Here is a 62,779-nt window from a genome sequence, read left to right on the forward strand (position 1 = left end):
CAGTCTTTTCGCTGCGTACGGCATTATTAGCAAATCACACCGAATGGTTGGTGAGCTGTCGCCCAACGATGAAACTGTCTGTTGTCCAAGCTATTTGAGATTGATGTGCGGATCAAGTCTGAGGTCCCCAGTGAGAGACCCTGTCGTATTGCGGCGCATTACCACCTCTCAACTGTAAGTGCGTGTACTTACTTGTACCTGGTGTCGGCTCCGGGGGTTGTGCATGCATCATTGATAACCCAGATTGATTTGTCAGTGCTCTCAACGGTTTCAAGTGACGCCCAGTTCAGAGCCATGAAGCTTTATACAATGATTTTGAGGCTACTCAAGTCGTATTGCTCTGCCTCGTAATCAACACTGTGGCATGCTTTTAAATATCCCCAGGTATCTGCTATACCGAGCTTTGACAATTCTGTTCACTTTGAATTTCGTGTTCTTAAGCTTGTCCTCTTTGGCGCAGATCCCCTCCTCCAAGGCCCATAAAGGCCCCTGCAACCCCACCATTGGCCACTGGTGGCTCGGATGTGGGGAGAGAGCTTGGAGCATGTGGTGGCGGCATGTTTGGACCTTGTTTCTGCCGGCTGTTGTGATTTGTAGAAACCGTCAGATCCATCCACTTTGGCGGGGAGCCCAGAGAGCTGTGGAAGCGAAAGGGTTACAGGCCATGACAGAACCAGTAGCAAGATCCGATGGAGCAGTTGGTAGTCTATCAAGGGACAGTTCATCGGTCCAGTGATCAAAGGCGCTGGGCACGTTGAAGTACTGTAGTACAAACATACTGTAGCATTTGCTGACATTGTAACTGCTTCTTCCTGGGTAGTACTGCTTAAACATCCCTGTTCTGCCCCGCGGTTCGGTCAAATCGTTGCCTGACATGAATGTGATGTGGTCTGGGGTTACGTTACTTGATACCGGCTTAGAGGAGAGCTCTGTTCTGCCCTTGAGCCGTTCCGAGACCACTTCGTAGCAAGTCCTGTCCTTCGGGGTTTGCTGTAATGTGATTGGGCTAATGCTGCAGTCGATGTTAACAGGACAACTTACGTGACGTTTCGACTACTAACCATGCTAACCATCTCTTGTCCACCACCGCCACGACAATGCTCCGCAAAGCTATGGGGTGCCCGTCCGTCCGCTGGGGGTCTCAGTGTGAGCGGTAGCCAGTGCAATCCATAGCATTTCCCTTTTCAGGTAGCAAGAAACCAGTACGTACCAGGGCATCCATGTTCATCCAGGTGTGAGAGGCGAGGCTGTTGCGGGGAAAGTTGGCGTCACTTGAACTTCACCCCTCCTCCACTCCACCGAGGTTCACGGCACATCGCACCCCGATGGGCGCCCCCCTTAGTCCCCTACTTCCATTCTTCCACAGAAAAACCCCGCGTCATTCTCAAGAATAAATACTCCCTTCCCGTCGTCAACATTTCCGGTCCCTTTTCCCAGATCATCTCATCATCTCCTCTTCACTCTTCTCTTCTATCGACATCCTCATTTGATACCCAGTACCCTCCCTCTCCTCTACAACATCTCATATATCATACACAATGGCTCCCCTCACTGTTGAGCTGTCCACACCTGTTACTGGTAACTACCAGCAGCCCATCGGCCTGTAAGTGATCATGGCATCGAACCCTGTTCACCCGCTCAAAAACTAATACGATTTAGCTTCATCGACGGCAAGTGGACCGAGGGTGTCGACAAGCAGAAGTTCGAGGTCATCAACCCCTCCACCGAGGAGGTCATCACCTCCGTCTGCGAAGGTACTGAGAAGGATATCGACTTGGCCGTTACTGCTGCTCGCAAGGCTTTCGACGGCGAATGGAAGAACACCTCACCTCAGGCTCGAGGCAACTACCTTCTCAAGCTTGCCGACCTTGCTGAGAAGAACCTCGATCTCCTTGCTGCTGTTGAGTCTCTCGACAACGGAAAGTCTATCACCAACGCCCGTGGTGATGTCGGTGCCGTTGTTGGCTGCCTGCGATACTATGGTGGTTGGGCCGACAAGATCGAGGGAAAGACCATTGATATTGCCCCTGACATGTTCCACTACACCCGATCTGAGCCTGTAAGTTACCCCTGATTCGAATTGCATTGTTCTGTGTCACTAACACATATCAGATTGGTGTCTGCGGTCAGATCATCCCCTGGAACTTCCCTCTTCTTATGTTGGCATGGAAGATTGGCCCTGCCCTGGCCACTGGTAACACTATTGTCATGAAGACTGCTGAGCAGACTCCTCTCTCTGCCCTGGTTTTCACTCAGTTCATCGAGCAGGCTGGTTTCCCTGCTGGTGTTTTCAACCTTGTTTCTGGCTTCGGCAAGACTGCCGGTGCTGCTCTCTCTGCCCACATGGACGTTGACAAGATCGCTTTCACTGGTTCCACCGTCATTGGCCGACAGATCATGAAGTCCGCTGCTTCCTCTAACCTCAAGAAGGTCACCCTTGAGCTTGGTGGCAAGTCTCCCAACATCGTCTTTGACGATGCTGATATTGAGGAGGCTATCAACTGGGTCAACTTCGGCATCTACTACAACCACGGCCAGTGCTGCTGTGCTGGTACCCGTATCTTTGTCCAGGAAGGCATCTACGACAAGTTCCTCGCTGCCTTCAAGAAGCGAGCTGAAGAGAACAAGGTCGGCGATCCTTTCAATGAGGAGACCTTCCAGGGCCCCCAGGTCTCTCAGCTTCAGTACGACCGCATTATGGGTTACATTAAGGCTGGCAAGGACGAGGGTGCTACCGTTGAGACCGGTGGTGAGCGCCTCGGCAACAAGGGTTACTTTATCAAGCCCACTATCTTCTCCAACGTACGTCCCGACATGAAGATCATGCAGGAGGAGATCTTTGGCCCTGTCTGCGCCATTTCCAAGTTCAAGGATGAGAAGGAGGTCATTGATCTTGCCCACGATACCGCCTACGGTCTCGCTGCCGCCGTCCACACCAAGAACCTCAACACAGCTCTCCGAGTTTCCAACGCATTGAAGGCCGGCACTGTCTGGGTGAACTGCTACAATATGCTCCACCATCAATTGCCTTTTGGCGGCTACAAGGAGTCTGGAATTGGTCGGGAATTGGGCGAGGCTGCGTTGGCGAACTACACACAGAACAAGTCTGTTGCCATTAAGCTGTACTAAACGGGAAGGAACCTATGGTTGATTGGCGTTAAATCATTATATCTTCGCTATTGTATCCAGTTATTTCCATGGGAATACCTGTCTCATGAGTGTCAATGATGAATAATAAATATTAAATCACTCTTGTCAGTTTTTGCACCTTATTTCTTAATCTTGTTCCAATTCGGCATTTAATGGTTTATAAATATGAAGCTTATAGTGTTGACCTTTTTAGATATAATATCTTAAAAGACATAGCATGGCGATGTTGTAGTCGCATCGTGGCCACGGAGTCAACACGATCCCTTTATCGCTTATTGTCTTCCATCAAGAGCCCGCAATGTGTTGCTCTTCTGGATGCCATACCTATACGTAAGTTAGCCTCTCTCTCTACACTTCCAGCACACCATCTAGACCATCACGCGTGAAACAACGACGAGGACTACTGGGCCTGGTGACGCCCTGCCAATTTTATGCGGGTCAGGTGGGGTTCCCTAAGGTAATGATCCCCACCTCCCCTCATTGGATCCTTTTTGCCTTACGGAGTACATCCTCTCAACTATTTTTACTCTAGTGGTTCCGAGTCTTCTATTATCTAAAGCAGTCCGCCTGACGCTTTCAACAGCTCGGTCGACCCCAGCGCTCCCTGCCTTACTAGTATTCCTTCAGTTTCAGGATCCCACCACACGCCTCACGAACTTCATGGGCCGGACCCCAATCTCAATAGCCAAAGCGACTCACTCTGCCCGCGAATTGCCCTGGACGAGAGCCAACTGCTCTGCAGCCTGCTTTTCATGCTTAGCGCCATGAGCCACCAAACGGCCAAGCATATTCCCAGTGTATGCCATATAACCGACTTCAAGTGGCTGTACGTGGACTTTACTCAACTGCTCGTCATCATAACCGGCCGCCAATCTATCTCATCAAACCCGACAAATTTGACCTCCAAATATCATCGATTCTCCAACGAGCAATTCTTGAGCATGACGCTTTATCCGTCTCATGTGCTTCTGAGGATGACAGCCATAATATCAATGGAGGCACGTCCGAGTTTGACGGATATATATACGAACTCTGGGCGGCAGAAGCATGTCGCCTCCGCTTAGCCGTGAACGCTTGGATCCGACGTCACCCAGACCATCTTACAATTTATCTTGGCCGTGACGGCGAAGCCGCTGCAATGCGTGAAGGACAATAATGTCTCGCACAATGTTAGATTTCATCCCCGACAAGGCGATGATGACGGAGCACTTGTGGATGCCGCAGTTTTCAACAAGATATTCATCGATATCGAGAAATTCAGGGACGCCATAGTCACTGACGATAGTGCATATTTCGAAACACTGCCTCCAAAACTGGACAGCCTTCGCCGACGTATGGGCAGGGGCACCATCAGTGGAACATACGCTCAACGCTGACTGGCTTACGCCGTTACAGACGGACGTGGGGCTTTGGTCCTCAACAACTGGAAGGACGGACAGTGGTGAGCTCCTCGCCAGCAAAGCCACCTACCTCGAATATTTCGCAAAACCAACCAGCTCTTCTACCTGGACACCAACAATGAAAAGGCGAGCAAGCCCCTGCCTGCCGATAGCGTTAAGAGCATGTACGCAACACGTTCTTGACCACGAATGGACGTTAGGTAGACAGAGCTACCCATATTTAGTAGCTTTGTGGAGCACAAGCGTACAAAGTTCAACGACAGGAACATTATGTTTTTACCTTATAAAGCCGTTACTGCCGCCCTTATAACGGTCAAACAGAACCCCCCCTTAGCCCCGAAACCACCAGGGAGGCGTTTGTCTGCGCCGCTAGTATCGACAAGCTCGTCCAATAAGCCATCTACCGGCATACTTGGTATGGCCGTTAAGGCGCTCATCGCCGAAGAAACCCAACACTTTTTTTTTTACCATTCCGCCGAGTTTATTCCCCAAGTCCTTGAAGATGGCGATAGCGAGGCCGGAGAGGACCACCAGCCAGCCCAAACGATGGTACCAGTCAATCGCGGCATCGACCTTGCTAGTGAGGACGTTGGTTTCCTCCTTGAGACCAGCTCGAACACCAAAACAAACAGCTATCAACGCAATCAGGAGACATCCTTCGCCGACAACAGCAAAACCTGGCCGAGAATCGATAAGCTAGAGACAATGGAATGTTATGACATTCGGGCGACTGGTGCATCTAGCAACATGTGGTCTGGGATATCTCGATTGAGGCAACCTTCCGCGCGTTCCACAAAGCCAGTGCCGATGTCTTTGAACCCGGAACGCCAGATCCTCAAGGGCAACGCCAGTACCAACTACTCGCAAGGTAATTCAGCAAATCCAATCTCATTGGTGCGAACTTGGACGACAGGAGCCCCTGGTCCAAAAGCTGGCCGAAGCCCACGCCCTTGATTTGGTTCTCAGCCTATCAGAGTTCTATGAAAACAACGGGGTGCCGACTGAGAAAGCCGTTCGATCAGTGTTCGAATATGACACGAGTCTTACCCACCACACAAAGCTGGCTGCTCTTCATGCCCTTTAAAACCTGCTGGCGCAGGGATACAGCGCATTGCAATGCTTTTGGCGTTGTTATCTCCTGACGATTCTGGCAAGACATTATTAACGGCAGCTGTGTCGCCCTCATCGTCCGCATCTTCAGCATTGCTGCACGAGTCTTCAGGAATCTTGCCTGCAGATTCGGCTTCGTCCATCTGATCCTCATCCTCCGCATCTGCAGCACTGTTGAGAATGTCTTCAGGGATCTTGCCTGCAGATTCGGCTTCGTCCATCTGATCCTCATCCTCCGCATCTGCAGGATCATCTCGGTTGTCTCTGCTTATCCCCTCGGGTTGATTAGGGATATCGCCAAGAAACGACGAACGGCACACACAGAGCGACCCGGACAGTTTGCCAGTCAAATGACCATATGGGTTGATAAATCTAGATGCCAGAACCTGCGCATTTGAGGGCAACATGTCCCGGTATGCTGTCGATCTCCTTCCAACCCCCATTGCCCCGTTATATAACTTCTCTGCTTCCCGGCCCATCTCTCTTATGCTTTTTATAAACTTCGACTCGCCAGGAGACTTTCTCTTTGGCCCATTGTTGGAGTCGTCGTCAGCCGTTGCATCGCCTGTGCCCTCGCCAGATTTGGATTTGTTTTTGTTTTTGCGAGGCTTAGCTCTGGTCTCTGCTTCGACTTCCCGGTAGTGCTCATCGATATGCTGCAGGACCTTTCTGAGCAGCTTAGTTCCACTCGTTTCCTTCTTGAACCTGCGTGTTTTCACACTCACAGGGACACCTGCGAATTTAAATTCCCGAAACGCTGCTTCGATGGCCATATTCTTTGGCCACGTCTTGCAGCCTTGTTTGCCACCCGTTCGAATGGAATGCCAGTCTGTGGACTGTGGTACTGAGGCTGAGCCATATGCACCGGTATTCGTCTGTTCTTCGAGCCAGCTTTCAATATCAGGCTTGCCGAATTCGTAGTCATCATTGCCGCTGTATTCTTCCTCGGATGAATCCATGTCGTTTGCTGGACCTGACTCTTCGTCGGAATGGGTGGAAGAATCTTCATCGTAAGTGTCCTCGGTATCACTGGTGTTCCCTTCGGCCTTGGTTTTCCCAATGAGAGTATGGCCGTCCAGGTGTAGTTGAATGATTCTTTGTAGCCTGACATCATTAACCATTTCTGATGAAGTTTGACCTTTCACAAATTTCGACCTGGCAGTCTCCAACCTATCGGGGTCAACAAATTCGATCTTGGCTTTTTCCCAATCGATAGGTTCGTTCGATTTATTGACGATTTCACGGTCATTTCCGATTTTGTTGATTGTAACTCCTCGCTTACAGGCATCAAACATCCAGTCGAGTCGTCCATTTTCGGGGAACCAGGGAGCAACTTCGCTTTCTGCGTAAGCTAGTAGTGCCATTGCATTCCTTTCTTCGAGCTCCCTATACTCCTCCAAGGTGACATTGACGGTCTTCTTGCGGGACTCGAGGAGATTTAGAAAGCACACAACGTGCTGCCCTCTGTTATAAGCGTCCACAAGTTGTTCGGTAAACTTGGAACCACCACCTAGTGGTTTTGACTCTTCGCGAACGGCTCTGGAAAATAGCTGGAATGCTTCTTTGTCGTCTGTCCAAAACACAAGCTCGCTATTCTCGGGGTTAAAGAAATCCAAACCACCGTATTCGGCACCATGTTCGTGTGGTTCGATTTTTCTTTTGATTCCTTTGGAGAGTAGGCGCATCTCTTGTTCGACAGCTTCATCCTCGCGACTCCAGATCGGTTCGAATTGGGGGTCTGTTCGATAGAATTCCTTAATGCAAATACAGATACCAGCTTCCTGGCGCACTGCAAGAGGGCAGGTAGGCGAGTAAGACTCCTCGACAACCTGAGAGTCATTTTCGCCATCATCTTCAGAGCTATGCGATTCGTCGGAACTGATGAGAGTAGGATCATCAGCAGTTCCAACCTTCACTTCGTTGGTGGAGTGACCATTCTTAGGATCGAATATTACCGCCATCTGCTGTCTCCAGATAACAGTTTTTTCACTAACTTCAGTACCGTTATCCATATTTCAAATCTGATGTGCAGAAATGACAATGGTTCCTGGGAATGGTATGTAAAATGGCAATATAATTGGGCAGTGAATTTTAGAAGGCAATGTCAAGCCTCGATCTGTATCAGTGGCGCCCGGGTGGTTGCGCGCCGTTGACATGAAAGGGAAATATGAGAAAGCAAAGAAGTTAATGAGGAGAGGAGAGGTTAAGGAGAGGAGAGGTTGAGGAGAGGAGAGGTTGAAGAGAAGAGAGGTTAGTGGGGGGGAGGTTGTGAGAGGAAAATTTGACAATTTGGGGGCACTAGGAATGAATTTTTTAGTGTCTATGTTTCCTTCGCTGCTATATCATATTTCCTTTCGCAAACAATATAATAACCATGTCTGTGGGCATGAACAATTGCAAGTGTAGGATCTTCTGGAAATTGGTCGAGTGGGGCCGCCAACTCCTCATGCTCATTGTTTTCCTGCTCACCCTTATCGTAGGTTGACCTGGCTGCCTTCAGATGCCCAGGCTCAGCCCACACAATACTGGACGCAGGAATTCTCCGATGCTTTCGGGGAGTATCCGCCTCAATTGTTTTGACTCTCCACGGAATCCCTTGACCGACGGCCAGAGTGAGAGCATCGAGCTCGCGACTCTCTGGAAACCAAGGGGTTATGGTTTGAGCAACGCGTTCATCAAGCTGCAGCGCCTTTCGAGCAATATATTCCCGGTGACCATTGGCTGAAATCAATAAGGGCCGCCCATTGACTAAGTGGTTAGGCATCCGGGCAATAAGGTCATATCCGCTCTTCTATTTGCGGATAAGATCCTTTACATGCTCTGAGATGTTGCCTGTAAATGCATCCTTCCCACCCCCGATCTTTGTTGCGCGATGCAACACAGCTGTTTCCAACGATATAGAGTCGCACCATTCAATTCTTGGGTCGGAATCGATATCATAAAACTGGCTGTCCCAGTCAAATTCAACTTGATCCTCTTGTTTTTCATCATCGTGTTTCGTTTTCCAGACGGTATCCCAATGACTCATATGCATGAATTCCATACAAAGCCGGACAACTTGGTCATCTCGATGCCACAGTGGCTGGAACCTGATGTCGGTGTAAGGGTGACACAAGATTTCTATTCGCCTCATGGCCTCCCTGGTGGACGACTCGGGCAGCTCGGCAATGTTTTTGTAAGAGCAGCCCTCCAAACATTCGAATTCTTCTTGGATGTCTTGAGTGAGTTGGTGCCTTTCGCCATCAATCTCAAGTTCATAGTTTGTTTTAACCATGCTGTCGTTGTCTGGTCAAGACACTACAGCGAGATGGGTTGATCGAGTGGTGCTGCTGGGGACGTTGCCAGTGTCAGGGAGAACGAAGGGACAACAATTTCGAGAACTGATGGCGACAGAATGTGACTTTTCACGTCAATAATATGTAGGAGTGGCTAGCAAAACCGATGCTGACATGTCTGAGGTAAAATGCGACAAGGCGCTTGACCGCTGAGTCTTCCAGCGGCAATGATATTTTCAATATGATGAATAAGTTAAGTAGGTGAATAAATATCCATGTATCAAGAAGAGAAGTTTAAGATTCTATATCCATTTGATAGGTCAACTACCTTAGGTACTGTTAATCACTGTCAAGCAGCTGCTATAACATAGATGCCACTATTTATTTTACTGCCTCAGGCATGCTGTATTGCATCTGCTGTAATAGTTATCTTCTCTTCTCCTTATATTTTTTCTTTTCTTTCAAGTTTCTCTCCCTCAATCTCTTACATTAGAGACTTTTATCTCTGGCTTCCCATCGACGCTGCGGCGATCACCAACCACCATATCAAACATTCACGCGCATAATAGCCGACACTTGGCACACAGTCTGAAATATCCAGGTTTCCTTCCAGCAGCTGTTCCTTAAGTTCAAGTAGTATTAGACTCCGGCAAAGCATCTAACTCTACGAGATGCGGCCCCTTATACTGGCCCTGCCACGCGACTGCACACTAGAACTGACCAAACTTCTCGACAAACCAACACTAAAGAGTCTTTCCTCATGCTCGAAAGAAATGAGAACGGTATTCGGCAATGTCTTGTTTTCCACCGTTCGGGTAACTGGCGGCCAAGCTGAAGTTGTTGACCGACTAAACGAGATTCTGTCCCTGAATCCGACGCCAGGTGAATTTGCCGCTGACAAGGCTATTCGGTAAGTTCATATCACACCAAGAGGACATTAAAATGGTGAATTGACAATTTAAGCCACCTTGAAATCGTTGTCAACGGTTCGGCTGTCCCAGATGTGCGAACCTTCCAAGATCGGCGATACGAACTTTTCGACCAGCGTTGTATGCGCAAGATCGCAGAAGCTGTAACACGGCTACCGCTTCCAAGCATCAACCTCAACTTTCGGGAATCGGAAGGTGCTGAGACACCTTTCGATCTTTACGAGCTGGCACAGTCGATTAGACGCTTGGGGAGATATCGTCCCTCGCGACTTCAAGACATTCGGCTGGTAACGCCACAGGGAGATCGGAGTCTCGACGTGAAAATCCTTATTGGAGCCCTTTTGAGCAGATGCGGAAACGACGGAGTACGTTATCTTGACGTAGATTCTCTCAACTATCTCACGCTCTATGGCGAGACACTTCGGTATCACACGAACATCCTGGGTCTTTATGTTGGGCAGCAAACCAAAGGCTTCCATGTGAATACATGGATGCCGGAACACGAGATCAGATCACTTGCGGATAATGGGTTTGTATTTCTCCAACAGTTGGTGTTCGCTGGATTGTATGATCCGCATCCGTCGCCTGGTTTCGAAGAGGATGGTGTATACGACTTTGTAAGTTGCGGTGCCCGTCCTGCATGTCTGGCAAATTTACTTATCAATGTTACAGGAAGTTTCAATCAACCGAATCTCCACTAGCATCAAGAATGGACTGCCACACTTGCGGTACTTTGCGTTCTGCCTCATGGAAGGAGCAATGGTTCGATGCTCGTATCAAGGTCAACAGTACATCGACATGATGGAAAATCTACACCATGACAATGTACAGATTGTGATGAAATCGATCACTTATGATGCACTGCTTCAACTCCCGCAGCTGAAACAAATGTGTCTCCTCACTCGAGGATCGTCATTCTTTCGCGCGCGTCGCACAATGGAAGTTGGCCCCGTCAACGTCGAGACCGTATCTTACCTGAGCTTACCTCGCGGTGCATTCCCGCTGGCGATTGACCGAAGACTCACGGTGGCGAGCAGATATCATGCGCGAAAAGTTGAAACCGCTACTGTTTTCCCATGGCTCACAGGACTGGATCTATTCGACGAATGATGAACGGAAAATACAGGACCATGAGCCGGCAGTATCGACGGCCGATGCTATACAGAGGCTATCCATTAGCTTCAATATACTGGAATAGCTGATTCAATCAATACTCGGTAGTGTCCATAAAGTTATAGTAACACTGAGACCTGATAGATTATTTCCCACAGTTCCAGGAAGATGTGTATACGACTGGGTTACTCTGCGTTTAATGAATTTATTTTATATCAGCCCTCTTGCATACATATCACCTTGCATCATCGTCAACATTTGGACAGTGTATGCATGCTGATAGTGCCGTTCAAGCGGAGGCTGAGGTATGTTTAGTCTGTGAAAAAGGTGACTCCCTGCCATAGGCTGTAGCTATATGTGAAACGGAATCAAAGTAATATCAATATGGCCCCTCCTGCACTCCATGACCATATACAAGAACCCGGCGCCTCCAGCTCGGGCACACCCGCCGAGTCTCCGTCAATACCTGAAAGTATGGAGGTAGAGGTCGCTGCTGGCTTCAGAGCCTTGGACCTCGAAAGCGACGGTATCAGGGGTCGCGGCGCAAATGGGTAAGGCGGATGGTGCTACGATCATGTGGAGCAGTGGCAGGCTGGCTTCGCATAGCCATCAAGAACTGGTTTCAATGAGATCATATATTCGAACCGATCTACCCCGGAACGAATGACCAACTCGTGAAGTACTACTGCGCAGACATGTAACGCGGCATCGAAGTCATGGCCCTTGTCACAGGGGAGGAAAGACCCACGTTTGTCTGCAGGAGACGTCCACAAGGGGTTCATCGACGTTGAAAACTGCGGGCTCGTTATCATCACAGATGACGGCGGTTTCGTCGAGTCTCTGCGCCCTAAGACTGTCGATAACCACATCTCCGCCTCGTCTGCTATTGCAGAAATCCAAGAGGAGCTGGGTAAAATCAGTGGCGGTGCGCAAGACACGGCAGATGAGGCGACTCAGAGGCTCTCAGTCTGCTAAGCCCATGCCCCAACCTCGAAAGCGGCTTCCGGATCTACTTCTCAGGCGAGACAACGACCGGCTTTCAACGCGTCAGCTTCATCTCTGGTATCACGACTGTCAACTTCGGCCGCAGGGCCCTCGTCCCCGGCACCGCGATATTCGACTTCGGCGAAACGACCCGCCAAACGCTTGGGCGAGCCCAACGTCCCCCCGGGCGGCAAGCGACCTCGCCTCATACGCCGCCCTCGTCAGGGTCACCGAGTTGGATTGAGGAGCTGAGGAGCCACGGTCAAGGATCTACTTACCTGCGCAAGATCTCCAATCTGGTCGATCTTGGGATCTGCCCAGTGGTCGTCATGTGATCCACAACACATATCAACCTGGTGGCCGGTTTGCAAATGGCATCCTGAGCTTCACGCCCTCTAGGGGTATTTCAATTACATGCATAAAGCTGGCCTTATTCTGCCCCACTAGATCGTTTGTGTTTACCCATGGTATCGCTTCTCGTTCGATACAGTGGCCATTGCAAGGTGAGGTCAGATGTGGTATTTGCAGTTGAGACTTGTGTCTGAGAGCTTATTCCAGTAGACAGACCTAGCAAGGTGGGATCTCGTTTTGGTGTTGCTTATCTCGTTTCCTAGAAGCCAAGTATGCACACGTTTACTTACACTAGACGGTCTTGTCCTACACGAAGTTTTATACTATATTATGGGGAATCGCTGGTACAACTGGGAGATTTCATAAAGGGAGTTAATTTGGTAATGGTGTAATCTGTTGGTTGAGAGAATAAGGGCAAATACCGAAAGATACAGATTGCATGCAATGGATACTACTAAAGGAAGTTCGATATATAGAGTAGTGATGGTAAAGTATCGGCAACGAATGAGGAAAAGAAGGTCTACTGCCTGTTACTGTGTAGCTGAAAGGGCCTGGGAACGGTGTTTTGGGGGGCCATTGTCCTGGCATTCTCAATATGCCTAGTCTCATGTCGTCTCGGGATAACCAGCGTCTTCATCGTCCAGACAGTGATAGCTGAAAATGTGCCAGAGCTGCATCAAGTACAGCAACGCCCTTTTAATAGCCTCGATGGTTATGTACAGTTGAGGTGATAAATATACACGTTCACCATCAACAATGACATAATGGAGAGCGTCGAGACAGACAAGCAGGACATCAAGGAAGATGCATAAGGGGTTAAGTCGAATTGGCCGGCAGATAATATAGCTGTAAGCAGTGGGAAGGTCATTGTCAGAGTGACAATGAGAATCAGGCCATCAGTATGCCTAGTAAAGGCTATATGGCGTGTCGATTTTTGGCATTCAAATGGCATCGCTCATTATTCTTCTGCACATAGTTGCTAAAGATGACCTAGGTAAGAATACCAAGTCTGCAATCTACAGGCTTCTTGAGGCGCTCATATGTTCCGCTGTTTTTCTTGGAGACGATAACAGACAAGAGCTGGGTGTAGCCCCGTTGCTTCGTGATCTGCTCATGAGCGTGATAAATCAGACTTCTTGAGGCGCTCATACGTTCCGCTGTTTTTCTTAGAGACGATAACAGACAAGAGCTGGGTGTAGCCTCGTTGCTTCGTGATCTGCTCACGAGTGTGAGCAATGGCACCCGCAGCATCACATTAAAGAGGACTAGGCGTAGGCAAAAGGATAGGGTCGCCAGTCGCTTGCCTCCAGGGCTGATGTAGGTGCTCTTGAAGGTATTGGCAAAAGCCTACATGGTGGGTTGCTACACTTCAGCTATGGCGAAGGACACCCTTTCCGAGAATAACCCCTAACTCTTGCAGATACACTGACTTATATCGGAAATTCGCGAAATTCGCGTGGTCGCCACGGAACAATAAGTTCATCCTGCTTGTCACAACATTCGTTTCTCTTCCCTCCTTTATCTTCTGTCGCATGCCACACAGCGAGTCTCACCTTCCGCATACGCACCCTTCCTTTCATCTGCGACTACAGCCATCGCGAGCTTCATACTGTCTCTTGGCGCTGACTTGTGGATGTAGCCTCTCCACTCTCACCGATTGCTTTGTCCAGTTTGATGACGAAGCCACCGTTCATCTGACCCCGGAACTGGCCGGCAGGGCGCGACCCTTCCAGACCGGCTTGAGCTCTGATTTGAATGAGTGGCGCGTTGATCTCGTGTCCTTCGACCAGAACTCAATGGCTGCTCACGAGGCGAGGGCTGCGATGAAACGCTCTTGCGGAAGCTGATGCCGATTTTACGATTCGACTTCGGGAGAGGATAATGGTTAGAATGACGATGTGCTTATCATTTGAACTCTCGCTCGCCGTCGCGTGGCTAAATGTTAAGTTGACACGCCTAGTCTACCCGTGCCTAGGGCCTCCTCATATGATCTTCCTCTGACATAGGACCTTATGATTTGACGCAGACCGAGGATGGAGGAATGTGCCGGCACACTGGCAGCTGACATCTTGTCCAACTAGAAAATCGCGACATGCGGTATTGGAGTGAGGATCGGAATGGCGACCATGAACGGCCGCAGGCTAAAGTATTTCTGGGCCGAACACTTCCGTGGTGCCAGGTCTAGCCGCTCCGCTTTCCTGATTGGTTCCTCTGTGTGGTGATATCTCGTGACTTGCGGAGTGCAGTGAGGGATGCCGAGATGGTTGTGTTGTCGCTGGTCCCCGTCCTCTGAGATGACGATCGCTACTAGGTCTAAGAGCCACGGTAGATGGAAAAGGAATGCAATCGCCTTCTGCTCCGACGAGGATGATGGATAGCGGGTGGTCTCCGGTTTCAGATTTCGACAGCTTCCATGGTACGCTATGATATGCTCAATGTGGGATTTAGTCGCCACAGAATGGGCCGATACAGCAGGACTTTGGGTAGATAATAGACAAGCTCGGAAGAAGGAAGAAAATACCTGCTTGACCGATGCGGTCACGCGCGTATTCTCTGCTGAAGGGGATGATCTTTGTTGTGATTAGTGAGGTTTTGTCGGGGGGTGGCCTCAAGCCCAGGACGATTAGGAAAGTTCATCATCCCGGCAAAAGGGCCTTGAAGTCGGCCACGCCTCCCCTCCCACGAAGACCGATATCACAGCTTTATCTCCATCACCGACTCAGCATTAGGTATCCTTTGGGGATGGGCAGCTGGTAGTGCACTGGGTGTGTCTTTTGCTAAATGCAGGACGAATCGAGAAATCAGCACGCGTTGTAGCCAAGGCCAACACCTCTCTGCTTGATGTTGTCACCCATGCGGATGGAAGCACAGGTGCCATTATGAACCTCGACTAAGCTCTGTCTGCTGATTTAAGCTCTCAGTCATAAGTCTCAACAATTTCCCATATGTGAATGGGCGCTTTAGGCTGACCAGTCTTATAAAAGTTTCGCTTGATGGCCAGGAGGTGCTTGGAAGGCTAGTATCGCACAGGATGATCCAAGAAGTTCAGCGCCTCTTGTATGCTGTTGTTGAATGAAATCTCGTGTTCAAGATGACCTTGGAGAGCAGAGGCTTGGATCTCGGTGGTTTTTCGAATTATGATAAGAAACTTGCCGCCTTCGCGAGCTCTCGCACCAGCAGGTCGACTATCCTGGTTAAGGCCGACAGTGAACGGCCGCGTTCAACGTGATCCCGGGTCTAAGCTTCCCCTTTTTAGTTATCCCCGTCGCCTTTCGTGATATAATATTCGGGTTCGACGACGATATTGTCATCGGTCTCCTCCACGGTATCGTTCTCTCCCGCGTTCCACCCAGCCTCTTCCTCGTATGTCTCCACGCTCTTTGAGAATACAATCTGAGGGACTGTAGTATCGGTCTTGCTGCTGTCGAAAGATCTGATATATTTCAGGATGGCCAGCTTGTGGTCGATGGGGTATTGTAAGAGATCCGCGGGGTGACGGTGACAGAGTCTTGGAAGGGACATGTACTCTGCTCCAGGCGGCTGGATGGCTCGGCGACATGGAGCTGAATGTGGTTGGACATGCGTAGATTTTGCAAGCAGAGGTTCCTCTCTGGGAATGGAGGCGGTTGTAGTGGTACAGTTAAGAACCGGCGGGCAGAGGTGCAGGGCAAGTCCAACAGCGGAATGTGTACTTACAGTCGCTGCAGGCGTTGCTGCTGGGGTGTGGCGGCGATGATGCTGAAACTGGACATGAAAGGGGGAGATACCTTGAATGAGATCGAGTCTTGTTGTGATGTGATTGGGGCTTATGGGCCAGATGAGATTTCGAAGCCAATGGCGCCAGTGTCAACAACTTGCCTGGTACGTGCGTTGGTTGTAAGCTGTAGAATGGGTACCTAGGCTATAGACTAGTGGTATTGATTATAAGCTGTTGGGTGGGTAGCTGGTATACTGCCTGAACTGGCTTTGTAAGAGTGTTTTTTCGAGTTGATAGTCCCCGCAGCTGATGGCTCACATCACGCGCCTAACACACGTTGATTGTAAGCACTATGACAAATGCGCTCTAGTTTGTTATATTGCTTCCGACAAGTGGGCAGTATATGCTGCGATGATGACCAATTGTCTCATTGAGGATTTTGAAGAAGAACGCAGTTCGCTGTAGTGACTCGAGCGGGTATTTGCATTGGTTGCGGAGTGAGCGGTTGAGTTGGCTAGTGTTATTTGCGATGACTCGAGCGCAATGATTTGAAGAAGTCTCTCGGCTAATGCCCTCCACACTAATCGCTTCCTGGAATAATGTGAACTTTGGTACTACGTCATAATATCTCCCAAATCATCATCTGAATGGGAACATCATGAATATCTTCCAGATCTCAGGACCAGCAATGTCGAGAAGTCTCTTACTCCCCACACCTAGCCTCCACTGCCTCGAATACTCGACCCCTCCTTAGGTCCCGTCTCATCGTTCCATGTTAAACCCCCCGCCCCTCCACTGGAGCTAGAGCTAGAGACGGTAACTACCCCACACCCGCCGATATCGCACCACCAACATCCCCTTTGATCAGAAAGAACTACTTGAAAGGCATTTTAGACAAGAAAAGCCATCAACAAAAGTTATATCCAATGGGTATTTGGCTACGCCCTCCATATTGCCAGCATTGAGCAGACTGAGCTTGCTGACAAAGGAGTTGTATAGAGCCTTGTCCCCTGTAGTAGTGGGAGGACGTTCTCGCCAGAGGTAAGATATCTCTTAACTTCACATTCGCAAACCACACATTGGCGACTGTTATGCCAGTTGAAAGAATCTAGTAATGTATAACATTGCATTTGAGGCAGTCGTATTTACCAACACAAGCTTCCGATGCCGAAAATAGACACCTACTCCGTATGGCATTTGAAACATCTGAATGGGCCTCATGTAACCAACCATTCCCAGTTTGCTTATACATTTTTATCACTCCATCTCTCATTGAGTATCAAAGGCAATACTACTTGAACCAGAGCAGGTGCCCTTACGGTATATATAGAACTTCGTTGTTCTACTGCTGTTTATCATTAGTAGTTGGTACTCAACTTTATTCTAGCAACCCAGGTCGCTGGGCTTGCTTCTCATCATGTCACTTAGAGCACCTAAGCCGGGAACAGGTTCGGACTGGGCTGTGTGATGGCTCATGAAACTGGCATCTGGAAAGGCGGGAGTGCACTTTGATCTACATATCACAAGTCATATATTCGATAACACCATGCTCCCATTAATATCGTGTGCGTAACGTAACCGCAGCGCAATGGTGGCTCAATTTTGAGTATCATATGGTTGTTTTTGAGCACCCTGTGCTATACCGACAGGTCCATAGCCGATTTCATTGTTCGTGCTGCCGTGGTCCGATTTCAAGTATATAATCGCCCTTCATGCCATCAAGCCGTCCTATAATGAAAATGGCTGTAGTAGACTTGTTGGTGAGAACCTTTGCCCTGTCCTTGTCGCCGCCATCGTAATATGGTTTGCCAGTTCGCATTGTTCCCAAAGAGATGATCTTCCGGTGTCTGATATACACCATAATGCTCTCTGCGACTGCTCATATGCCTCCTCCAGAACTTAGCCTACAGCACAAGCATAGCGTTATCCGTTCCCTCCTTTGCCTTTGTTGCCTGGTGTTTTGCGGGTCACCAGTAGCCATAGGCAGCCCAGGTGTATGAATTCATTGCCAGGATTTTGGTTAGAATGGCATCCATACCACAATCTATCCTTGACGATTAGCCTGTTTCTGGCGAGGAAGTCTATCGGTTGTCAACAAACACAGTGAAGTTGGAGCTCTGCTTTATGCTCCATTTGGTTCGATATGGGAGACGATCAGTCTCCACCCCTGCCCGCCTGGATGGGATTTCATTGAGCACACCGGGAATAACGAGCATCAGCACACCCAGGCTCCACTAGCAAGGACAGTGAGAGACGCTAAAAGACAGTGCCGGTTCCTGAATACGCAGGTACCTAAGCTATCGAGTGGTTCCCCCACCACGAATTCACGCGCCGCTTATTACCTTATCTTTCAGCTGGAAGCTCAGGCTTGACGCGTAAAAATGCGCGGACCTACACACACGTCATAGTTCGGCAGTCGTTGCTTTTACCTTCTTTACCTTGCCTTGGTCGGCATCTTAAAGCTTTCAGCAATTTCCTCCGACTTAATTTCCTACAAAAGAGATGTCCGGTTGGTCTTGGTCGCCTAGACAGGCCATGCTACAAATGAGCCAGCCAGAGATGAATGGCCAACCGCGTCCTACTATTCCGCCACTGAGCCTACCAAGCATGCCAGCTCTCAACCTACCTCATCCACCTGCTCCAAACCCAGCCCTGCCTATGTATAACCATAAGCCTGTCTGTAACAAGCCTGGTCCTCTCCCCGTTTCCAACAACCTTGCGCCTCCTCCTGTCCCTGGTCCCGTGCCCAATAACTCAACTTCTCCTGCCTACTACAACCCATCACCACCATTTGTTCCACACACAACCGGGGCTCAAGCACCAGGCGGTCTACCTTCACTTATGAATACCTCACCCATGGCAAGAGGGTTATCTTCTGGAGCACTGCAAATTCCAGCTCCTGCCCCTGCTCCTGCTCCTGCTACGACAACCACCAGCTCTAGGAAGCGCAAGTCTGATGTTGGTCCCGACAACACCCAAGAGAATCTTTTCCCAGACAATGTGCCGGATATAGACAGCGAAGACGAACGCCTAGCTCTTCATGATTCAGACACCTGCAATGCCATTCGTCGTAAGATTCGTAACTGGATCGATTCAGGCGCTCAAAAGGTTGGAGAATTTCAGAAAACCATTGGAGTCAGTGGCAAATCCTACAATAGCTTTATGAATCGAACTGGCACATGGGATGGCGAGAACACCGATACGTACATCAAAGCCCATCTCTTCTTCAAAAAGCGTGAGCTCCAGGGGCTCCCCCTCAAGGCCAACAAACCCAAGAAAGCAAAGACAGCCGCTTCCGCCAAGGCTCTTGAAGAAGTTCTTGATGTGAGCAGCGTTGACCCCCTTCCTGGTGAGGCAGACGGAACAGTTCCTATATACGACACCTGCGACGATATTCGCAAGAAGATTCGGCCTATGTTAGCCAAGGAGGGAATGACACAGGCAGCTTTCATCCGCGCTCTCAATAAGAACCTCCCTGAAGGCAAAAGCGTATCGCCGGCCAATATGCGGTACTTCATGGGCCGAAAGGGAGTCCGCGATGGCAATACCAACATTACCTTCTACGCGGCGTATGTTTTCTTCGAAAAGAAGCGTATTCAGGCTGGAAAGCCCAAGACGCAATTCCGTCAAAAGATGGAGAAGGCATGGGGCAACAAAGGTTTTGATATTGAGCATGGGGCTAACCAACAGTACACTTGTTTTGCTGGTGAAGAGCCGGTAGTGGATGAGTTTGGCAAGATTGACTTTGTTGTGACAGGGCGACGGAGGTGAGAAGGACGCATGTGCTTGCGAAAAGAAGAAGAGGAAACCCAAGAGAAGGGATTCAGACCTGTTGGTGTTGTCTGATACCATAGCATTTGAGCTGATTTAGTGTGTTATTATAAACGGATTTTTGAATAGGAAGGAGAATAGCAAAGGCGTATCTGACAGGTTTGGTTCTAATCTATATCTAGCAAAGGAAAAGTATTGTCACCCATAGCCTCCTCAATTCTCTTCATAATTGCTAGTACGTTCTCTTCTTCCAACCGGCGGCCAATTACTTGAACACCCACGGGTAATCCATGCATAGCGTTCGCATCATATAGTTCATATGCACCCTGCGCAATGCCGTTGAGACTCTTGAGGCTAAAACCTCCTGGCAGTTGATCCCTTGTCTTCTCGACATGTGTCACGGGCAAGACGCCAGCGGTATAGTCGAGCTATCCCAGATCAGTTTTGTTATCTTAGTTCCCCCTATCCATGAACTTACCAGGTTGAACATGAAGGTGTAGCCACAGCTACTACATGCATTATGCATGCCCCTATGAGGAACAACTGGAGTAGCATTAGGAGGGGTGATCAAACAGTCAATGTCGAAGTTATCCCACCACTCAAACCACCTCCTCTTGTAAAGCTCGCGCTCGGCATTGAGTTGCCAGATCTCGTATCCCGATTGAGGATGCCAATTCTGCAAGAGTCCGGCCCATACGACGCATCCTCGAACATACTTGACCGAGAGGTAGTGCAAGTACTTCACTGGTCGAGGGGGGCTGAAACAGAAACTCATTTGGGCAGCACCTTGATCGTTCCCCTCTCCCCAACGAAAGAAGGATTTGAAGTCTGGAGGCCGTCGCTGCAGGAAAGGATTGAGGCTAGACAAAGAGCTTATAAGGAGAAGGAGGGTCAATCTCCACGATCTCATGACCTGCGTTTCGGAGAGCAGATTCGGCCATCTCTAATGCTCTTCGGCAAGCGAGACTGGGATCTACGACGCCGTCTGTTCGAAGGATTCCGACCCGCAACTTTCTCTTCTTGCAGAAATCTTTCTCGATATCGGTTCTCCAAGTACAAGAATAGTCATAAGTCCAAGGCTTCATCCGGATGATCGATCGAGTGAAATAGGACAGGTCGTTGAGTGTACGCGCCATGGGACTGTACACTGCAGGAACATCATCCTGCCCTGGCATGCTTGTTACCACACCTGTCTTAAGCTATCTTCCAGTTGAGCATTTAAGTGCATAGCAGCCAGAGAAGTGAGCTGGGCAGTGAACACTTCCCGCAACATCACTTCCAATACTAACTCGGCCTCCCAATGCCAGCAAGGTACCTTCACCTCCTGTTGAACCACCGGCCGTGTAGCTTTTGTTGTATGGACTCGATGTCTCGCCCCATATGTCATTAGATGACTCGAAACTAAGGAGTGTGATGGGAACGTTGGTCTTGGCATACGGAACAGCCCCGGCGTCTTTGAGTATTCTGACAATACTCCATCATGTGCAAGGATTTCCCAGCATGTGCGCTCATACCTACGGTGCTCCCGTATCCTTCCAATTCAACCGTGTCTTTCAGGCTGACAGCTATACCAGCCAGAGGCCCTTTGAGATTGAGAGAGCCATCGGTGAGCCATTGCTCAGTCGAAGAAAGCAGGACTTCTGTTACACAGTTCGTTCTTTCGTGTGCCCTGAAAGCAACCTTACCATACGTATCAAGAATATCTAAAGCCTTGCTTGAGTCTCTTTGGACAGTTTGGACCAGTTCTTCAATTGGCTAATTCACGATCTCTCGACCCAAGACAGTGAAAGAAACATGGTATGATGCCAGTCCCTTGATGCGAGATGTTCGCTCTTTTTGTTTGAACTGGCTTCAATACTGTTAGTAAGAAATGTTATTCGAGTGAGCACTCTTGAGCTGTATCGAGACACTAGCAATCGTGAAGGGGCCCTACCCAGCTCGGCGATGCTGTAGGTAGTTTGAGAGACCCATAACGGTCACAGTCCGTTAAGAAATATCAAGCAATCCGTTCCAGTAAGTTTTGAGCCAAATTGAATAAATACAAGGAGGGCTCGTTCCATGTTAATAGAGACGAGCTCAGTGGTATAGGGTGTTACAAGGACGAAATATGGTCACGAGACAGAACAATAGACAGCACTCTTTAGTGAGCTTCCTGATTAAAGGACCCGCTGATAACCGATCAAAATCCCCGCATCAACTCCACTGATATTTATCTCCAGTCTGGGGAATTAGCACCAACCTATAAGTGGAACACTGTCAGAATACAAATGTAAGAAGGACGATGAAAAGGAGGCTTTTTCCGAGTATCGAAGCATTCTTGACAACGAACGGTCGTCTTTGAGTCTGACTTAAAAACCAAATCTCGTCTTTATTGTTTTAGCTCTTCTGTTGTCTCGAAGTTCCTGTGGTTACCTGCACTGCATAATTGTAAGTGGTTGATAGGAGTTGCACCTCCGAAGCCTGTGGAGCATATCACATAGATAGTAACTTGCAGTTCTCTCATTTGATACTAGATATGCACCACCGCTAGGCATAAGACAGGAGACGTAACTATTCTTTGTTGATGTAAGATGTAATTGGAATGTGCTGTGATGTTAATCTTATCCGGGCCGTGTAAGTTCAGGCAAGCATTGACACATAGCCTTGGAACTTATGGATACGGTAGATGCTCGTCAAAGAGTTTGTATTAAAGGAATCATGGCAAGATTACTTTACTAATGAACCTTGTATTCAGTGTCGACATTCCAGGAGGCCAACTGGGCATGTAGATCGATGAGATGCTTTGGACTTGTAGGATCAAAGTTTTTTAGCCGGTCTGATAGTTCACTGGGTTATCACTTGACCTGTTAGATAACACTGAGGAGCAAACTTTTATAAGTCAAAATAATTTTATCGTTCCTGGGCTATCTGGCAAACTCTTCTGGGTAGGGTAGACTTCATATGTATTTATGATATACCTCGTTTGTCATATCATCATGAGCGTTGGAATACTTTTTGTAGATATTATGTAAACTATGGTGATTTCGAAAAGGGAATAAGAATACTGAAAGCATTCATACTGTTGCATTTTGCATTCTAACATTGATATACGGATACGAGTCTTGATGAGGATGGTTCTTGGCTACATAACTAACAAACTAGAAAGAAAAAAGTCGATAGTCAGCAAGAACACACTGTCTAGTCCATGTGAAGCAGGCCATGGTTAATCCCTAATTCACTCACAAGAACCCTCAATCCCAGTATGATCTACCTTCGTCTAGATACCCGACCTCGGGTAGGTCACGATCAATGACTAAGCCCCGTGCTCCGGCGTGGAGATCGGATGGCCCGTGCGTGGAAAAGAGGTTGGGTATCAGAAGCTTTTGTCCCTAGTTCTCCACTAGCATGAAGGTCACCGTCATATGAGAAGAGCCTGTAACAATCTTCTCTCTTTCACCAACCACCATCATGTCGGTCGATCCGCAGCAGCTGTTGGACACGGTAAGACATGCGGCTCTTGTCACCCAAGACATTTTACTTATTGTGCTGTAGCTCTCGAGCCAGGTTCGCCAATACGCCGACGTTGCTTCCGAATTCATTGATAAGAATGTCGACCGCGCCGCTGTAGTTGTCAGAGAGACTCTGTCCACCTCGGAATGGGTGCCAGAGTCTGTCAGGCCTAAGCCTGCGGTGAAAGAAGTGGTGGCAGTCGTTTCTTTGGGGCGCTTCGAAAGGCTCCAGAACTGGATTGTCGAGCACAAAATCTTGACTGGAATGATTGTCTTGACCTGCGGGACCGTCGTTTATAAAGGATACTATGAAAGTCGCTCAATGAGAAAAACAAGACGAGCGAGAAGGGCACGAAATGGCGGGCGCACTGATGTCGTCGTTATCGCCGGATCTCCATCTCTTCCTTTGACAAGGTCTTTGTCTTTGGACATGGAGAGACGGGGTTTTATCGTCTTCATCGTTTGCAACGCCGCAGAAGACGAGTCCATGGTTCAGGCTATGAAGCGGCCCGATGTTCGACCTCTGAGCATTGATACCACTGATGTGAGTTTGCCATATGGGCTTTTGTGTGACTAATCTGACATTTCCCTAGCCTCCTAACGCTGGCTCTGCCATCGAACATTTTGCCCACTTCCTCCAGTCACCTCAAGCTCCTGGCCCTGGAATGAAGCCCAACCAGCTCACTCTGAAATCCGTTATCCTGATCCCGAGCCTCCACTACCAGACGTCTCCTATCGCAACAATCCCACCATCCAGCTTTGCCGACCTTTTCAATACCCACCTCCTCCAGCCCATCCTTACAATCCAGGCTTTCCTACCACTACTCACATCCCGCTTGAACCCCATCGGAGAAAAATGGATTCCTCCCAAGGTTCTTGTCTTTACTCCCTCTATCATTTCTTCAATCAACCCCCCATTTCATGCGCCTGAGGCTACCGTTTGCTCGGCCCTGTCCGCTTTCACGGAAGTCCTCACCGCCGAACTTAGACCCCTCGATATTCCGGTGACCCACATGCAGCTCGGCACGTTCGACTTCTCCAGTTTCGTCCCGACTCGTGGCGGTCCCAACCAAGGCCTCGTCACCGCAGGAAATCCTGAGTCTCCTCTTGTCTGGCCTGAGGGCGCCCGACACGTGTATGCTCGAAACTTTGTCGCACAAACTAGCTCTGCCATCTCCGGAGGTCGTATCCGTGGACTGAAGGGAAGCTCGCTTCGACGCCTCCACAACTCTGTTTTTGATGTGATTGATGGCTCGATCACTGCTGATACCGTACGAGTTGGCCTCGGTGCCAGCGTGTATGGCTTCGTTGGACGGTGGGCCCCCCGAGGTCTCGTCTCATGGATGATGGGCATCCGCCGAGTTGACGAGCTCTCCACTTGGAAGACAAGCTCCTATGAAGGTTCAGAAAGCAGTGACGAGGACGACGAGAGCGAGAAGGGCGAAGGAGAATCAACCGAATTTGTCGCCGTCCCATCAGATGCTAACGTCTGGCATGCTGACAATGAGGGAGCTATGTGGACTCCCCAGGCATCTGAGACCGCTTGAGCGATGAAGATTGAAATTTATGCTGGATGTCCGATGTAAATTGGATCTGCATAACACGCATTATGATGGGACATGTAAAACGTTCGATTTTGTTACATATAGACGCCGTCACGACTCCAACTCTTGAATGATTTTAACACTGCGGCCGTTGGAAAAATACAAATCCAGTTGCCTTACTTTCGACCATTGCTTTGAGGTTCACAGTCACAACAAGTTCTCGACATGGGAATCGTGTGGGTATCATCATCAACTGAGTAAAAGTACAACAACAAGTAAATATGTTACTTAGTGACCTCTTCCACGGTAACGGCCTCTTCCTCGCCATTTGCCTCGGCCACCATGACCACCATGGCCTCCTCTATGTCTGCCCCCGTCATCCCGATCTCTATCTCTCTGTTGGTCGCGTGACCTATCCATATCATCATGCGCAGAATCCATCCGAATGTCGTCTTCTTTCTTCTCTTCTGACTTGAGGGTTGGCTTCTCCAGATCCTTTGACCACTTGGGGTGGGCGCCTTCCTTGCATTCAGGTCCATCGGGACAGAAACCCGCCAGGTAGAAAACACAGAGCTTCCTACGCACGTGCTTCTTTGAACAGTTGGGTCCGAGGGGGCAGAACCCCATATCGTAGTGAGGGCAGGGTGGCAGCCGACTTTGGGGGTCGATGTGCAGGTATAGGCATTCGTCCCCGTTCGAGCAATACCCGTTTCGCATGAAGAAATTACACTCAGGCATCTTTCGAAGATTGTACTCGTGGAGGAACTCGCAATGCTCGCCTTTTTTGCACAAGCCACGCAGCCAATGTTTACACACGAGCGAGTTGAGACCACCACTCGGCTGTGACGTCTTAGAATCAGAGACGTGTCGTTCAGGACATCGTGTGCCGTTGGGGCAGTGGCCCGACTGGAAAGCTTTGCATATAGGCCGGTCGGGAGACAGGCCGACCTGATACGTTTGTCGAAGAAATGGCGAGAAGCGGAAGTTGTAGGGCGTGGCAGAGTGGTTGAGAATGGCGGCGGCAGGAGATTCGACGGCGCCGGGCATGGTGTGCGAGAATGGCGCAGGCTGATCGCCTACAGAGGATGGAGTAGTTGATTTATTGCTAGTAATGTTCTTTCAGGATTCCGCCTCGGGTGGTTGTGGATGCTGCTTTGTGCGCGCTGTAATAACTAGTTGCTCTGTTGATGTCAAGGTCAAGATTTAGGCCAAAGCTTTGGTCGCTAACATTTTCCAGAGCTGCAGGTACAGTGCGGCGATCGAGGTTTGTCAGCGACTAGGATCGCCGCCATGCCAACGTCACTCCACACAAGCTTCCAGTCCCTTGAACTTGTGGACTTGAGCTTCGCTATCCTCATACGCCCATTTTAAGATATTATTTGTTTATCATGACATTCTTATATTATTTAAACTGTTTAAGATCTCTTAGCGAAGGATGGGAAGTGCTTACTTCCGTGGTAAATTCTTGTCATCGCCATCACAGGTGTTTTGGCAAGACACAGCAGGAACCAGGCACCTACTGAACCTCCATCTTGTCTTCCATCCTCAAATGCTGACCATGAAGGTCTTTCTGCCTCAGTAACCATAAAATTCGAGAGAAATCACGAATCAGAACCAAGACTCGCCACAGAGCCTTGTTCCCTATACTTCTGGCCATAAACGATACGACAGTTCATGTATCGGTGAGCTTTCTCGTTCATTAGGCTCTTATAAGCCTGAGACACCATCTCTTTTCGCTTCTCTTCTGGTATCCCCAGGGCTTTCAACGGCTTGATAGCCATCGAATCAATCAGATCCATGATGTTGGCTTCCATCAACTTCCCCAAGTCTCTCACTCCTTCGTCCTGTGACCAGCATGAGATAGGCACTTTCTCACTGACCGCCTGAACTTCAGTGAAGCCAGCGGCTATGAGACTTTTCCGAACGTCTTTCTTACCAAAGTTGGTACAGCCGTATTTTCGTATCCCCTGAGCGCATGTGTCGAAGAAAACTCGCAACGGATCCTCTGTCTGCATAGTGCCATCATCGCAGCGAACTGTGTAGTCAAAATCTTGAAACTCGATCCATCCGCCCTCCTTCAGATGTCTTCTCTTTATTAGCTGGACATCACATATGAGGCATTCGACTCACTCGTGGGCATTAGCAACCATAGTGTCCAGGTCGAGAAGAAATCCGACCATTCCCCTGAGATGTACCATATCAAAGTCCTTACCATTGGCCCAGTTGGGGTCCTCGCAGTCTTCAACAAACATGGATGCATTCGGAGGCATTGATTTAGGCTGAATGGGTGATAGATCGGTTCCTATCACACTAGCCTTGTGATACTCATCGGCCACTGGGTCTTGTTAGAAAGGCAGCTGGAATATTTCCATATAAGCTTACCGTCTATCACCCATGCCCCTGCAAATTGTAAGTACAAAACAGCCAAACATGTACTTGTCACTCACCATTTCCTGTCCCGAGATCGATTATCTTTTCCGCTTCGTTGTCAAGTTCAGACAGAAAGAATTTACCATCCTGCATCAACCGGATGGTTAGCTGTTGCTTTGACTCTAATCGCTGTTGCCCAAGAACCTTGACATACCAGAAGCTGCTGCATCAGGAAATGTTCAGCTAGCTCGCGACACTGCTCGCCTTCGTCATTGGGTAGCGGATATCTGCCAGCCAAATAGGCGTGATAACGTCGGCCGTGAGAGTGCTCATAGTCGAATATGCTGGCTGCTAATGAAGTGCAACAGCTTGACTCATTGTCCTGTTGCAAGCATTCAGAACGAGCATCGTCAAACACAAGCTCAAATTCATCCGTGTCTTGGTCCGTTGGGGTGTATATTGTTTCAATCCCTGGCTCGGAAATGATCGAGAAAGAGTGACTATCAGTCTCTGGCATCTTGGCTGTGAACTGGCGGAAAGAAATTGAACGGAAGACAACACAGCTATACAGAATAGGGACTCGGCACTGTTTATCATCTGTTGCGATGCTCTACTACGGTTGCGCCACATTGATCATCTCTGTGAAACCAGCCAAGTACACAAGGGATGATAATTTCTGGCTTCAGTATTATCAATATATGCGGGAGGTCATCTGCACGTTTGCTACCGTGATGGTGACCCCTCCTTCTCGCAGGACTTCACCTCTCAACATTGGTGAGATACGCCTCGTGTGGTATGTTTCGCTACAGCCTACATGCTTGTGCGAGTTGTTGGTGATAAGCTATGCGGATGGCGCATAACAACAATATGCGATTCGACTGTTGGTCCGGATTGCGAAGAAGGGGGGACCAACTGCGTTTGTTTGCTTCCCATCGGGCGCTGTGCCGAAGTAAGGCGAAGAGGCCCCTCAATGAACCTAAAACTGAGACAAAATTCAAGTCAGTTGGTCATATTACATTCCATTGATGGTGAGTAAAAAACGAAGTTGATTGTGGCCATGATATCTAAGCTTCGTTGAAGATGCAAACAATGCCCAACACCGTCGTTTGAAAGACCTCAAGCCAACATTGGTTGATCAGGTAGGATTCGACATGGGTGTATGGAGTACAGACTGTCTCTCTCGTCGCTTACTGTTGGGCAAGGTTGCCTTACACATGTATGTACGAAGCAGTCTTGCCCGCCCCAGTTCTCCACCACATTGCCGATCACTTGTTGGTCTCACATGTTGAACCAACACTTGCTTTTTCGCTCTTCACTAATAAGTGGCATCTGCGTCAGCCATGGATGTTTCCACACTAACCACCGGGGATTACCTTTCGGGTATCGTACAATACTAACGTAGTCAGAAGGCACAACAGATACGCAAATGCATTTCAATGAGGATACACCCATACATGTGTGTTTCTTGGCTCTATCTCAGGTGCCAAGCAATCAGACTTGCATAGCCCGATACCATATTGGGACAGAGTTTATGCCCACTCAACGCCGTATTTAGTAGCAGCAATCAATACCATGACTTATTGGTAGGTCAATCTAACAGATCTTATGCCATCTTATCGAAGCGGAAGCTAATCTATTCAGGTAATACAGATATGCCCTGATAAAGTCCAGTCGAAGAACATTCAGACGACCAGCCATGTCAATGGGATGCCTTCTGGTACTTTTCTCGGGGAATTCAGTAGCCTATGGGCACCTGAAGTCTCAAGGTCTATGCCAATGTATAAATCATTAAAGTCAGTGGGACCATCGTCGAATTCCATTTTAGAGCACGGCTTCTAATCCGTAGAAACGGCGCTAACATTCATACCCTTCCCAGAAGGACTCTGGTGCCCCAGACTACCACCGTTATACGTAAGTGCTCGCTAGCACTTAGGTACATTAGTCCCTACCTATGCACATATATCCATGCAATGACAGATTCAGGTTGTTGTGCTTGCCTCAGCCTCGAAGCTGGGGATTGATGCATTGGCAAGGCCAAAATCACTTGTCAGAGACGGTAAAAGCACCCGGCCCTGGCTCAACTGTATGACAAGGGCAAGCTAACAGTGGAAGTCAGAGTGTTTGGCCCACTCAATATTGCGCCCAAACCTCATCGTCGTCCCCGGGCGGTTTTTATTATGGAACCAATCTCACCATCTGTGGTAGCGCGTTCCAAACGTCCGTCGACCTTCCAGAAGTTTGATGGCAGGGCGAATTAATGGAGCCGCACGGTTGTTGAACACGTTTATCGGGAAGTTGTGTTATGACTCGGCGCTTCTTGTACAACCCTCGTCCAAAGACGTTGTGCCTGGATTGTCCCGGTCGCCAAAATGGACGTTGCGACATCAAGAACAATGCTGCTGCGTGCGTGCTTCCTGGCTGAGACAGTTTCATCCCTTGGACAACAATGCTGCTTTTCAAACAGAGCGATGAGCTCGCCTTGATCCTGCAACTATTGATTGGAAGCCGGGCCCTGTTCAGCATTGCCTTTTGTTTGCCCGAGGCATACATATGACACCTCGGATCGCATCGCGGCTCATCTTGAAAACCTGACAACGCCTCGCTATGCTGTTTTTAGGTATTGGAGACGTGTCTCATTTGCGGGCCTGCATGTCAACGTGTTTCACCTTCGCAAATCATGGCAGGGCCATTTAATGGCTCGGAGAGGCCGCAACGTCAATGCTTCATCATCTCCATTTTCATAGCAGAGATGGAAGCTCATCTAATGGTTGGAAACATCTACTGGACGGCCCCAACAGCTCAGGGTCTTGTACGGCCTGCGCTCGAAGAGGAAAAGAGTATTCTCGCCCCGGATCTCCAACTCCATTCGAAGTTGGGCTGCCAAGCAAAGCATCCGTCATTTCATGAGGCATAGATTACACCTTCTTAACAAGGCCCGAATTGGCGTGGTCAAAGCATCGAAAAGCCGGGCTAACAACAAACGGGACCAATTTCACGGTCTCCCAAGAAGCCACAGCTTCCTCAGCTCTGACAACCAGCAACACTCTTGTGTTTCTTCCAATGCCTCCCCGCAATTATGTCATGTATCATGGTTCTACCGAATCCAGGACCCTCCGTAATTTGGATGCTAGTCCCTGCTCTCCGGGCATCACCTAGATGGCCGGCCCTCTATTAGCTGGCTGCGACTGGTGTTGAGTATTATATAGCCTTGATCCTTCTCTGTCGCAGTCAGTCATGACTCTCATCGGCAGTCCTTGGTACCTAACGTTGTTGACCGACATATGAGCTCTTATTTCCTTCAAGATTTTGACACCAGTTAGTTCATCTAGACTCTTGCAGGTCGGGTTATTAAACAACACTCCCGTTCGTATTTATTTTTCTCTCGTTTTTGGCACTTGCCTCGTCCATTTTCTTTGGAATTCACCTGGTTTCTCAAATCCCTCATCATGAGCTCGTCGCGCAAGACGCGGATTGCTTCGAGCATGTCCAATGTCATGTTCACAAATGCGGTTTACTTTCCTAACTACCGGATATACCAAGGAGATACTCCAGGAATGCTCAACTACAGCTGTATCAACCACGTTTACTATGCCTACGCCAGTGTTTCAGCCGACGGCGGTGTTTTCGTAAGTTCTTTTCACGACTCATTTCAAACGTTTTCGGCATCTGGGGTACTGACTCGGAATTTGAATCTAGCTAAGTGATGAGTGGGCGGATGCTGGTGCACCTGTTGACGGTGTACAAGGAGGACTAGGGTCTCTCATGCACCTCAAGCAGAAGCATCCCCATCTTCGAGTTGTTCTGTCAATTGGGGGCGGCAACTCCTCGGAAATTTTTCCCCTGGTGGCATCTAGCACTCTGTTACGTGACAATTTTGCTAGATCAGCTAAAGGGCTTGTTGAGGCATCAGGTCTGGATGGAATCGACAGTACGTAGCGCTTGGAACGGATCTCCAGTTCTGACGGCGAAGCTAACAAAATGGTATCAAGTTGCATGGGAATACCCGTGCGATGTCCAACAAGGCTACGACTTTCTTGCACTTCTAGCAGCTGCCCGCATTCATCTACCAGAGGAGCATTATGTACTCACCGCTGCACTTCCTGCAGCCAAGTCCATCTTACAGTTCCTTGATCTAATGGAGATCGCCGAATACTTGGACTTTATCAACTTGATGGCCTACGATTTCTTTGGTTCGTGGACTCCAAAGGCTGGACATCATGCTCAACTATATGCTATGGACAAAGAAGAAACCTCAGCTTCTTCAGGGGTTTCTTATCTCATGTCCAAGGGGTTTCCCCCTAAGAAGATTCTGCTTGGTATTCCAACTTTTGGACGAAGCTTCCTTCACTGCACAGGAGTGGGACACAAATACAAGGGCGTGGGTGGTGCGGAAGATGGCACATTTGAGTACAATCAACTACCACGCAAGGGATGCAAAGAGGTTGTCGACAAACGCCATGTTGCAGCACACTGCACCGGGGCAGATGGCGGATTTGTGACGTACGACAACCCGGATACTGTTAAGATCAAGGCTGGTTTCTGCAAGCAAAAGGGACTGGGAGTGAGTAGCCTAACTATGGGTGCGAAGGCCTCGGTGTTGTGCATTCATGTCTTGAACATAAGAACACCGCGACTCCCACTTCCTGTCCAATTTCGTCACTGGATTGCTGACAATGTCTCCGCAGGGTCTCTTTTACTGGAACGGTCCTGCTGATTCCAAGGACAAGTCTAGGAGCTTGGTTGCGGCTGGCTTTCGCGCTCTTCATTCGTCCTGAAGTCTTTACCGCTCCTTCGACCACATCCTGCATTTTGCATATATGGGAGTGATACGGCTTTTATTTTTCGATAGACGGGCATATAACGGCGTTATTTGATCATATTCGATTCAATTTTCTACCTTGGATTTATGGAAAAGCGTTTACATTACGAAGGTATGCAAGGAAACCGGGGATTCTGCTGGAAAGAGTCAAAAATAGAGGCAAGAATATGCCATCGGGAGAATATATATATAGACAATAGACGGGAACGGCGTTTTTGGGGGCAGGGAACAAAGGCACTGGATGCCTGACTTCCGTCAAACCTAAGCTAACTTTAATGACTCATTGCCTAGTTCATTTGACCTCTTATCACCTTACATAGTGATACAAGACACACGGTGGCCCTCTTTTTCTATCCATAGTCGCCCAAGCACCGAGCTGATTCAAGGATGCAAAGGATCAAAGGCGGTAGGGCATGTGTTTGTAACATCAACGGTGAATTCAGGCTCCAAAGTGACCGTTTGGGCGACAAGAACGAGGCGCCATGAGGCTAGCGATGTACGTCAGAGTGCATTGACATAGATGCTGGCAATATAACTCTTCAGTGATCCGCAGGAGATTCTTGAGTCAGAGGGCGTACTTTCGGTGTGACATTCCAAACTGAGGTGGCGTTTCGAGGTTGAATTTGTCTCCTAGAAGTCTGGCCGAGGGATTGGAGCATCTTATACGCCTCCAAGGCCGGCCAAAGAGTCATCATCTAGGTTTTCCTCTCATCAGCTTTATGCTGCAGCAAATGGTTAGTCATTATGGTATTAATAATGTCTAAGTTGCGAGCTAGATGTGTTATTTGCAGTTGAGACTTGTGGCTGAGAGCTTATTCCGGCGGACAGAACCTGAGTCTCTTTGAAATCAGTCACATGTCGAGTCACGATGGGCTATGTACCCCTACAGGGAGCAATGTAAATCACAAAAATGACCAAACTTGATCTACTTGCACTTAAAAATCATCACTAGCTATGCGATTCACGATTACCTAGAGCTATCACTATATCAAATCATTTCAATTGATACCAGGCCTGGTTAAGTCGGTAAGAGAGTTGCGACCCAAGTATTGTAGGTACCTACCTAGTTGCTTCTGGTTAGACGTGCATTAGATAGTACCCACGTGGCGATAAGATAAAGAGGTCCTTCCGTCATCCCACGGCTCTACAGCCTACAGAGCTCGGCAGCTTAACACAAACAAACAGAGTAAAAAGACAAATCATCGCCGAATAAAGATGCCCCGGGACTGGACATCGTCTGCTCATCACTACAGAAGTCCAACAATACAAACATCCTACCAAGATGTCTGGAACCGATAGGGTTCCGTCTCCCCCGGAGGCTGCGACGGAGTCTTCTGTCCAAGGCCCGGATCTGGAGTTTTCCCATAATCAAACACCAGACGAAGAGAATGAAGCTATTGAGAGCACGATGCCCCCTTTCGAGCCATTGTTCACTCTCCTGACCAACTCAACTACAAATACTACTGTGCATCCTCGCGTCCACTACGTCTTCTCCGATGACGACCCTTCGATCCTTGCAGCTGTTGCTCAAGACCCGTCGCACCGACCTCTTGTCGTAGATCTCGCGCCAGCTCCCGAAGGCGAGTCCAACCGCTGGGCTGTATCGTGGGCCGCCAGTCTAACGCCCGATTTCGCCGTGACAAACTCAAGCGTAGCTGTCCAGCAGAGCGAGGGTGAAGAGAACGGAGGTGCTGGCGCTTTAATGCTCCGTGTTGAGGGCATCGAGCGCGAGCCCGTCGAAATGCGACCTGAGTCCCTACCTAGCTCGGGCAGTGGCGCCATAGGAGGGGAGGACGTCGATGTTTTAGCGGAAGAGTTCCGCAGACGTATGGGAGTGCTAAAGAAGGTGGTTGATGAGGCTGAAAAGAGGCGTTTGGTAATGGGACAGGATGAAGACATTCACGATGCAGAAGACTATGATGGTGCACCTGATGAAGCGGTGGTAGACTACGATGATGACAAGGGGAAGGCGAAAGCGAAGGCAGAGAATGATTGATAGGAACTCACTCGAGAAGTTCCGTTTGCTCTGATGATTTTGAGATTATGTATCGGTAAAGACCGAAACGTGCCATTAATAGTGGTAAGTTGTATACTGTCAATGTTTCCACCATGCTAACGCATCTACAGATTGTGATTCTACAAGATTAAAACTTTTGAACTTCGGCATCAACAATATATACAGATGACCTGGTAGGAATATGGTCATCACAGTTTCAGGTAGACCAGACACCTTTGAATATGAGTGATTACAACTTGGCGTATAGGGCTTGCCTGATACGTATGGATATCGAGCGTGTTAGATTGTTAATTAGTGATCGTATATTTGATCAGAGTCAAAACATGACGATGCATCAACACAAGCGAGGAAGCGAAATGTAATTAAAAGTTCATACTATAAACGCCTCGAACTAATGCAAAGAGAAAAGGAAATCAAGCGCCAGAAGAGTGGCAGAGTCAACCCCGGTTGTAAAACATAAAGAAAAAAAGACGGGCTATCGGGCTATAGCAACAGTTATGTTCCAAATCCAATGGGAATACGCAAAAACACAAATACAGCTCTGACACTGCTTTTACCTCCACACGATCCTGGCTCACCTCTCTAGAATGCGTACATGTCCCTCAATGAGTCCAAGTATCGCCTCGTCGTCATTCTCTCATCGTTCGACTTCTACCTAGTTCCGTGGTAGCTGAGGTAGATGGAATCGCCCTCCACCAACACTGTTGAGCAGAGATACTGTGTTGTCGGCAGCAACACGACGGGCTAAGCGAGCAGGTAGGACAGCTGTGTGCATAACAGGCAAGCTGCCAATGGCTGCCTCGATACTTCGCTTCTTGTTGTCGTTGTTCTGTCCCTTGATGACGAAGATGTAGATGAGAACAATAATGACAATGACAACAATGATAGCAACTGGACGAGTTAGCGAGAGCCTCACATCAGGTTGGATTTGCGAATACATACCACAGATACCCAAGCAGATCCACTTCTTCTTGCGTGTCTTGCGGGCAGTGTTGACGGCCACACCAATCTCCTCGTTACCCTTGTCGAGGTTCTCAACGACTTCCTCGCCCTTCTGTTCAATTTGGGTGACGGCAGCTTCTTGCTGAACGACGAGGGTGTCCATATCCTGAAACAACTGAGCCAGCTCAACCATCTGCTGCTCGATTTTGATGAGAGCCTTATGACGGTCTTGAACAGCGCTCAGGGCAGCACGGGCACGACCCTGACGATCGCTCTGCATCATGGCCTGGCTGAAGACCTGCCCTCCAGTGGTGTCCTCGACAGCAGCCTGAATCTCTTGCTCTGAGGCATCTGGGCGTACAATGCGGTACTGGCGGGCCATCTGATCCTGTGTGCGTTTTCGGAATTGCGACTCGACCTGCTGGTATTGGGTGATGGCAGCTTTGAGACGGCGGTCAATGCGGGTGACGTGAGGGTTGTTCTTTGGCGATTTCGCCTCGGGGTTAGACTTGACGGTGCGGACTCGCTCGGTGAGCTCGCGGTAGAGAGACATGGTATCCGCGGAAAGCGAGTCGAGCTGGCGGCTGGCGGCACTGGAACCTGAGCTATCGGCGTCGTCAAGAGTTCGCTGTTGGATCATGCGGAGCTGTTCCAAGTTCTGTTCAACAGTGTCGATTCCACGGTCGATGTCGCGGCACTCATTGAGAATGGCGTTGGGGTCGCCTTGGCCAAAGCCGCCGGCGTTGTGGGCAAGGGGGGCCATCTCAACGCTACCTATCCCTCAAGCCATGTCAGTATGTGGTGGAAGAGGACAACCATTCGAGTCCAAAATTCTCACCTCCATAACCCTGAGCGGGTGGGCTGTTGTAGCCACCGCCATTGCCGTAGCCATTGTTACCACCATAGCCCTGGTCAGGGGAGTCGTATGGATTTTGGCCACCGTATCTATGTTGGAGTCAGTAAGCATACCAAGTAAGCTATATGCAGTAACTCGAGCAAAACATACCCGTACTATAACAAATGTCAGCATATTATTCATGGAAAAGATTTACGAAGAAAATAGCAGGTCGCGATATGCGACAAGCTCAATTGATGTCGCATGGGAAACACTCGAAATTGGAGCGGGATCAACAGGAGCGGAGAGGATTGGATAGGAGGCGCGAACTAACACTCATTGTAATGACTGAGCTGGAGCTCTGTTGTGTTGTCTGTTTTGGTTTCGACGAATTTAACCCCCTTTCGCCAGAGGTTGGTCGTTTTTCGAGGATTGTCTTTGATTAATTGTTTTGGTCTCGTCGGTTTTCGAATCGAGTCGAGTTGCCAAGGAAGAGGTTTGGTTAGAGTGAGTGTTTCTCGTCGCGCAGCAAAGAGAAAGGAGTAAGGCTTGTGGATATACGATCAAAGAGACGAATGATCGAGACTTGGATAAACTACTGACGAGATAGAAAAAGGTGAAAAAGGAAAAGACGGCAAGTAAAAAAGAGAGACGAGTGAGACGAGGGAGGGTGTAGAGTTAAGGTCAGAAAAATAGGATCAAGGCCAGGTGCAAATGAGACGTGACGGGAGATGGCAAGGAAGACCCCAGCCAGGGCAGGAATGGGAATGCGAGCCCAGCCCAAGTGCGAGACGAGATTAGTGGAAGTGTTGAGTAGCAGCGGCAGTGGCAGTGGCAGAGCAGCACTTAGCCACTGAAATGTTAGCGGGCCTGGGGGTGAGGGTGGAGGCTAAGGCACTGGCGCTTGGACGCCGCTCACTGCCTTTAGCGGGCTAGAGATTACCTTAGCTTAGCCCTGTTCCGTACAAGCACCATGCTTACTCCGTATTGTGCAAGCCCCTTTGCTCTCTTTGCTCTCTTGGATGGCGATGCAGGGTCCAATAGTCGGGTCAAGAGATGCAAATCTGATTCCAGTTGCGACGCCTAGTGCACGACGGCTTCGTAGGAGACTCTGTTTCTCGGGTTGTTTTGGCCGAGTGCCAAGGTTCGCATCGTCATGATCAGCTTCGAAACAGCCCCTTCGGATCGTGCGCGATGCCATGATAAAGGTGCTCAAAACCAGAGCTGCAACAGCCAGAAACACTTTAAGAGTCTGGTTAATCATGCGACACTTAATTCAATTGGATGATCATAGAATGACACCGGAGACATGCAGCAGCCTAGCTATAAATGAGCTTAACATGATTTTGGCTCAGAGGGAGAACAGGAGACAGATTCAAGTCTACACGCTACCGCTGAGTAACACAATCGATCTTGCTATCTTATTTTGTCTGTCACCCCTGAACAAGGGGTAATCCCGAAATAATCACTGCCCGTCAATAGCATCGTTCATTGGTGATGCATTCTCCACTGTTTCATCCTAGGCGCTTGCTCTCCATTAATCCTGGTTTCTTCAGAGTCTGACTGAGAATTCTGTAACAAGTCTGGTGTTTTATATCCAATCTCTCTTTTGCCTCCGACTACCATCGCACCAACCGGCAGTATCCGACATCATCACCAAAAGCTTCAAGCTCTGATTCATAAACAAAGTCTCTGGTGTCATCCGCTAAGTGAAGCAATTGAATCCGTTCATCTGTAGGCTGACAACCTCCACCTGAGTGAGCCCTGCGATCCCGCCCTAGGCCTTCAGCTCTGCAAAATGGCGCCCACCCGGCCACCCTTTCGAGATTGACCTTGACCAGGCTAGGGGAGGAAAGAAAACACAGAACCTCGATCCTAAATGACAAAAGTACTTAGGTAATATAGTCTAAGCTTAGGATAGCTTTTGATGAGTTTATTTTGGCACCCTAAACTTAGGTTCGCTGTTTTCTTGCCCCCCGCGGGCCAGGGGGTCTCGAACAACGAACTTAAGCTTCGCCGCGTGGGTCTAGAGCGGCATTGCCAAGGAGCTATTCGTGGTATTTTCGGATTAAGGAACCATCCCGTCATTCATTTTGTCCTATCACTGGTATAGAGTCGAACACGGAAATGAATCCATCTATAGCATATCAACCTTATAGTGATAGCAACTCTTTTACTAGAGGATAAGTCGGGATATTTATATGTACCTCGTAATTTCCCGTTGCTTATGCCCTTGGCCAGCTCCACCGGCAAATGTATCCTTCGTCTTACTCTGCCGTTCAAGGGACGGGACAATTGACACCCTTCCAGCCATCCATCTCATATTTCAGCCGCAGAAACTTGCTGCGCAGCACAAACCAACAAGCTTCCCAAATCCATTCCGACGGACTCTACCATAGGCTTATTCCGAGAACCTTGCTTTTGAACAAACAATGACTTTGAATACTCCTATCATTTGCGGATCACACAGTTCCTACCAATATCATGTTATTTAGTTGCACATCTGTTAATGGTGACCCAATGTCTTGACTTCCCGGGGCCACCTAATGATAGTAGACCTTCTCCTTCCATCGTGAGACCAGCACATACATTCGATGCTCCATCCGATTTCAAAGACTATCACCACCACACCAAAACGCCCACATGTTGAAATTCCATACTCAAAGAACAGCATATGCAGACACATAGCTGACGCTAGAATCACCCGGTGTATCGACCAAGTTGCTGCGGTCATATTTGAGGATACGGAATCGCCCCTTGTCTTTGTTCTCAGGCTGCTTGCGTAGCTGCTCTAGAGCCGCCATCATGACTCCGATAGGGTGTCGTCCGCATACCGAATTACGGGTTTGTCGCAGAGTGGCAAGAAAAGCTTCATGAACACCACTCTCAACAGCATCCATGGCTGCTTCGTCTATGACTCTAATCGTCTCATGAATTGGGGGACCATTGGGTCTGGGGTCTTCCTTTCTCAACTGCGTCAGATCAGAAGGACTTTTCGTGGGCGAGTAGGGTAGGTAGCTGAAATGACCACCCCAATGACAGAAATCAGAGCTGACTATGAAGGCGTTCTCCGGGTCTTTGAGGTATGGCAGTAAAGCTCGTCCTATAACATTCTCGTCATCCCCGTTGTTACTGCCTACAAGCACAGGCACAATCTTGGGAAATTTTTCAGGCGAGTCAAATGACTCCTGACAGCGGAGATAAAGATATGGCATGTGCATCTCGAGAGAGTGTTCCTCAATCTCGCGGCGTTTGGGCATATTCTCCATTTCTAGTACCTCCTGGAGCTCTCTGGCCACTTCCTGGTCGATCTCCAAGTCGCCAAATGGTGTTGCATACTTTTCAAAGTTAGTGGCAGCACATCCTTCGAGATAGTATCTATGAGATGGACCCAGGACGATGACACGCTTGGCATGGCTCAAGTCAAGAGTCTTGTACGCCCAAGCTGCACACGGCCCAGAGAATGCATATCCCGCATGGCTGCGGCATATTATCGTCAGCTCAAGAATATATCAAAAGGCTTAGCAGGCAAACTCACGGCGCGATTATAACACGAGCTCCCGGAATGGGCAGTGGAACTCCGTCCAAACTCTCCGGGACTGCCGTTAGGTAGCTTTGCAGCTCAGTACGTAAATCTTTCGGTTTCTTCTCGTACCATGAGCCGGCCTTGTCTGCTGGTCGGATAGTCGTCATTTCGAAATGATGGGTTTTAAAATAAAATGACAGTTCTGGTGATGATAAACAAGAGTAAGTTGGGTAGGAACAGATCCATGTAGGTATGTCATGTCATAACCTTAGCTCTTGCCCCGCCTCATGTAGCGGGGTACAGCACGTTAGGCGCCCTCACGTTACCATAACCTACCTAGGTATCTATGGTTGTTTATCATGGTATGACCTCAAAATGGTTGGATGACAACACACGAGAGTTTGTTGATACATAGTTCTAGAGGCATCTGGCGCGCAGGGGTATGCCCAAATACAGTACTGACGAGAATTCGGGGACCTCTATCATGTCGTTGCTTCATGACACAAACAATAAGCATTGACATTCCACAGCTACCTTACGTATCTGTCAAATAAAACCACCATTATCAGTATCGTCGCAACTACGGTATCATAAATTGTGCTCATTGTTTGTATTGCTTGTATTGCCTGTCAGGAGTAGCCAATCTATTTAATAATCAATCCACGACCCAGGCATTATGACGACCTCTTGTTCTATCATCTGCCAGAACTCTTTTGCCATCCACTCAAATTCTGGCACCCAAACTATTTCCCATTCACTAGGGGTTGGACCAAACTTGAGTTCTAAGAGTCGGATCGGTTGCTGATGCCCTTGGCAGGCTTNNCCAACTTAGAACTGGTACGGAATCCAATGGTTGCTGTTCCACATCTTGCGACCTGAACGCTCTGGTCGAATAAGCGTAAGTCTCGCGCTCGAGACGGCAGCACGTTCCGTACTTCATTCCTCGATGCCTCGATTGCGTCTGAATCGAAAGCTGCGCGAAAGTGTTTGCTAATATTGATGGACTCTTGTTCTCCATAGAGCATCAGGTCAACTCCGCTCTCCTGCAAGATTGAAACCCACTTCTGGATGCGTCCCTGGAAAACATTGTCCCAGTGAAAGAAACTGACATCCGGTGACAGATAGCAAAGGGCTCCGCCAATAACTGAGATCAGCGGTGTGCCTTTCCAGGTTGGAACCTGATACACGTCCCAGGGCTGCACTATCTCGACTGTGTGTAAATCTTCCTGTCTGGCAACTGAGGCAACCTCCCGCACCAAGTGGCCCCATCCCTCATTATAGAGTGACATAGTCCACATGGCCCAACCTCTTATCCACGGAAGGACTTCATCCGCGAAACGGATACCGAATGCCACAGCTGCCGAGTGCATGAGTGAAACCCCGGTGCGACTTGACTCGCTAACGTCGAAGCTGGTGATCTTCAGGTCCCGTGCGATGAGGTAGGGGGGCGTTGTTGAATCTTGACAGTGAAAAGATCCAAGCCGGAAAGCTTCCAGGCGATGAATGAGCGGGCCATTATAGAAGTTGGGCAAGAATCTTTGCTGAAAGATTCTTACGTACTCATCTCCATAATCGCAGGAATTGTGATAGTCGAACATACGCAGAACCATGCTTGTCTCTGGCTCGTCGATATATGACTGAAATAAGTCTGCAATTTTTAGCCATATTTTCTCCGAGTGGTGTCGATCGGGATCGTACACTGGCGGTGCCAATGCACTCCTGAGAGTATGTCAGAACTTATCGCATGGCTATTATGTAGAACTTACGCTTGGGCAGTTTCGCCAACTTTCTCAAGCAAAGCTTCATGAAGCCCTAAGCTAAGTAGCAACTGGCACATGTCGAAGTTCTTGCTAGTCGCAGCCCACTGTGATACAAATGAGTAATTAATTCCAGCGGTGTCCAAGGTTGCTGCCATACATACAGAAGCGAGTGTCCATATTCATCTTTGTCGAACGGAGATGCTTTCCGGTTTCCGAATAGCTCAAGAACACCAGCCCTATCTCCTTTTTGTATTCTCTGAATAACATCATATTCATATGAAACGATGTTGTACACCCGATAGTTGTACGTCCAGCCATAGCCAGTTGGAGTCGATTGTAGTTCATATACGGACGATGAAAGCCAACTTGGCAGTTGAAGATAGGCCTGCCACGCACCAGTGGTGGTGGCATAGGCCATGGTGAAACGGCCAAATCTAGAAGCGGTATATTTCTTGTTGAGCTTTGCATTGTCTTTCGGGATGCGTGACAGTTGAGATTCATCAATCTCTATGACATCGCAGCGAGATTCATCTTGCATTTGGGCCTTGATCTGTGGCTGTTTCTCAAATTTAGAGCTTCCGAAATGGTCGTTGAGTGTTTTGGTGACCTGAGCTGCAATTAGATCAGGTGTCACTATCGAGATAGTCCTTGACGAATATCATCAGTTACTACTCAGCAAGCAAGCTCTGTATTAGTCCCCGTCATGCCAATACTTACAAGTCCCAGGCCTGTACGGCTAAGTGCAGCATTGATATTGCCTCCTTCAATCTGGTGACGAGTCCATCTGAGCTTTCCTTTCCAATGATTATCTTCACAGCGGCTAGCTTCCGCTTCAGGCCAGTCTTGGCTTCGAGTTTCGTGGATATATAATCTGCGTTTTTCCTAAGTGACTCTAGTGCCTCCATTGAATCTCGGAGGTTATCTTGCACCAACGAAAATCCAGGCAGCATATTAAAAGTTTGCTGGTTCGGATATCGTTGACCCAGGATTTCAAATATAGCTTTATAGCCTTGTCGATGTTTCAAAAGAAACTCCGTTTCTCGAGGTGGATCTTGGGCTTGACCTCACAATCTCTTCATCTTGATTATACATTTCCCGATTTCGGTCGATATTTGGACAAATGCAATAATACTTGCGGCGGCCTCCATTCTCAGTCGTGAATGAGACGATGAATGCTTATGATATGAGCCAACCGTCAAAACAAAGAATAAATAGCAATACGCAGTTGCTACAAATATGAGAAAACAGCCAGCTTCTATGGGTTGGACGAGTCATTTAAGAACGAGTTGTTAAATCCCAACAGACAAGAGCACTGCCTCTATTAACGAATCCCAATCAACAAGACTGTTGCCTTTGCTGGACAGTGTTGACCAACCAGCCTACTTGGTTAAGTCTATCCATGTCGCTATCCGGGGTTGAAAGGCGCGTAGAGTACCCAAGTGGCCATGGGAAAATAGGCGGCAAACCGCAGCACGTGTTGAATTATAGACGGGTGCCTTGGAATGTTCCACATCGTGGTCAGGCGGCGTGCCATGGCAGGCCTCCCAAATATGCCTTCCCTGTTTCCACTAGTATTCAATTTCCATGTTTTTGGAGACGGACAGTGAGTTAGATATAGGTATTCACAGTAGAAACGAGATGAAACAAAATTCTGTACGCATGAGGAGGCGCCCGGCGCTTGTTATAAGACGGGTACGGTTGCGGATGCGGGTGCGGGCCGTTGGACGCGCTAATAAACATCGTCGGCTCCACCAACTGTGGAATCATGAATAGCCCAGGTACAGTATGGAGATCTGTCTAACTAAGGTACCATACCCTACAGTTTTTGTCTTGCAATGTGAGATTGCTTGTGGCAGAAATAACACAGAGGATGATCGATTGTATATATCTAAGTATACAAGAGGTAGATTCCAATCTGGTGTAACTGATTTGGCACTCCGTCATTCATTCTTCGTTACCATCCATGTTTAGCATTGAATAAGTAGGATTGACGCACCTATCATGTTGGTGGTCATATATAAACAAAATTAAAGAGTCTTTGCTTCGTACAATCAGCTTAAGAAAACAAGCTCATCTGATGGAAAATTCATCTACCATCCAATGTAAGAATTCCGTATCGTGAGATCCCGCAATACATAAATACTTGGTCCCAGGGCACGCCTTGCAGCACGGCTCGTATTCCTTGCGTTGTGGCTTTTGGTGCAGTGTGCCCCTTTCGACAGTTGGCATGCGCCAGGCAAAGCTGAAAGACTGAGGCTGGCTGCATGACTGGGTTAAAGACAGCGGTATCTAACGCAAGGAGCCACACCGAAACGGTAAAGATGTGCAAAACAGCCGAGTGAACCAGCTAACCAGTTACCGTGTAGCCACAATGTGATATGTGGTTTGACAGTTGCCTCTCGGAAGAGCTGTAACTGTTCCGGGGATTTTTGCGATCAATATCAACTGGGGCTCGAATAATTGAACTGCCGTAAAGACGATCGAAACCCGCAGCCCAACGATTCGATTGATGCTCATCTAACGACAAAGCTCAGATGGGGAGCTTGAGCCGATGTTGTTTTCCTTGCGAGAGGTGGGAAAACAAGTATCGGTGGAGGGTAGTAACTTAGGATGGCACTATAGCGTCGGATTGCACAATATAATTGCGGCAACACCAAACATGTGTCGGAGATATCAAAATAATAATAGAGTGCCAAGAAAAGATTCACAGAAACTTCCCATGTTTCGAGTTTGCAAGTGTTGTTCCGTATCAAATGGATGCATTCGCTCAAGTGAAGTGGATTGGATGGAGCCATCCATTTACCGAAATCGGAGGCAGGCCCAGTGGCGAACGGGTCTATTGCCGAACCGGCTGACCGGACTCTTCCTATTGAACTTTGTTGGAATATCCCGAACCGAGTCGAGTATCTTTGACTTGAACTTCGAAGTCTGTTGTTTTAAAACCCAGCTCGTAGCTAGTCGAACTAAGCTTATACACAGTAAGGTAGGTAATGTTTTATCAAAAATCGCCTGGGTGCTAGGGTCCCTGGAGAGTATTGATTCACGGGCTGGCTGCTTTGAACAGAGGGCGCTGCCGTCGACAGTGGGCTAAGACATGCCGTTAACTAACGATTTATAGCGCCAGCCCTGTCTCACCTGTCTAAGGTTTTCTTAGTAGAAACTGTCTACGCTAATTGCGCTGCTAACTAAAAAGAAAAGAAAACAGGCATCCCAATCTGATCTAGGTAGGCTGGCAATGCGTCGCCCGCGACCGAAAAAGCTCTGTCACTGTGTTAGTCTCGATCGTCGAATGCCGTGCCGTTTTAACCATTGAATTGCCACTAAGAAATGACAAACTATGCAATTAAATTAATCAGCTCGCCCTTTGACTTGAGTTCCCCTTCGTCTCGTTGCTTTGAACCTGATGTTTCCTTTCCCTGTGACAATCTGTTGTACTTAACTGTACGACACGGGGATTTACATACCTGAGAAACATCTCTCACATTTGTGTAACCAGCCCTTGCTTGCCTGTCTGCAGCTCCTATCCATTCTCATACCTCCCTGGTCTAGGGATCAGCCTCCACTGTCGCATTCCGTCATCGTAACTAACCTAAAAGTCGCTGAAATCTCCTGCAGCCAGCCCGCGGCCTTTTCACTACCTTGGGTCCTCCCACCAGCTCCCGGGCTCTTTTTTCTCCATCTGCAACACCAACAAAACCTCACTTTCATTATCCTTTTCCCACGACAAGAGTGAGCACCCTCTTTTGGTGCTCGTGTCATTTCTTCGCCATGGGTATTCTTCAAAAAATGGCTTGGTCCAAGAGTACCAGGATCAAGGTGATGATAGCTATTGACACTTTGTTTTTCCTCGTCGAGATCGTCTCTGGCTTCCTTGCCCACTCGCTGGCTCTCATGGCCGATGCTTTTCACATGGTTAGTCAATCGCATCTATTTCGCGCTGCATGCGAATCAACGGATAGAACATCGGCTAAATCTACGCAGCTCAATGATATCATCTCGCTGGTTATCGGCCTCTGGGCTGTGTCCGCCGCACAAAAGACCTCCACTGACGAATTCACCTTTGGCGTACGTCTTCCACAAACCATTTCGCGCCCCCTTTAACGCCGATGCGCTTGTCTAACTGTCTTCTAGTGGGTTCGCGCAGAGATTCTTGGTGCCTTTTTCAACGCCGTTTTCCTTATCGCCCTCTGTGTTTCCATCGTCCTCGAAGCATTGACCCGATTCATCGAACCACCCGAGATCAATAACCCCAAGCTCATGCTCATTGTTGGTTCTGCCGGCCTGTTCTCCAACTTTGTCGGTTTCTTTGTCCTCGGCGGCCACGGTCACTCTCATGGACCCGCCGAACACGACCACGATCATGAGCATGGACACTCTCACGCCCACGTCCATGACGAGGAGGAGGGCAACGCCGGTTACCAAACCCAGGGCACTCTTGCAGACGAAAGTGGCCGTGCTGCTGAGGTTCTACCCGAGGCCGTGATCCGCCGTGCAACAGCTTCCAAGAAGTCCAACGGCAAATCCAGCGAACAGCGACATAGCCGAGATGCATCCACACGAGGCCGCGACTATCATCGATCCAGTAGGAGTGGACATGCTCGTTTCGCTAGTCTCGATGACTTGAGCATTCACCCAGCAAGTTTCCGGCAAAGCATTATCGAAGCTACGCGTGGCGAGACCAACGAAAGCGCTAGCGAGAGCGAGACCGACGCCGAGAACTCTCTGATTATGGAAGAGGACGAGGCGCATGAGGAGTCACCCCTTCTCAAAGACGTTGCTAAGAAGGGTTCTTCCCTTGGTCATAATAGAAAAGGCTCCCACTCCCATTCCCACCCTCGACGACCTAGACGGGACTCGAGCGTTCATCATGGTCACCACCATACTCTGCCCAAGAAAGCTGGCAAGAAGGACAACCACGGCCATAACCACGCTGATATGGGTATGAATGCCATGATTCTCCACGTCATTGGAGACATGCTTGGCAACATAGGTGTCATGGTCACGGCTCTCATTATCTGGCTGACGGACTGGCCTGGCAAAGTCTATGCTGATCCCGCCGTCTCTCTCTTCATCACTGCTATTATCCTCAAGACCTGCATTCCTCTCACCCGAGGCACCGCTCGTGTTCTTTTACAAGCCACTCCTGAGCATATCAGCGTCCCTGAGATTAGACAAGACATCGAAGCTCTTCCCGGCGTTATTACCTGCCACCATATTCATGTCTGGCAACTCTCAGATACCAAACTTGTCGCTAGTATGCACCTCCAAGTGTCTTTCCCCATTGATTCTCACAGTGGCGAGAAGTACATGGAGCTGGCTCGCCGAGCTCGGAAGTGTCTTCATGGGTTTGGCATTCACAGCGCTACGATACAGCCCGAGTTCTGCTTCGACCAGAAGCACTCACACGAAGCAGAAGCTGCTGCTCTGTCCCTAGACGGTCCTGTGGATATCAATAAGGGTGATAGTTGCCTCCTTGAGTGTATCGACGACTGCCAGGCCCAGGGATGCTGCCCTGCCGACTCGTCGTCCAAGGCTTCGTCAACAAGACGATGTAGTCAATCGTCGCACAGCGCTACCAGCCCTCATGCGCACGATCATGACCACGGCCACGGTCACGATCACGGCAACAACCACCAGCACTAATCCACTACCCAGCACATCAGGTTTTGTTCCGGGCTTTGCTTGAAGTGTGTTTTTGGCCCTCGGCAACCGCCCCTAATTTCTGTCTTTACTACATACTACGAATAATTTCTCCTTGGTCCTTAAACTAAAAGGGTTTGGCGTTCTATCGTGCGGGAAGATAGACTCTCTAATATGGGGTAGTCTTATTGTTGAGCAGCATTTGGCACGAGAATATGTGGTATTCGAGAGGTAGATGGTACCTTTTTTTTTTTTGTTTTGTATGATAGATAGTGGTAGGCATCACGCGGATTGGAATTTTCTTCTTCTCACAGCATCTATTCTCACTGTGTTTTGCCATGAACGGTTTTTAGCTTGCGCTGTTGTGCTCTTTCTTGAGCAAGGATGTGTATTCGAGCTTTTCCTGCGCAATATGGCATCGTCCGTAGAGGCATGATATTAATCACTAGCAATGCACGTCTGTTTATTTATTTATTTTGAAGATATCCTCCAGGTAGTACATACTCAATTTTCTCATTCATAAAGGGCGACAAACAATACTACGCTTGCGGCGGAAGAATGAGTTCATCACGGCTCCCAACTTCGATGACGCCTGCGTCACCCTTGAACAGATACTCCACGCGAAGAGTCTTGTCCAAGCCCGGCGCTGGGTCCCAGAATCCTGGTAGGCGACTCTTGCGCACGCCATGGGGGATCACTAGGGCTGGGCCGCTGGAATATGATGATTCGTTGATAAGAGCGGCAACGGCGATTGTGACATCGGCAACGCGATCGCTTGTTGCGAGGATGCCGTATTCATCAGGGATGCCGTATTTAGCATTGAGGATAACGAGACCACCAAGTGTCATCTGACGCTTCTGGCGACCCTCTATTGGATGTGCGAGGAGTGTTGTGATGTTGTCTGCCTCGTATCTATGCCGAGCAATGGCGACTGGTGCCCCAGTTGAAGAGACATCTGAGCGAACGCGGCGATGAGATCGTGAAACTCGTTGACGGCGACGATAGCCGAGACCAAGCTGCACTGCCGCAAGTCCAGCAAAGGGTACGGCGCCAGCCCAGAAAAGGACACTAGACCCAAGAAGCGACCGTGGTGCTATGAGAAGCGGGACACTGAGACGCTGACCAAGGCGGGACCAGTAGACGGAGAGGTGAAGGTTGTGCAGACTGATGCCGACTTCAAGGCCAACACGCGCAAAACGGCCAACAGACCACAGGTTGCGGAGGGCAAAATACTGGTCCTGGAATGTGTTGGAACAAAGCTCTGCCTCCACACGGGCTGAAGAGGGTAGACCAGGATCCAGTGATGTCGGAGGAGTTTGGAAAGGTAGAGTCAGGTCTTTGCTGTATCGGACAGCGCCGGCCAATGAAGTTGGTGTAGCAGATGCAGAGACTGCCCAGCTTCCATGCTTGCAAGAATTAATCTCGTAGTCGAGACCCCTAATACCGCCCTCATCGCCAGGAGAGTCCGACGAGCCTGATACAGGTAATCGATCTGATCGTCCTGTACGGAAGCCTAGCTCAAGGTTCGGGGTCGGTCCAGGGGCTTCGGCGTTGAAGAAGTCTGGATTGATTCTTGAGTGTTCAGAGAAAAAATGAGAGTATTGATTGGATCCAAAGCCCCAGTCGCCACTGTCTGCGCGCAGGAATCCTGTTCCGTGTCGCAGATTCTGGTAGAGTCCTAGAGCAACACGCGGTTGAATCGACGAGGAATCACGCGACGATTGTATACTAGCCTCGGCTATGGTTGGTTCTGAGAATTTGGGGAGGAGAAAGTGATGATAAAGACGGCTTGTGACGGAGAACTCTGGCAGAACATCTGACTCGAGCTCAACAGCAGTCTTGATCCACCTAAGCTTATCAGGGGACGATGAAGGCGAGCGGTTCAAAAACTCTTGTCGATATCGCAGAGAGGCCAACGGAGCGAACTTATTCTCAACGAGTTGTATGAGTCTCTGTCTGGTGATTGGCAGGGGTAGCAGAGGCTGATATCGATCGTACAAGAGTGACGTTGGTACCAAGGACAAATCCCGTGTAATGCCGTAGGTAGATCCAGTCACAGTCACAGTGGGTGTTGCGACTTGGATTCGAGGCTGTGATGGACTCTCGATTGTCTCCTTCTCTTCCTTTGAAGCAAGACTTGCGAGTCGTGTAACTTGAGATTGAAGAAGCTTCTGAAGTGCTGGTAGGTTGACAGTGACGGAATGACTGAGAGAAAAGTCAAGGATTTGCAGCCCTGAGGCGCCATGTCCCGACCCAGAGGCATCAAGTCGAATTCCTAGATCAGAGCTTGTCTGTATGCCATTCTGTAACCGGTCCCAAACAGCTTCTTTAAAGGCAACTTCGTATGCTGATTGCGAAGCGCCTGTCTCTTCAGCTTCCAGGAACTGGTCTAGGTCATACTGAGCTCGTCGCGCAGGGTCAATGAGTGTTTCGAAGGCATCCTGAACACGGAGGAATTGCTGATGAGCTACGGGGCGCAAATGCTCAGGATAGCTGTCCGGGTAAAAGAGGATAAACAGACGGTAGTATGCGCTCCGGATCTGCTGTTGCGACAACTCCGAAGTGTCTCGTGGGAGACAAAGTAGGTCGTAAAAATTAGTGTCGAGGTCCTCTGCTCCAAGTGCTGGATCTTGTGTATGAGGCACAGGTCCGTAGCCTCCTTCAGTTGAGCTCAAGGCAGCCTTCTCATCGAGGTCTGGATCTTCCGTCTCGGAAACAACACTCGTTCCACGCTCATAGATCGAACTAGCATCATCGTCCCAGAATGCGAACTCCTGCTTTGTAGCAGCGAACTGTTCATTGAGGGAAAAGCGAGATGGAGCAGCTCGAAGAGCTTGCGCAGCAGCTGGGGCGCCTGAAGACAGGCGGTGCTCATCCAAATTGGCTGAAGAGCGCACTGGAGAGTTTCTGGAGACGCCACGACGAGGACGAGCGCGGGGCACTCGAAGACTTTCGCGGCGGGTGTCTCTGTCGTGGGGCATGGTGTCTGTCTGTCTGTCTGATTGATGGTGTTGAGAGAGAGGCAGACGACTAACTCTCCATTAAGAGAGGACAGAATAGAGCGAGTGAGGACTACAGATCAAAATGATAGAGACGTCACCGCTTCGGACTGATGGCAGTGAGTGAGTAAGTAATTCTCCAATCACGATACACAAGAAAGCGGATGGATCATTCAAAGACCCCTCGCACGATCCCGATGTGGGTTGATCCATTGTTGGGAGTTGGAGAAGTTGTTAGGCCACTAATGTAAGCACCTACTGACGCAAAATACAGGGGTTTTGTCCTAGAAGTGTACGTATATTGGCAAGGAGAATTGAGATTCACCATCTAGGTATTTATCAAACTCTATATTGAGCTTATGGAATAAAACAAAGCTACCAAAATAGCAAGTAATGAGAGTAATAACACTTACAGCTGTGCCAGCCCCATTTTCCAGATCCACGATGCCCCCAGTCTTTTCAGGGACTCTCACTCCATTGAGACAAATTGAACAACATGTGGCAGGTTTAAGCGTGGATAGTAGCGGGGTATTTAATTCTATTGTTTCTGAGACTGCTCTTGTTTTACTGGGAATTTCTATTGGATTATGTCTCTGATAAATGCCCGACTTGGAGTCAGTTCGTGTTTGCATAGAAATGAAACATCGAATCCATACTCCCCACATGTTAATCCATCCATACCTAGATAGATAGACCTTCAAATAACAGCGTTGCCGGGCCATCTCGTACAACCATTATGCCCACTTGAAATGACAAGTAACTTCCGATTACTATCAACCATCACTGTCCTCAGAAATGGAGTGTCTCTTGGTGGCATGACCGAACCTGTGGAACGTAGCATCAGTGTTCGATAGCACGGTTCGCGATGTCATGCGTTTCATCGAGCTAAGCAAGGATTCCCCAGGGTCAAGGATAACTATCCATGCCCTTAGCAGGTTGTATTATTGTTGAAACGAAACTTCCTGCAGTGGGAGCTGTCCAAGTCTGCCTATAATCAACTCCCTCGATCAACTGTGTAATATCGTAAAGATCTATTGAAGTTACCTTAGGACGAGGAAACCTATGCTCTTGAACTCGAGGTGCCAAAAATAACTACCTATCCACGTAGCCTAAACTCCCCTAAGTCCCTTTACTGTTTGACTAAAGATCATGAGTTTTTTGGCCTTCCCTAGAATCCTCAATGGATGATCTATCGGTATGGCTAGTGCTTAGAACTTGCACAATACCTTCGATCAAAATAAGTAGCAAAAAGTCGGCAACATGTCAAATGACCCAGTATCGTAAGGGATTACTGTTCTCTACGGCAAGATTGCTACAGTAAGGAGCTAGAGTTATATTCAGAAGATAAATATTAGTACCAAAGGCACATTTAAGGAATCAAATGGTTTCTAAGGATTCATAATACCATAGCCCCTTTTGTCAGTCTTGTACAGGCCCTCATATGTTCAATCATTCCTATTAAGCCATGCTCCCATTGGAGATCTTTCGAATAGTTTTCAACGGAGAATGCGCCTGCCAAAAATCTATCTAAAGCTTGTAAAGACTGTGGCGCTACAGTATATATCCTCTTAAGAGTAACTGGAGACTCAGTGATCCTCATGACACCTCGTTCCTGATGAGGCTGTAATGCATCAAGACTCGCAAACTAGGTAGTCTTCACCCATTACAGGACACTGAGGAATGAACTGAGAGATCTTGCATATCAATTATCCTCAAGTCCTTATAGTTCTCAAAGTCGAATTCACTAGCACTCATCTTCATATCTTATTGTGTCGCCATCGGTCAAAACGAAAAGGGGTCGTGGCGATCACAGTCAAGTTTGAGTTATGTCGATATAAGTCCATTCGTTCCACTACCCTTACAAGTTTGTTTCGAAGTTGGGAGAAATACTCCAAATCTTCCATATAGCCAAAGCTGTTTAGTCAGTGCTTCCTGTGTTTTACCCATTGGCGAGTCTACAGTATGTCTGTTATGCCAACAGATTTTCTCCCTTATGACTGACTACCGGTGCTGTAAATGTTGTCGAGATCCAATTCTGAAGAATTCCATTTGCCCTCCTCATTACTTTGAATAGGGATATTTGGCTATCTTCTCGTCACTTGCCTCTTTGAAGGTCCCTTGTCGGGGACTCTTCAACCGACAATCATAACTTCACCTTCAGCCTCCAACAAACCATCACGACATTTAAGAGGACATTTTAATCAATAAACACATTCTGTTTCTGTTATATTCATAAGGAGATACCCATCGAATCATATCCGGTATTACTGAATTGCTAAATACTGTTCTTTAAGAATCTGCAATGATCAAACTCTTCTGACACTCGCTCGTTGCTAGAAGATTCTTCCTGGGAACCCTGGTTATATAGTATTTATAATGACCTGCCGCTTATCTTCACATCTATTTGGTGTCATCTGACCTCAACTATGTCATCAACTTGTACATCGATGCCATCGTGAGGTCAGCAGGGGATGAAGAATGTGAATACAATACAGTGCATTTTATATTGTCAAGGTATACCCTCGCTCTCACATGTACACTTTTGCCTCATTCAAGAGACGACCTAGTATTAGGAGTACCTGAAGAACCGTAAAGACTCCATGAGAGAAGCTTTGCACGCTTGCTGGGACAAGATGTTCGCCGTTGTAATTATGTTCAGTATTAAAGAGCAGGTCATGTACAAGATTAAATTTCCCTTGGCCTATTTCCATATCGTTAACTCGGTAGATCTTGTCATTGTTTGCGGCTTGACACGTTATCATTCTACCTTTTCCTGTAAAGCTTGGCTAGAATGAGACCACATGTTCAAAAACTTTCGAAGGGAGAGGTGTCCTATTATGTTTCCGATTTCGTCAAAATTTCATTTCATATCTATAATAATCAAGAGTATTCAACCCTAACGAAGGGGTGTGGGCTAAGTTGGTTATGTAAGGGTGGCTCAACATGAAGTTACTATTGCTGTCGAAGCTCGACTCAGGGATAAAGATACTTCACCAGCGTCCACATCCACACTTCCACAAGACTTCTGGGTCCTCATTAAGCCATGAACTAATTCAAGTTAAGGGCTATGAGGCACAAATACTATTATTTAGCAGTTGTAGCGCATCGTTCAGATGTTCTGCGTCCTATCTGTATGATCGTTCGGGCTTTAACCTCCAGCTCCAACCTCAAATGCACCATGCTGAACTACCAATTACATACGTATCCCCTCACTCGCTGCACTATGCCTCACTAATATAGATTGGATGTATACGTATCAGTTTACCTCTACATTGCCTGGGTCTGGGCTTGTGTCGTTCATCTTGTTTAGCAAGCCCCGTGGAAGACACTCACCAACTCACTTTGTCACGGCGTCAAGGCAGTCCTATAATGTGATAGTCCAGTCCACATACAACTTATTTACCTCCAGTTTCATATTCCAATGTTCTCAGCTACGTCTGAATAGTTCTATCACCGCTTTTGGGTCAGGCTTCTAGGGACACATCCAAGTATCTCAACACACCTCCTCAAGTCCAACAATTTCCTTAGACCCCTGAACGGAAGAATGATGGTTGCACCCAAAACAACGTGAGAGCATGTCGACATCGTCCATCACACCTGTCAAGTTATCAGTGTCGATTCTGACGGTGTCGATTGGGGCCACGACAACGATTCTCAGCGCTCCAAGACACCAATCACAGCGACGACCCAGCTATCGGGAGCAGCGCACAAGCCCTGACAAGAGAAACTCGTGGCCGCAGCTTGGGTCGAGCTGGAAGGGCGGAAAACATGCAAGATTTTAACCATGGGCGCTCCTCGAAATGGCATTGGCCAGGCTGTACCCTGCTGACCAGTCTCGAACTGCAAGGCCGATTGTCTGTCCCTGCGAACCTGTTGGCTATTTCCTTTTGGCCTTCCTATCTTGTATATGCAGTGTCGGGATGATCAGTAGAGACATAGTTAGCTCTTTGGGCGTTTCGGCAAACGTTATGCAGCCTAACATAGAGCTTGGAATATTGATTCACAGACCGATGAATAACAACAACCTGATCAGAGATGAGTGGTGTGCCCAGGTCTACAAGCAACGGCCCGTTGCATACAGTGCAGTCCCTTCACAATCAAATAACGGAATCTCTTTCGAATCACCCGCGGGCCGGAGCGCCAAACCCGTCCATCCTTCTCGCTTGCCCTGGCCTCGAGCAGCGAATTGCTTAGGCTCTCTCGATACAAGGGAGCTGAGCCGTAACACCTGGAGCCGCCGATACCAGGCCCTTGTGCGAGTTCAGGGTATGTTTCCCGTTCGTTGTACGAGACACAAGAGCCCTGGTACCACCCTGTTCTGTGTGCGACGTCATACAGCGGCTCGTGAACGAGTTCAACGACATGCGTACGCTCAGGTCGCTCATAACGGGCGGCGGCCTGCAATGCGAAATGCAAATCATCTGCAACAGAGTGATACTCGAATGACTGACCGATTTCGCAGCAGCGAACGCACGCAGCCCTACAGAATATGCTGGCAATGCGTCAGATTAGGGGTTATGTCGGAGTTGCTACTGTAGCCAGGGTGGTAGCGAGATGAAGGTCAGGTCAGGTCAGGTCAGAGAACAGCAATGATTGTCCACCCACATTAAGCAAACTGGGCCCCAGAGCATCTGTGTCACTATCACATTCAGGGAGACAGACAGACCTACCTACGCTATTGTTTGCTCGGCCTAGTTTCAGTTGAGCAAGTTGGAGCATCGATAAACAGAAAACACCGCAAATGAGCAGATTTCCAAGATTTCGATATCTACATCTCTTGGCAGTAAGACCTGACAGAAAACAATCGCCGATTGAGGACGAGAATCGCATGCATGCGGGTCCTGTGCTGTACAGTAGTATACGTTTTAGCTGCTTAATGTACAAGGATTGCTCACAACTGTTTCAGCTGCATTTCAGAAGTAGCATATCAACCAAGAAACCCTTCTGGCAGACGAAGAATGGTGTAATTCATGATAGCGTGGCCGTATCCTCATTCTCAATTGGGTCCAGCAATCAACTTCTAGGATCATGGATAAAGAGAAGCGTCAAAACAAAGAACCAACAAGTAAAAATGTCAGCCACACTAAACAACGGTGCGTCTTTAGAGGTCAGCCGGCGCAAGTCGACAATGGCGCCATGGTTGTTGCAAAGGGAGGGGAAGAGTATCGGGATCCTGGTCATCCTATCGGAGATTTCAACAATTCGGATATCGATCTTTCCGATACACGGTTTGTTTGTTTACTCGAGTCAAGAGCGTCAAATCAAAAGCCGTGTCTCTGTAGATAGCTTCAAAATAACCTGTTGAGACCCTTGCACAGTCGCATCGTGGCGCAGCGTACATATGATGCATGCATAGCTCGACGCCGAATGCGAACAGATCTCTCTGCCTTGCAGAACTTGGTAAACAACTCGATGCCTGCCCCTCTCTCTTGTCGTTATAGCAGATGTCCTCTTGTTGAAAAGCGACATTGTGTTGTCGATGATAGCGCAAGCCACAACAAAAGCCTCAAGCCATTCCGCATGCTAGACCGCGCCATTGATCCGCGTATGGAACCCTCCATAACCAAAAGCAGCAAGCCACAGGCTGAAGAACCCCTCTGCTTTGAAGCCTGTGTTCGGTCTGAGTGCTTCACCTCGGTCCACTCGGCTTGAGTTGAGAGCTATTTTTGATATAGGCAAGTTACATCGCACGGTAATAGAGTTGATAAAGTAACATGGGGTATTGTGGAATTGGAAACAATCAAGAAAACTAGCGTTGACAACGCACGTTCTGGTGTTTGCTGATACCCAAGCACCTAACAAAAACACCAATAGGCAAGTCGTAGATGAGCTGATAATTGAGGTATTAGTCTCCTACCCTGAGCCATGCTAGCCCATCTCAAAGTCGACATCTCACCGACAAATGGTTAAAAAGCACAACTTGTAACTATTCATCTGACTCGTCTCTCCTTTGAAGTGATTCTCTCCTTACTGAGGCCTTGCAGTTAAGGTTGTCGCTATATAGAGTTCGAGACTTTGAAGGCTTCATCTAACTCTCCGGAAATCGAAATCTTTCGTGATTCTTCAGAACCCTTGGACTTAATTGACTTGGCTCTCACATCGCGACCAATATTCCCACAAGAACCAACCTGCAAAAGTTGCTGGGATGAACCAAGACGACGAACCCGAATGACCGCCGCACGAGCCCCCAGCTCTGAACAGGGACCCCGGCCAAAGGCTTCAAGTAGGTAAACCAGATCGCGAGAGGAAAAATTGGTCCCGATTGGGATTTTCTTCCGCGATTACGAACTTGGTTTTACCTCTTAATCTTGCGACATATGTGGCCTATATTCAGTTCCATATTCAAGTTGACCAAGCTCCGCAGGACACCCAGGTGACTGAATAATCCTTTGATAAGACAAATCGACATCATCCTTCGGCCTTGCCTAGGCCTTTGGTGGCTGTTGTTGGAGATTCCAGCTTGGCTAGTTTCCCGATTTGGTGTCTCAAAAAGCAAACATGAAGAACTACCTGACCAACCAGGGGCCACGAACCAATCTCATCATCGATTTCGAACAAGGCCATGCCCTGTCAACTGTCCCAGCACCATTGTCCGCTCACGAATCAATTGGTGATCTTATTTTCAGCTTGTTGACTTTGGCCAAGTTTCACCGAACCAGAATGATCCTTTCGGTCGGTCTTATTCCGGTAGCATCCGACAGCTGAAGATCGTCTTCTTAGTCGATCATGTCCATCATGCTGTCAAGCGGCGAATGGCGCACTGTTCGCAAGATTCCCATCAGATTACGGATCAGCCATCACGAGAGACCAACGGTAACAAGCCATTCACATGCGCTGCATGGATCTACAGAGGGGGCATGTTCATGTCAACAACCGACATGTCGATTCTCAACTCTGATAGGATGCTCGGTGATGGCCTTCCTCACAGCCTCCCACATCCAGCTGACATCTTGAGCCATTAACCTAACTTGGTCAAGGGAACATGATTCCGCAACAGGACGTAGGGCAGACCTGGAAGCGAAGCGGCGGCTATCAACCTAAAGTGACCAGGGGTCAATACTCGGAGACGAACCATTGACTGCAACTCGTCGTCATGAAAACGAAGGCAGCAAAAAACCAACCCTCATTGGGACTTCTCACTGGATGGCCGGTTCTTGGTTTGAGATCCAAGATCGTGGTTCATGGTCAGCAAAATGCCACCCTAGCTGCCTAGTCACTCGCATATGCCTCTTTGGGATGCAGAACATATCCCACTCGGTGTTTCTGAAGCTTATCTCTATGTTTGTTGTTTATTGTTGTTTTAAAACTGAAGTCGCGCGCGATACAAACCCATCGTCCGCGGCAACATGACGAGACAACTGTCAGTGTGCCTTGCTTGGCATGTGATGAGACATAACCACAGAGGGGCATGATAACTTGCAACAGTAATCTGGGTAACTTGCTGGGCAAAGGTTTGTTCCTGGTCGAGCCCGGCAGAATTTGGTACTGTGACCTCTTAAAGACACGTCCACCCGCCGCCACTTGACCGCAGACACGAAAGCGTGAGGGCATCGACAACGAAGAGGTGCGGGGAAACTCCGAGTGAGACTGGACTGCAGTCCAAGCTCTACTGGTGTAGCGGGACTATCAGATTCCATGTTACACACATTGTAAGCGGGCAGCTCGGATGGTAATACCAGCCAATGATATCGCATAATCGCATCCCCGCGAAACTAAGATTGCTGTGGGCACTACCCTGGAGGGGCAGCAAAAACACATGGCGTCCTTGCAAAACTCGACGACTTCGAGATTTGTTGCCTGCCGAAGGGTCCATTGAGACACGACTGGTGGAATATCAACCCTGGCATCAATCTCACATAGAGATGGGATAAAAACAAGTATGTCGCTCCTCTTGCAATCAAATAAACATATACCCAGCATCAACCCAACAACCGCGATATGCAATAAGGGAACTGAAACACGAATGAATATAATGCAATAAGATCGTCCATAGGAACCAGCTTTTCATGTGAATAGAGGCGAGGATTGACTTCAACCAAGACCTTGTTCTTTGTCGGTGGCAGTGGCTCAGTAAGAGGCTCAATGTCTGGCCTGGTATCAAGGTCTACGGGACCCGTGGCCAAATACAGTTGAGCAGGCAACGTGAAGTTATCACAAGATCTCTTCCGGATCAATCGGTGTTCTGGAACCTTTGAAATTCCTTTCACTGGCGGTTGCCGGCAGTATTTGACAAATAACGAATTTGCCTGCGGGGACTATGACACGACTGCCGATGGTGTCTCTTTCGCCATCGATCGGGGTGTTCAAGCTGGAGCATTACAAGTAACACCGAGGACTAAGGATGGTTTGAAGCAGCTTAACGTCAGAGACGCTGTGCGAAAGAGGAGCACGAGAAAGTTTTTTTCAAGTAATAGGCGGAGCTTTGTATGAGGTTGATCAGAGATTTCGTGTAATCGCCATAGCAATTGATAAAAAATTGCAAGGTTGGGTTTTTACCAAGCGCCGTGAAACCCGTGGTGATGTATTTCCGACCAGCCTTGGCACTGCATAAAGTTGCAAGTCAAGTGGGTATCGGGTTTCCTTTTCCCCTTGACTTTTCTCCCTTGCTTGGAACCATTCAGATCGATGGATTTGGTTCCTTCGGAGGCGTCATGGATCCAGTTAGTCTGGTGCTGTAACCTTGCGTCGCTGTGGTGAAGAAGCGAGGGATGGACACTTATCGAATTCACTGGGCCCAGGCCGCTAACTAGGAAATGATTCAGCCGACAGCCAAGCCAAGCCAATATCCGCATAATCACCAGTCACGAAACACATAACGGCGCAGCGGAGCTGTTGAGGCGTGCACAAGAGACGAGATGAGCATGTATTAAAAAAAGAGGAGAGTCTAGAGACCCAAGAACAGGCTTCTTTCGCGTAAAAATGGACCCTGAAGGTACCGTATCTTAGCGCGTCACGACCCGACGCGTGGGGAGAAGCTACGCCAAAACGAGAATGGCTGCCCAGGTCTTTCAGCCTCATTTCACTCAGAAAAGGAGTCAAGTGTGTCGTCACTTGCGCGGGTAGCTCCGCTTTGTGGAAGGCTTCTGGAACATTTACACCTTAGCGTCATTTCAAGTTGGAGCCTGGCACGTGCACTCGTGTCCATTTTGTGTAAATCTGGACTTCTCTGTGGATAACCTCAAATTGCAGCGTGGTCGGGGACGAGGATGGAACCTCATCGGGTGCAGCAACAGTACCACTCTGTCGGTCGAATCAACCCTATCGTGAAGGGATCTTACGTACTGTAGACGGTAGACGGCACTTGTTGAGCGTATGAGGGGCTCTGAATCCATCGCCGCGGGCCGGACGGGAACAATAAGACGAAGAAAAATCCACTACGAACCACTTGGTGACATGCACCAGTCGTAGAGGCCCGGGCTTCAATCCTCGGATGGCAAAGATCTCTCCCACGGTGCCGTCTCGGAGAGTGGATGTCGAGAGTGCAACCAACGGGAACGAGGCTGTTGATAACTAATTCGAGGGGGGCCGCCTGTCTCAGGCGATGAATAGACGGTGTCTAACCCGCTATTTGTTGGTCCTGGGCTCAATGCAATTTCGATGGTCCTTGCACAAGTGAGAACCGCAGCATCCGCCAAGTGGAAAATATGTAGTCAGCGATTGCCGGCGGCGACAGCTTCATCAAGGTGTAATAAAAAATCTGCATTCGGCGAGTTCTGCGAGGTGATGGAGTGGTCGATGCAGACTCCATCGTGACCAACCTCGTGGGCGTGAGCATGTGCATTTCTTGAATTTTTAACTTCCTTTTTTCCCAAACTCCCCTCACTGCGGCCAAGGTGGCTCCTCATCTCACGCGTCTCGCAGCAACCCATGTACGTGGAACGTGTTGCGAGCTGCAAATCATCGCCAAAGCCCGCGTGTCTCTGAGGCGTCTTTTGGCGTTTATTTCCATCAGAGACAAGACACGTTTAAAAAGGAAGGGGAAAAAGTTACGGGGCTTCGGAATGGGGGCACGGGCAAGGGATGGGGTTGATCTCAAGTTGATCTACTCCGTACCTCCGTAAGGGTTCTTTGGTTAAGTGTCGAGAACTACAGGCATTATGAGTGGTGTCAGCATGAGTATCATCGTCTCGGCTTGGGCGTAATTCGCTGGTAGAGCCAAGGCGGAGGCAGCAACGCAACACTATGCACCACAGCAGGGCGAAGCGAGGGATGATGCATCACCAAGAGAAACAAGACGTGGAGCCAGTAAACCGAGCCGATATCATGTCGTTGACGCCATAATTAAGCAACTCGATCCGAGACTCTCGTGTCTCGCACCCTTTCACCCTTTAACCCTTAACTCTGCAGTAGCCACAAGCACCGAGCCAACCTAACGCGCTCTCTCCAAGTTTTACCCTAAGCCAGGGGAAAATCAGAGCATACATACAAGGTGATGCTCTAAAGTGCTTGCACATCCTGACATATTGACGTGCCTCAAAAGCTTGCCATTGGCATTCTACAGCAGGTAATAGCACTTCTGCAAGCCTGCTGCAGGCGTGCCGTCCTTTAGGACTCGTTACCCGTGGTGCTAAAGTCGCCAGTGGTGCAAAAATGGAAACCGGCGCCGCCACCTCACACCACCGAGGTTACTCATCTGTGTTACTTTGACTGAGGTATCTTGAGGTAGACAAGTCCTCCTGAGAAGATTGCGGCTCTTCCTGTTCTTTTTTCATTTCCACAATCTCACGGGAATATGAACGAGACGATTCGGTTTTAGCAGAGCGGAATTCGGGATCTAGATCGACAATAGAAGGGTCCGAAACAGATTCTAGCCAATGTCTCATCTCTGTAGAGACTGCCGCTTCTTGAGAAGCAACTGAACCGCACAGCAATATCGGGTGGTGGTTCTGCTCCGAAAAAGATGCTTCCGAATTTGGTGATCCCTGAATTGGGAACTCGGAGAGTGAATGCGGGGCAGAGACCAGTTTCAAGCTTCCTAGACTTTATATGGCAAAGTTTCAAGGCTCAATCGCACTAGATCCCACGCCTGCTCCATTGATAGCTTGCCTTTCTCCACTGCTGAAACTAAGATCATACGTCACATTTCTGGCCTTTTTCAAGGTCAAATGTGAGGGAGAATTGAAACCTGCATCGTGGAGGTAGGGAAATGATGGGCAATATGAGCTCAGCTCAGCTCAGCTCAGTGAAAAGAGCCCCAAGTTTTGCTGGCGTTTTGACATTTGCCTTGCTTCTAGGTGTGGGTTGAAGGCGAAATATTGAATCTAGTCTGACCATTGATGCACCCTGAACGAATAAGTCCAGCCACTTTGCTAGGACATGGGTAAGTCGGATCACAGCTCAGTAGCGTACGGACGGATACCGACCAAAGCACTAGGTTCATTTTTAAAGGACTGTCAATCGCGAATCTTGCACGTCTTAAGGACCGTGGTCGAGACAAGCTCTAGGCACCTGGCGGTTTGGTGTTGAAATTCAGGGACGCGCAAAGCCACCGGCAGCCTCAATATCATCTGTTCTCCCTTGAGGATCAGCAGGGAGAAGTGGCTCATGCCGTGCCCGCAAGACGTGGCTTACCTATGCCGGTCTTTGTTCAGGCCTCCTTTGTTCCGTCCTTTGGCTGATGGTCCGAAATTGGGCGCTGAACTGTCGCAGTTAGATATCTCAGCAATTGCGGAGGAAACATTTGAGATGCTGCCAAGCGCGCAACAATTTCAGCCAAAGCTATTCAATGTCATCACCTTCACAGACCTGTGTCCTCCTTGCCCGGAGTTGCTGTTCCTGGCGTGAGGGATTTCCGAGACCAAGTGATCATCTCTGGGTAGCTAAACGGTAGAGAGTTTAAACCATACTGAATTACGGATACCACTCCCATCAGTCTTGATGCATCAGAGTCAAGAGCAAAGCCAAGATCACCACGGTCAAACTCTCAGACCCTAGGGAGGCACGTCATGATAGTTGAACCAGCCTCCTGACCATACGAATCGCTTGTCACATATGGGTCAATTCCATTCAAAGAATCATGATCGAGAAATAACGAATGAGGTATGGCAGACCTGGAAACTAGAAGATCTACATGCTGGCACACCTTTGATCGTGGTTCACAGCCAGATCTGGATATCTTGACCCTCCGCGTCGGGAAAAGCCAGGGGATCCTGGCCGTAGTTCCTGGGGCTACCCCTCACTGGCGCATGTGAGAAGTGAGGAAAGAAGTGGTGATATAAACCCGCAAAGCAAAAAAGAAAAGAAAGCTTCGTAACCGGGCTTAGAAACTGGTGATGGCCTGCCAAGCCTCATTTCCAGTACCGACACCGACACCATCGCCCTTACCTTGACTTGATCACTGTCTCTGCCTTGCTTCAGTTGCATGTTACATGTCAGATACTGTCGATCTGACTGCCCGTTGCACTTTGAAGCTATCTTGTCAATTCGTGCAGCTGTGCAGGGTTCTTGACGCTAAACCTAGCTCGCCCTTAACTTTGGGGTTCCTTTTGCAAGCTCTCCCGTTCGCCCAGCCACCTGGGTCCGGCCTAAGATGCGCTGACTCCAGAGTCTCATGAAATACGCGTCTACGCCGTCTCATTGGCTCTCAGAAACTGCGTCGCCATTTGACGCGGGCGCGTTAATAACGTGAGCGCGAGATGGACGGGTTAAGAAGGGGTGTTGGTCTCGTCCTGAGCAGACGTGTAGTAATGTGATACTTTCCGGCTTTCCGTTCCATTTGTGAGTGTTGCTTCCTCATATGGTCGTGCGCTCTCGGCGTGTCTGTCTGTGCCTGTGCCTGTGCCTGTGCCTGAACCTGGAACTAGGCACAGTGCCTTGATCGTGTGCCTGGTGTCGTTGTCGTGAGAGGATTGTGGAGGTTTTGGATGATCCCACGCCTAATCATATCCCGCGCGCGAGCAATGCTCCTGATCTGGTGAGACTCGAGGTCAACAGGGGCAAATTTTCCTACAGCCTATGCCTAGCCAAACTGGATAATTGTGTCAATTCTGACGGAAGCTGTGGTTTGAGTGCCACCAAGTACAAGCGGCTGAAGCAATGTTTCACGGAAGTTGAAATGAC

The 62,779-nt window shown here is 48.8% G+C and overlaps 17 protein-coding genes across 17 annotated transcripts; 8 read left to right on the plus strand and 9 right to left on the minus strand.

The window, feature by feature from the left end:
* Nucleotides 1-1,538: 1,538 nt before the first annotated feature.
* Nucleotides 1,539-5,504, plus strand: FTJAE_2983 (aldehyde dehydrogenase; the record flags this gene model as incomplete). Its single annotated transcript, XM_037349231.1, has 7 exons — nucleotides 1,539-1,603; nucleotides 1,660-2,059; nucleotides 2,113-3,122; nucleotides 3,713-3,976; nucleotides 4,325-4,482; nucleotides 4,546-4,591; nucleotides 4,775-5,504. 7 exons carry the CDS (start codon nucleotides 1,539-1,541, stop codon nucleotides 5,502-5,504), a joined length of 2,673 nt encoding a protein of 890 aa, XP_037209896.1.
* Nucleotides 5,505-5,593: 89 nt separating this feature from the next.
* FTJAE_2984 (uncharacterized protein) lies at nucleotides 5,594-7,672 on the minus strand (the record flags this gene model as incomplete). Its single annotated transcript, XM_037349232.1, has 1 exon — nucleotides 5,594-7,672. One exon carries the CDS (start codon nucleotides 7,670-7,672, stop codon nucleotides 5,594-5,596), a length of 2,079 nt encoding a protein of 692 aa, XP_037209897.1.
* A 2,036-nt stretch (nucleotides 7,673-9,708) lies between these two features.
* Nucleotides 9,709-10,974, plus strand: FTJAE_2985 (uncharacterized protein; the record flags this gene model as incomplete). The annotated part of the gene is made up of 3 exons (XM_037349233.1): nucleotides 9,709-9,845; nucleotides 9,899-10,481; nucleotides 10,537-10,974. 3 exons carry the CDS (start codon nucleotides 9,709-9,711, stop codon nucleotides 10,972-10,974), a joined length of 1,158 nt encoding a protein of 385 aa, XP_037209898.1.
* Nucleotides 10,975-11,361: 387 nt separating this feature from the next.
* Nucleotides 11,362-12,296, plus strand: FTJAE_2986 (uncharacterized protein; the record flags this gene model as incomplete). The annotated part of the gene is made up of 3 exons (XM_037349234.1): nucleotides 11,362-11,528; nucleotides 11,658-11,887; nucleotides 11,935-12,296. The coding sequence occupies 3 exons, from the start codon at nucleotides 11,362-11,364 to the stop codon at nucleotides 12,294-12,296; spliced, it is 759 nt and encodes a 252-aa protein (XP_037209899.1).
* A 3,268-nt stretch (nucleotides 12,297-15,564) lies between these two features.
* FTJAE_2987 (uncharacterized protein) lies at nucleotides 15,565-16,064 on the minus strand (the record flags this gene model as incomplete). The annotated part of the gene is made up of 2 exons (XM_037349235.1): nucleotides 15,565-15,922; nucleotides 16,009-16,064. 2 exons carry the CDS (start codon nucleotides 16,062-16,064, stop codon nucleotides 15,565-15,567), a joined length of 414 nt encoding a protein of 137 aa, XP_037209900.1.
* Nucleotides 16,065-18,568: 2,504 nt separating this feature from the next.
* On the plus strand, nucleotides 18,569-19,780 carry FTJAE_2988 (uncharacterized protein; the record flags this gene model as incomplete). Its single annotated transcript, XM_037349236.1, has 1 exon — nucleotides 18,569-19,780. One exon carries the CDS (start codon nucleotides 18,569-18,571, stop codon nucleotides 19,778-19,780), a length of 1,212 nt encoding a protein of 403 aa, XP_037209901.1.
* Nucleotides 19,781-19,947: 167 nt separating this feature from the next.
* On the minus strand, nucleotides 19,948-20,555 carry FTJAE_2989 (amidase (acetamidase); the record flags this gene model as incomplete). The annotated part of the gene is made up of 2 exons (XM_037349237.1): nucleotides 19,948-20,208; nucleotides 20,259-20,555. The coding sequence occupies 2 exons, from the start codon at nucleotides 20,553-20,555 to the stop codon at nucleotides 19,948-19,950; spliced, it is 558 nt and encodes a 185-aa protein (XP_037209902.1).
* Nucleotides 20,556-23,227: 2,672 nt separating this feature from the next.
* Nucleotides 23,228-24,815, plus strand: FTJAE_2990 (DUF1776-domain protein; the record flags this gene model as incomplete). The annotated part of the gene is made up of 3 exons (XM_037349239.1): nucleotides 23,228-23,260; nucleotides 23,312-23,812; nucleotides 23,862-24,815. 3 exons carry the CDS (start codon nucleotides 23,228-23,230, stop codon nucleotides 24,813-24,815), a joined length of 1,488 nt encoding a protein of 495 aa, XP_037209903.1.
* A 285-nt stretch (nucleotides 24,816-25,100) lies between these two features.
* Nucleotides 25,101-25,859, minus strand: FTJAE_2991 (3' processing complex; the record flags this gene model as incomplete). Its single annotated transcript, XM_037349240.1, has 1 exon — nucleotides 25,101-25,859. One exon carries the CDS (start codon nucleotides 25,857-25,859, stop codon nucleotides 25,101-25,103), a length of 759 nt encoding a protein of 252 aa, XP_037209904.1.
* A 554-nt stretch (nucleotides 25,860-26,413) lies between these two features.
* FTJAE_2992 (methyltransferase) lies at nucleotides 26,414-27,699 on the minus strand (the record flags this gene model as incomplete). The annotated part of the gene is made up of 5 exons (XM_037349241.1): nucleotides 26,414-26,897; nucleotides 26,943-27,147; nucleotides 27,195-27,212; nucleotides 27,260-27,350; nucleotides 27,397-27,699. The coding sequence occupies 5 exons, from the start codon at nucleotides 27,697-27,699 to the stop codon at nucleotides 26,414-26,416; spliced, it is 1,101 nt and encodes a 366-aa protein (XP_037209905.1).
* A 2,929-nt stretch (nucleotides 27,700-30,628) lies between these two features.
* On the plus strand, nucleotides 30,629-31,957 carry FTJAE_2993 (chitinase; the record flags this gene model as incomplete). Its single annotated transcript, XM_037349242.1, has 4 exons — nucleotides 30,629-30,808; nucleotides 30,879-31,110; nucleotides 31,172-31,743; nucleotides 31,868-31,957. 4 exons carry the CDS (start codon nucleotides 30,629-30,631, stop codon nucleotides 31,955-31,957), a joined length of 1,074 nt encoding a protein of 357 aa, XP_037209906.1.
* A 1,326-nt stretch (nucleotides 31,958-33,283) lies between these two features.
* On the plus strand, nucleotides 33,284-33,997 carry FTJAE_2994 (uncharacterized protein; the record flags this gene model as incomplete). Its single annotated transcript, XM_037349243.1, has 1 exon — nucleotides 33,284-33,997. The coding sequence occupies one exon, from the start codon at nucleotides 33,284-33,286 to the stop codon at nucleotides 33,995-33,997; it is 714 nt and encodes a 237-aa protein (XP_037209907.1).
* A 676-nt stretch (nucleotides 33,998-34,673) lies between these two features.
* FTJAE_2995 (syntaxin 1B 2 3) lies at nucleotides 34,674-36,996 on the minus strand (the record flags this gene model as incomplete). The annotated part of the gene is made up of 5 exons (XM_037349244.1): nucleotides 34,674-34,909; nucleotides 34,961-35,734; nucleotides 35,799-35,905; nucleotides 36,013-36,124; nucleotides 36,777-36,996. The coding sequence occupies 5 exons, from the start codon at nucleotides 36,994-36,996 to the stop codon at nucleotides 34,674-34,676; spliced, it is 1,449 nt and encodes a 482-aa protein (XP_037209908.1).
* Nucleotides 36,997-38,455: 1,459 nt separating this feature from the next.
* FTJAE_2996 (uncharacterized protein) lies at nucleotides 38,456-39,488 on the minus strand (the record flags this gene model as incomplete). The annotated part of the gene is made up of 2 exons (XM_037349245.1): nucleotides 38,456-39,275; nucleotides 39,334-39,488. 2 exons carry the CDS (start codon nucleotides 39,486-39,488, stop codon nucleotides 38,456-38,458), a joined length of 975 nt encoding a protein of 324 aa, XP_037209909.1.
* A 615-nt stretch (nucleotides 39,489-40,103) lies between these two features.
* On the minus strand, nucleotides 40,104-42,031 carry FTJAE_2997 (uncharacterized protein; the record flags this gene model as incomplete). The annotated part of the gene is made up of 4 exons (XM_037349246.1): nucleotides 40,104-41,040; nucleotides 41,088-41,185; nucleotides 41,239-41,728; nucleotides 41,799-42,031. The coding sequence occupies 4 exons, from the start codon at nucleotides 42,029-42,031 to the stop codon at nucleotides 40,104-40,106; spliced, it is 1,758 nt and encodes a 585-aa protein (XP_037209910.1).
* Nucleotides 42,032-44,849: 2,818 nt separating this feature from the next.
* On the plus strand, nucleotides 44,850-46,724 carry FTJAE_2998 (CDF family cation efflux system; the record flags this gene model as incomplete). Its single annotated transcript, XM_037349247.1, has 3 exons — nucleotides 44,850-44,993; nucleotides 45,063-45,146; nucleotides 45,213-46,724. 3 exons carry the CDS (start codon nucleotides 44,850-44,852, stop codon nucleotides 46,722-46,724), a joined length of 1,740 nt encoding a protein of 579 aa, XP_037209911.1.
* Nucleotides 46,725-47,260: 536 nt separating this feature from the next.
* On the minus strand, nucleotides 47,261-49,702 carry FTJAE_2999 (j domain protein; the record flags this gene model as incomplete). The annotated part of the gene is made up of 1 exon (XM_037349248.1): nucleotides 47,261-49,702. One exon carries the CDS (start codon nucleotides 49,700-49,702, stop codon nucleotides 47,261-47,263), a length of 2,442 nt encoding a protein of 813 aa, XP_037209912.1.
* Nucleotides 49,703-62,779: the final 13,077 nt, after the last annotated feature.

This window comes from Fusarium tjaetaba, assembly GCF_013396195.1.
Source record: "Fusarium tjaetaba strain NRRL 66243 chromosome Unknown NRRL66243_c0000060, whole genome shotgun sequence".
Lineage (NCBI taxonomy): Eukaryota > Fungi > Ascomycota > Sordariomycetes > Hypocreales > Nectriaceae > Fusarium > Fusarium tjaetaba.